Below are 72,089 nucleotides of genomic sequence, written 5' to 3'. Positions count from 1 at the left end.
CTCATCATGCTTCTCTTCCGCTTCCGAATACACCAAGATATCATCAATAAAACGACTACAAACCGATCCAAGTATGGTCGGAATACCCGATTCATCAAATCCATGAAGGCCACGGTGCATTAGTCAACCCAAATGGCATTACCGAAACTCGTAATGTCCGTGACGAGTCCTAAACACCGCCTTATAAATATCCCCCTCTTTAACTCTTAATTGATGATATCCCGACCGAAGGTCGATTTTAGAAAACACCGAGGCTCCTTTTAGTTGGTCGAACAGATCATCAATTCTTGGTAACGGATACTTGTTCTTAATAGTCAGCTTATTCAACTGCCGATAGTCAATGCACATGCGCATAGTCCCATCTTTCTTCTTTACGAACAGTACCGGTGCACCCCACGGGGAAACACTTGGTCTTATAAACCCTCTATCCAATAGCTCTTGAATCTGAGCTTTCAATTCTACCAACTCCTTTGGTGCCATCCGATAAGGTGCAATGGACACAGGAGCTGTTCCCGGTAGTAAGTCGATTCCAAACTCGACTTCTCTATTCGGGGGTAATCCAGGAAGTTCATCTGGGAATACATCCTGAAATTCCCTAATAGTCCTAACCGATTCCACCGTTATCTCCTCAAGTCCCGTTTGACTCACAAAGGCCAAGTACGCCTCACAACCTTTCCGGATCAACTTCTCGGCTCTTAATGCCGAAACAACATTGGATAAATAATCCCTTCGTTCCCCTATGACCATTATCTCCTCATCTTCGGTAGTTCTTAGTACCATCCTCTTTGCCGCACAATCCAACGTCGCCTTGTGCTTAATTAACCAATCCATTCCCAGAATAAGATCAAAATCCGAAATGGCGCTCCATCAAATCTCCTTCAAAGATTTTATCTTGTGTCCCTAACATGATCGCCCTAAAATTTTATCTACCTTAACCGAATGTCCTAATGGACTTATTATCGATACCCCACTCACGGTCTTCTCGAAGCACATCCAAAGCCCCGATACATCACAAGCAACATACGAGTGGGTGGAACCCACATCAATCAAAGCAGTGTAAGGCATGCTATGAATGAAGAACGTACCAGTTATAACATCAGGAGCGTCACCCTCCTCACGACGTCATGAAGCATAAACTAACACTGGTTGTCGAGCTTCAGCATGACCAGCACCTCTGCCAGGGGCCCCACGTCCTCGTCCATTACCATTGCCACCTCTACCTTGCCCACGACCCCTCTGTGGTGGTGGTCCTCCTCGCCGTGGTTGGACATTCCGTTGCTCTGCCGCTAGCTCCTGAGCTGTCCTTCGAGGACACTCTCTGAACTTATGCTCTTTTGACCCACATCGAAAACATGCTCCAGTTCGTTTCCAGCACTCCCCCATATGCACCCTACCACAGTCCCTGCAAGCCTGCGGCCTATAAGTATTTATCGAACCGCTTGAACCGGTTCCTCCATCCTTGCTCTTTTAACACTTGATTTGTGGCACTCGAGGGTCTCAAATCCTCTTGAATCTGGTCGATCCTTCTCACGATTCTCATCGCTCACTCACTTCACCTCCTCGGCTATCTTAGCCTTTTCTACCAACGCAAAAAACCACGCTCCTCCGTGGAGCTATCAATATCCTAAGCTCATCACGGAGACCATCCTCAAAGCGGACATCTACTCATATTCGATTGCCACTATACCACTAGCATATCGACTCACCTCAAAATTCGCCTCATACTGCTACGGTCTTATCACCTTGAGTCGATTCAAGAATTCCTTTCGACGAGCATCCACATAGCTTGCTCCAACATACCTCCCTTTAAAGGCGCTTTGAACAATTCCTGTGTTACTTGCTCAATTGGGGTACTCTCCCTTACGGTGATCCACCATCGGTATGCCTCGTCACGTAGCGGCGACACGCCTCCTCTCGACTTTTGCTCCACCGAGCGCCTAGGTCGTCCATGATCCGCTCTGCTGCCTCCACCAATATTCTCGCCACATTCGGGCCACTCCAGATACACCCCTAAATACCTCCGCTCCGTTGGCTTGAGTCGCTCCGATATAGACCCTTATTCACCGTCCCAAGATTAGCTCCACCACTCTTTCTAAAACCCTTAACATGGCTTGGGATAAAGCGTCATCCCCGCACCCGATCATAAGACCCAGTCTCCGTTGCTTGTGGCACACTGGCTCTCACCGGCCTATGCCCCGAGGATGAAGATTCACTTGCACCTTCCACGACCACGTCCGCGGCCTCGTCCACGAGCTCCTCTAGTACTCATATCGAATTTATCGATTTATGAATTTTATGAAATTAGTATAACGTTCCACCGCTTATTAAGAAAATGTCTTATGTAGATATAGCGCTTCAAGGATTTTTGGTATCATCGTAGCCTAGCTACGCCTCATTCCTACTGTTTACTGACTCTACCCTAGCTAAAGTCTCATAGTAGGGTCTCAGTACTATTCATAATATCAATATCATATATTGTAAGGAAAATATACTTACAGACTTGGTGCCGGGGATTCAGTGCGCCACTTCTTTCACCAATCCATTTAGAAAAACATGTTTTTGATTATCGAAAATAGAAATTCGAAAACTTTGATTTGAAAACTCCCTTTATTTTGAACTCTTGATTTAAAACAGAAAAAATTGGTACCCTTTTTACCTATATTTCTCCGCAACCATATTTAAAATGAACTTTTCAAAAACTATTTTCCAAAAATACCCTTCTTAGGCCTAAGTTTTCGAAAACATTTTTGGACCCGATCCACAGCCGAGTTGTTGCAACCTAGGCTCGATACCACTAAATGTAACACCCATACCCTACCAGACGTTATGGCCGAATCTAACGTGCCACATTGGAGTTGAAAACCCACGCTTGTTTTAATGTTTTAAAACCATATATTTTATTGAGTTAACAAAGTGTATGGAAGTCGGGCACCGGTAGGTATCCGAGACAGAGGAGGTGAGCCATGAAGGTCGCTAAGTACCAAGCTCTTTGATTGGAACCAATCCTAGACATGCCCACAACCATAGCCACACTTTGTTATATCGAGTTTAAATTTGTTTAAGTGGACGTCTTTGATAAATCGATTAATCGTGATGTTGAGATATTTTAAAACAAATATCGTTTTGAAAACACGCCCTAAGTCTAGCCCATTTGAATAATTATTAACCAAATTTTTTAAAGTTATTAAAATTAAAATAATCCCGGAAAAAATGAAAGGAAAGTTAAAATTGGCCTTATTACAACCCAAAAGTAAATAATAATTAAAGTAATTAAAATGAAAACCAATACTTGTTTAAAAGCCCAAAGATGATCACCGTGGCCACTCCGAATCCTCTCCTACCCAAGTCCTCACATCAAGGCTCACCGCAAGGTTAAGGAAGGGGTGAGTTTGGAAACTCACAGTGCAACAAGCCCTTTCAGAGCCCAAAACAATAACGGCCTATTGGGTCTAAGCCCAAATCCAATCTCAATCATGCACTGGGCCGTAGCCCTTTTCATATTTCATATTTCATAATACTGGGCCGAAGCCTTTTCATATTTCATATTTCATAATACTGGGCCGAAGCCTTTTCATATTTCATATTACTGGGCCGAAGCCTTTTCATGTTTCATATTTCATAATATCTTGGGCAAGCCTTTCAGAAATCGGTATGGCCCTTAGGCCCATTTCAATGTCACATATAATTTCAATGAAAGAATGCAACCCATTTGGGGAGACTACTCAACCCACCATCCGCTACTCTCCACCGTACCAACCAACACACCATGTGGGATTAACTCGACCCACCCCGCCAAACTCTCCAATCGGCAAAGATAGTGCTTTATCATATAACCTGGAGGCCTAGCCTCTTTTAATAATCGGGCCAAAGCCCTTTCAATAATCAGGGCATAAGCCCTTTTACAACTGGGCATAAGCCCTTTTCACTTCCTCCATCCATATAAAACCCAACCCAATGCATTTATGATTACCTCATGTGCATATCATACATATCATGTGCGTATCATACATTTCATGTGCATATCATACATACCATATTTATCAAAATCCCATGTATTAAAATCATACATAAACCCTAGGGGTATAATGGTCATTTTACCTAGGGACAAACGGTCATTTTATGGTATAAGGGTAATCTTGTAATTTTACCACAAATTAGGGTTTCCACGCTCATTAACGATTACTAACAATTCATGGGTGCAAACAGTGATTCTGGCCCATTTTTAGCGAAATCGAGTTATTGGGCCTAAAACCCCTAATGGGCCCTACTTAGCTAATTTCGTCATCTAGGCCCATTTAGCCTATATTCCATAATGGTTTTATCGGTCTCGATCGCAATTTAACTAGTTTTCATATTCTACCAATTTTACCCAAATGGGCCCGAAGCCCAATGGGCCCCACTTCACCCTCGAGGCCCAACTTACCAAGAACGCCAAAATCACACTCTTACCGTTTCCATCGTTCTCGATCATCGCCTCATCGATTCTAACTAACTAGTGAGCGTTAAACTTGCTCATAAGTCCTCGAAATGCCGAATTTGGCATTTCGCTTTTCGCATTTATCGCTTTAAGCTATGAAAAAGGGTTCGTTACACACCTGATTTGCGATTTTCCTTGACGAGATCTCCTATGCGATTTCTCCTATAATCAATTGTTTAACTAGATCAGCTCGCAATAATTGAACCAAAATAAGAACTTTCCAATATTAACACTTACACATTCGCCACCATCCATAATGGCCTTAGGCACCTTACCTTTGTCGCGATTGATGACTAGGCCTAGCTACTCCGGCGATCCAAGCTACTCCAAAACGACACTACACCTTGCTGCTCCTTCAATAAATAAACCAAAAATATTAAAAGAAGACCCCATAAAGTCTATGCCCATATTCGCCATCTCCTAAATTAGAGAGGTTTCGGCTTTTCTTAAACTCCCTAATATTGAATTGATTAAAGCTACGAGCACTTACCAAGGTTCACTTACCCAAACGGTTTCAATCCCGTGTTAACTCCGATTCAACGCAGTCGCAGCTCTAAAACACTAGCGTAACCCGCACCACAAGGATCCTACGAATCGGCCACCAAGTCACCCAAGGGTGCTTGTGCTTTTGGCTTTTGGGTCATCAAGAAAAGTGGTTATGGACCAAAAGGGTGTTGACAAAAGAGTTGAAAGGCTTTTTTTAAAATAACAAGAATCGCTAAAAGAAAAGAAAAACAAGTGTATACCTTTATAGAGCAATCGACTTCCTTTGACTCCTTCGGATTTGGCTTATTGATATTCGGTTAGAAACGAGAAGAATGATAGGTTCGGCTTTTACTATAAACGAAAGAGAGGAAGAATAAGAAGTAGAGAGTTTGTGGAAGAAATAACGAAAGAGAAAAGAGAGGATTAGCTTAAGAACAATCGGCAAGAGGAGAAAGAAAAGAGAAGAAGGCTACATACCAAAGAAGAAATCGGCACACTCAGACCCTAATACCGAAATTAACTAGCCTAATACCCTTCTGCCAAAAATCCCCTCTCAAATCTCCCTTCCAAACGGCTAAGCTCTATCCTTCTCTCAAATCCCTAAAATCTCTCCCCTTATCCCTCCTTAATTTATGCATTTGACTTGATCCAACTCTCCTCTTACGAATCCACTTAGGTTCCAACACTTACCCTTCCCGCACATAAAAATAAATCCTCTTATTTGCCAACACAGGAATCGAACCCAGACTTCCCTTATGCTCCACACGCCACCTTTTTAGGAGCTTAGTGGCGTCACCCTTGCCACTTTACCAAAGCTCTTTTTTGTGATACATTTTACCCACAACTTAATATAAGGGCACCTAGCCAGAACCCCTAACTCCTAAGTCCAAAATTTTAAAAATTCTACCGGGTTTTGGCCAACTCATGGGCCTTCCATAAGCCCATTAACATACCCACATTATGAATTCCATAATCACATACCAAATTTTAGAAATTTACTTAAAATATCAAGAATCGCGAAAAACCCGAAAATCAGGATGTTACATTTTCTACCATTAAACATCAAAATACACATATATTCATCATGGTTCAAAACCCTAGACTTTAACCATATCTCATATTAGTGGTAGAAATAGATAGATCTTGTTACAAGGATTTTAAAAACATAAAAATCATTAAAAACGGGGCTAGAATGGACTTACAATCGAGCTTGGAAGCTTGAAAAGCCCTAGACATGGTTTCTCCATGCAAGTTTCAGCCAAGGGGTTGAAGATGGGAAAAAATTGGCTTTTAATTTTGTTTTTAATTCATTTTAATAACTAAATGACCAAAATGCCCTTAATGAAAAACTTTGGAAACATGCGTAACCATGTCCATTTTTGTCCACTAACTTAACCAATGGTCTAATTACCATATAAAGACCTCCAATTTAAAATTTCATAACAATTGGACACCTCTAACATGTAGAACTCAACTTTTTCACTTTTTACAATTTAGTCCTTTTGACTAAATTGAGTGCCCAAACGTCAAAATTTTCGAACGAAATTTTCATAAAATTATTCCGTGAAATAGTGGACCATAAAAATATAATAAAAATAAAATTTTTCTCATCAGATTTGTGGTCCCAAAACCACTGTTTTGATTATGCCCAAAATCGGGCTGTTACATGTTTAACTTGATTTTGAAGAAGATGAGTACTACCCTATGATGAACAATATCAATTGGGATTTTATTCAACAAGTGGTTGATGTTGTGACAAATCTAGGATCCCAATGTATTATAAGGAAGTATGGGAGCCATTCTTGCTAAAAGGAATACCTAATACCAGTAGCAAAAGGTGTGGTTTTATTTTGTTCGCTACAGTTTTATGCCTATCTCTCATAGTTCCATCATCTCGATGGAACGGATGCTATTTTTATATGCAATCTTAACAGAAAATTCCATTAATGTTGGGAAAATTATTCTCAAGGAGATTCACGATTGTGCTAAAAAGAAGGCAGGAAGTGCTTATTTCCCATCATTAATCACTTTACTTTACTTAAGGGCTCATGTTAAAACACAATCAAATCTAAGGGAGTGATGTTCAAGGGTGCATTTCAAATTATAATCTTGAAAGGTTAGTAGAGAGGGTATATGAGCTAAATCAAGGAGAGCAAGAAAAGCCAACTGAGCTGAATATTGAAAATCAACAGATGGAACTGAGACTGAAGCTAATTCAGTTATAGACACTAAAGAGGAAGAATCTGATAAGGAACTAAACATTCCTAAACCAGTTGAAGGATCTGAAAACCCTGAACCAAGGGTTGAGCCAGAAGAAGAACCAGTCAAGCTAAATGTTGAACCTGAATATACAACTCCCATGCCGACTTTTGCAAGTACTTTAAGGAAATCAGAGTTGTCAATTTTGATGGATATGTGCAAGTTCATGCACAATCAACGATAAACTTATTGGAAATATGCAAAATTAAAGATGAATCAATTCAAAATTATTTTAAGAATATCTCTAATACTTTTGTTCCTAAGTTCCCAATTACTATCTTTGAAAGATGGACGAAAGATACTGACGATGCAAGTGGAGATAGAGCTAAAAAAGACAAAGGGAATGAGTCAAGAAAATAAAAGGGGGTACTCTTGTCTTATTATTTATTTATTTTTAGGTCCTTAGGAATTTATTTCTTTCGTAATTAGGATTTAATTTTTGCAGAATAAAACATAGCAAGCATGAATAAACTTAACACTTCTTTAGAAAGAAAAAGACTAAGTGATGTGGTAATGGGAATGAACATGTCTAGGATTGGGTTATTAGGAAATACTTGGTATTTAAGTAGTCTTAATGACTCGCCTCTCTTTCTTTACAACCCTACCTGGTGTTCAGTTTTCATTCATTACTTTGTTCTTGCAATGAGGACATTGCCTCTTTTTAAAGGGGGTAAGGCAAATAAATTGCTCAAAATTTTAAAAATTTTCAAGTATGTTTCAACCATTGCTTTCATAAGTATGTTTTAATAAATGAATGTTTAGAGATATTTTTTTGTTAATGAGATAGTTTGTATGAAAGCATGAGTGATGATTTTATCTAAGTGAAAGTATGTTATCATAAAGAATGGAATACTTGTATGATCTTAGCCTTAGTAATATTTGCCATGAAAACTTAGTTTCTTTTGAGATTAGACATATATGAAGGTTTATATCTTTAGAATTGACTTAGTTACTTTCTTGAGGCGAAATCCTCGGGGACATAAAAATCTAAAATGATAGGCATTATTTCTTTGGACTGTTTGAGCCTTTTCAAGCCAACCCTATGATATTAGACCCTTGAAACTGTAATTTTGAGCTTAAAGGCTTGTTTGTTGTAATGAACCCACATTATAAGCCAATTACCATATTTTTAAGTTATCCTAATTTTGTGCATCCATCTTAACTAAAGTTGTCTTGGTAATCAACATTGGAGGGAATTTTCAAAAAGATGTATGTGCTCATGCTTAACAAAAAAATAAAAAAAGTGAGAAAAAGTTTGCTCAGTCTCTAAAAAAGAAAAATGTATGAGCTTGAGTTCAAAATAAGTTTGGGGGTGCTCCAAAGGTTCACTTAAAGAAAAAGGTTGTATTACGAGAAAATCAAGACAAAGTTAAAGGTTAGGATTTTTTTTTAAAAAAAAACTGAAATGTCCCATCTCTTAAAATCCCTACTTTTAACCGAGCATCATTACAACCTTATAAAAGACCTATTGATTTGATGATTATGTCACCTACATTAGTGGATAGGAAGTCCTAAGTTCAACATATGAAGATCATAAATAAGCCTTGTGATTGTTTGCTTGATTGATAGGAAATTATGTTGAATAAAGAATGTTGTCTATGGCTGTGACATATATGCAAACTATGATTCATGTTGGCATATTTTGAAGCTTAGTGTAATCTTAAGGAATGTTTGCATATGAATTACTTATTAATAAAGAAGATCGAAGAGCATGGAGTTATTAATGCATGATTATGAGACAAAGATTGATGCTACTTACACAATTAGCAATTTTGCCTTAGCAAGACCTTTTGCTGTGCATGAACATTACTCGAGACGAGCAATGATTTAAGTTTGGGGGTGTATAAACGTAAAATATATAGGATTTTTCCTATTTAATTTATTACCTTTTACTTAAATTTGTTGTTAAAACTAAGTAATTGTCTAATAAATTGATGAAATATGTGAAAATATGAAATTAGGACATAGAAGTTATTAAAATGTGATTTTATGCTTTATTATATAGTTTTCATGCAATAAATGGCTTATTTTATATTAATTTGAACATATTATATTTTTAAGTTATAAAGTGGGTCATATGATTAAATTAAATAATAAAATATAAAATTATATTTAATAATTCATTTTAAAATTTTTCATTAATAATTTGGCTTTTAAATTAATTAATTAAATTGGATAAATTTTATTCTTTGGTCCTTGTTGATTTATTTTGGACAGGTCTGATAGCTTTACTGGATTACAAAATCGTCCAAGTTGGGGATCAAGTCAACCCAAAATTTGGCTGCACATGGCTATCCATTAACCACTTTTTGGTTTAATTGCTCAAGGATTGAAGAAATTAAAGATTTACTTGAAGATTTGCACTTGACCGAGTCTCAATCCTGAGTTGTTGTGGCACTCAAATTGACCAGAAATAAAGCAAAAATCAGCTCAACTTCCTCAATTTATGGTCGGCCACCCATGGAAGATGCTTCAAAAGATGAAAACTCCTATTTTTAATAAACTATCCCCCTCTCATCACCTATAAATAAGACCTCATTCTCACATTTCTAATCATCCCTCATCATTCATCATTCTCTCCTGTCTAAATTCTCTTAGCATTCTTCTTTTATCCCCACACATATCATAATATTTTCATAAAGATTTTAGCATTTGAGCCTCTTAAAGAACCCTTGGTTGGCCACCTTGGAGAGCCATCAGCAAAGGCACGAAGCAAAGCAATGAAAGAGCCTCGTCAATCAGAGTCTTGGGTGACAGCCACTCTGAATTGGGTTTAATCTTTCTTTTCTTTAATTTAATTTAAAAATGTTTGCTATGTGTTCAATGTTCTTGTTTACAACAATGATAGCTTAATTTTATTTAAGCTAGGATGATTGCTTTGATTAAATAATATTTATTAGATTCATGCTTATAATATTTGTGCCTCAATCGATCATATTTTCAATTAAAATCAAGTTTGTATTTCGTTCATACGTGACTGAAATGCACCTGAATTAGCTGAGCGATCCTAGCCAGATGACGGCTAGTACACGCATAATTGAAATGTGCATGCTTAATTTTGATCCTAACCCGATTAAATTGCAGGTTGCATAACAACCCTAACCAGGCTCTGTTATCTGCATAGTTTTTAGATTTGTGTGATTAAACTGTTTCGAACCTCACACGGCCATGTTACCTCGCACGAATGCTAAGAAACCCTTAGTAAATAAGGATCAGTAAAATGTGTATTTACTAAGTAAAGGATTTCGAAAAGACCTAATGTGGTTTCCAAACTCATGAAAGATCGAGTTGCCATGGAATGTTTTTCCAAATATTATTAAGCATGTTGATAATAAATTGAGTTTAATTACAGTAATTGTCCTAGTTTATTTATGTTATAATTATTGCAAATTGTGTTTAATTTTGCTAAAATCTATTTCATTCATATAGTTTGCATAATTAGGAAAATTTGCATTAGGGATCATTGCATTTAGTTTAATATATTTTAACCATCACTTCTCAACTATATTATGTTTTTATTTACCGAACTGTTAGTATAATTTTACAAATTAAGTGACTTAGCACAAATACAATGTAACACCCCTAATTCGTTACCATTGCCAGAATAGGTTAAGAGGCATTACCAGACTTATATCTCAGATCAGAATGATAATTTATCAAATAATATTACATTCTAGTAAATATCACTTATTCACATTCATTATATACTTAAATAAAGCATACAAAGCCTTAATCATGCATTTGGGACTAAATTGATAACATATAAAAATTTTTGAAACTTATAAAATTTTCAACAATTCAAATATCACACGCTCGTGTGAATAGGCTATGTGCCTCACACGACTAATAGGCACGCTCGTGTCTTAGACCGCGTGTAAATAGGGCATACATACTACTTGTGTTACACAGCCGAGGACACGTCCGTGTGCCAGGCCATGTGAAAACTGGAGAGGATACTAACTTGTGTCACACGGCCAACCACATGCCTATGTGTCTAGCTCGTGTGCCCTTCGAAATGGCCTCACACGCCCGTGTGCTAGGCCATGTGCCATTTAGGGGGTATACAGACTTATGTCACACGGACAATCACACGCCCGTGTGTAAATCCGTGTAACACACACGATCAATAGACACGCCCGTGTGTCTAAGCTGTGTCAAACTTGTAGGGTATTCTGACTTAATTTGTAGGGTACCCCAGAGGACGCACGACCGTGAAACATAACCGTGTGTCGCACACGGCTGATACACATGCCCGTGTCTTTGCCCGTATGGACAAAAATAGGCCATTTGCGAAGCCATTTTGCCATCCTATAAATACTAGCATTTTCAAACATAATTGACCATATTTATACAACTCAATTGGCAACCAAAATAACCATTTCAATACACATTATAAGCCATATCAAAACTTACCATTTACATATCCAAATACCTATTTAACCACATGTATAACCCATTCATCTAACATCTATATATCAAAACTTCATTAGCATAATTTCATTCCATCCTTCCTTGCTAAAACATACCATAATTGACCACTTCAATTCAACCAAAATTTAATATCAAAATAAGTCAAATCACATGGCCTAAGAAACGACTTGTCCGAAACGAGCGAGCTAACTAACCTTTATAAAACATAGAAAAAGAAACAGAGTAAGTTTATAGTTTAGTAAGCCCGTATAATTCAGAATTAAACTTACCATTTATACATAATCAAAGCAATACAAATATTCAAAAAATTCAATTAACCAACACCTAATCACAAGTATTCGTGAAATGTTAGTCATTGTAAACATATATGATATCATCCATTAATACAATGCTTCTCATTATTCTAGATTCATATATCATGTATAACATTAATAACATTTATAAATTGTAACTCGTCAATATAACATTATTTAGGCCCGTTGAACTTATTAGAACTTCAAAGGATAGTCGAGTGAACAATGAAAGTAATCCGTCAATTCATCATCATACATGCTCATTCGAGTCATTGTCGGTAAGCTTCTCCCAATATGATAAATAGTAAGCTCTATTGAGCTGAACAATAAGCTCTATTGAGATGAATCGGTAAGCTCCAATGAGTTGAAATAGTAAGCTCTTATGAGCTAAATCGGTAAGCTCATACGAGCTGTGGTGAGTCCACAACAAATGCAGGAGCTCGACCAAAACGGTAATCCCAGTAATATGTCACTCGTATCCAATGAATTTATATAGTTCAAACGGGGCTCGGTAACGAATATAATATATAATTAAGACATTATATTTCAAGTATTTCAATTACATACATTCAATTCAACAATTACAAGTATAGAAAAGTTCAATTCTAATTCTACGAACTTACCTTGAGTTGCTCGGATGAAAACTATTTTCTATTCTCCAGCCTTTCTTTTTCCCTGATCTAGTTCTGGTATTTGCTTATCTTGATCTATATGATATCAAATTAACTCATTCAAACTTTCATTCAATTCAATTTAGCCTAAAACATTCATTCTGGCTAAATTACAATTTAGTGCTTAACATATAAAAATGTAAAATTACACAATTAGGCCATAACCCATGATAGTCGAATTTCCTATATGCTACTAGCAACCCAAATCTTTCATTATTTCACACTTTTAACTACCACATTTTACATTTTCACAATTTAATCCCTATTTGACATTTTATAAAAAAAAATCACTTTATAAAACTTGTAAAACTATCATCAAGCTTCCATAATCTATCATTAAACATCAAAGAAATCAAGTATTCAACAATGGCACATTTCAAAATCATGATCAAATTCAAAAATCAAGGTACGGGCTAGCTAGATTAAGCTGCAACAAGCTCAAAAACGTAGAAATCATTAAAAACCGAGCTAGAAATAGACTTACATGATCAAGACACCAGAGCCGAATGTCCAAGCTCTCAAATGGTGTTTTTCAAGCCCTAATTTTCGGTGGTAATGTTTTTGGAAGATTAATACTAATTGTTTTTTTATCATTTTAACTTAATTTATTATATAATTACCATAATAACCTTTAATAAAACCTTAATAAAACACATAAGTCATGGATATAAATGTCCACTAACCTTAATCTTGGTATAATAACATCATAAAAACTCTTGATTTACTAAATCATAACAATTTAAACACTTTCAACAATAGAATACAACTTTTACGCGTTACGCGGTTTAATCCTTTTTACTGAATTAAGCATTTAAACAGTAAAATTTCTTTTTGAAACTTTCATATAATAATTCAATCATGATGTAGACCTTATAAAAATAATAACATAAATATTTTGGCTTCAGATTTGTAGTCTCGAAACCACTATTCTGATTTAACCTAAAACCGAGCTGTTACAACTCTCCCCCTTAGGGATTTTCGTCCTTGAAAATCTTTCTGGTGAAAAGGTTAGGGTACTGTTTTCGCATAGCTTTCTTGAGTTTCCACGTAGTTTTCGCAATTCCATGTTTATGCCAAAGAACCTTCACTAGAGCTATATGCTTATTTCTTAATTATTTGATCTCAAGAGCCAAAATCCCAATTGGTTTTTCGTTATACGATAAATCAGACTGTATCTCTACATCAACGGGAGAAATGACATGTGAAGGATCCGATCTATATCGACATAGCATTGAAACATGAAAAACATTATGTATATTTTCAAGCTCAGATGGTAACAATAGTCGATATGCTACGGGCCCTATTCTTTCAACAATCTCATATGGCCCGATGAAACGCGGACTCAACTTTCCTTTACGACCGAATCAAATAATTTTCTTCCACGATGACACTTTCAAGAATACTTGATCTCCAACCTGAAATTCTATTTATTTACGTTTCAAATCCACGTATGATTTCTGTCGATCTGAAGCTGCTTTTAAACTATTGTGAATGACTTTCACTTTTTCTTCTGTTTCTTTGATTAACTCAACTCCGTGAATCTTTTTCTCACTCAATTCAGTTCAGTATAATGGCATTCGACACTTACGACCATATAAAGCTTCATACGGTGCCATCTTTATACTCGTTTGAAAATTGTTGTTATACACAAATTCAATCAAAGGCAAATATTTCTCCCAGCTACCTTCAAACTCTAGAATACAACATCTCAACATATCTTCGAGAATTTGAATAACTTTCTCAGTCTGACTGTAAGTCTGAGGATGAAAAGCAGTATTGAAATTTAACTTTGTTCCCAGAGCCTCTTGCAATTTCTTCCAAAATCGGGACATAAATCTCGGATCTCTATCGGAGATAATAGACAGTGGTACACCATGTAATCGTACAATCTCAGACAAGTACAATTCAGCTAGTCTATCCAGAGAGTAATCTGTACGTACGGTACGAAATAAGCAGATTTCATTAGTTGATCAATGACAACCCAGATAGCATCTTTCTTTTTCAGAGTTAGGGGCAATCCTGATACAAAATCCATTGAAACTCTATCCCATTTCCACATAGGAATCATTACAGGCTATAGTAAACCCGATAGTACTTGATGTTCAGCTTTAACGTGTTGACAAATTAAACATTTCGATACAAACTCCAATATATCTCGTTTTATTCCCAACCACCAATACATCTGTTTCAAATTGTTATTCATCTTGGTACTACTCGGATCAACAGAAAAACAATTACTGTGTGCTTCATGCAGGATTTTCTAAATAAGCTTTGTATTTTTCGGTACACAAATCCTATTTCGAAACATTAAATGATCATCAATTCCAATATGAAATCCTGAATCAGAATTAGACTTACATTGAATTCGTTTAGCTTGAAAATCACTATCATATTTCTAAGCTTCACCAATTTGTTGAAGAAACACCGATTTAGCTTTTAATTCAGCTAAAATTGACCCATCATCACAAATCATCATCTAGATATTCATTGATCGTAATGCAAACAAAGATTTTCGACTCAAGGCCTCAGCAACTACATTAGCTTTTTCCGGGTGATAATCAATCACAAAGTCATAATCTTTCAATAACTCGAGCCATCTTCGTTGTCACAAATTCAAATCCTTCTGTGACATCAGATATTTCAAACTCTTGTGATCCGTACAAATTTGGCATTTTTCACCGTATAAGTAGTGTAACACCCCTAACCCATAACCATCGCTGGATTAAGGTTACGAGGCATTTCCGATCAAAAACATAATTTCAAAACATTTATTAATATATATATATATATAATCACACAAGTCAAACTCATTTATAAATAAAAATATAATCAACTCACATTTCAGAACATACATCAATTTACAACTTGCATAAATACGTCACAACAAATTTCAACTTGTTACTAACAGCATATAATGCATTTAATTGCACAACATTTTCTATTACCAACATGGTTAAACATACTTCCATTACCACTTATGTACTTATGCATATAGCCGCTAAATCATGTACACATTCTTATAATATAATAAGCCATAATTCACATCTTAAACCACTTACTTATACGGCTTGGATCATAAGCAAATTAGTTTTGCATGCCTTTCACTTAATACTAATTAAAGCATTCATACGCCCATAGTCTTGCATTTCCATATACTTTATTAAAAGTAAATAATCATTATTGTCTACACATACCATTTAATCATTATATTTTTTTATGCATTTGACCTTAGTAAACTTAACTATTTTAAGCACATATCATTAAAAGGTACACTTATTACATATATTAGTTAATATGTCTAAATTTACTTACATATTAACAAAAATGTTAGTCATTATTTAGACATCTTAAAATTTTAATCACATAATATCATTCTTGACCTAGCTCATATAGCAATTTCATAGTAACCAAGTTTACAAATATATTAAAGAATCTAATAAGCAATCATATATGTTTAATTCCATCTATAACTGAACTTGTAAATGAAGTACATAAATAATATATACAACTTACCTAAAACAAAGGCCACATTTAACATAAAATACATACCAAACAATCAACCATATTTATCCATGAAGCATACACAGTATTACCAACAATCAAGCTAAATGAATATTTAATCAAGAGCATATAAAACCGAATTGAGACATAACAAGCAACCATTTTTCAAAACACATGGTACTTAACAAAAACATTATGCATACATGTCACGTAACTATAAACCAAAGTGATCGTAAACCGAACTTAACATAACTGAATTTGAAAGATAAAAGTTTAGCAATTTTCGCATGGCTTATATACATAACCAACATTCAGCATTTTCAAAATATATTCCAACCTATACATGCCATAATTTAAGTTTAACTAATAAAGTACCAAAATAGTAGATAGTGTGATGAACTTGGCTGACTGTCCCTGAGCTTGTAGCTTGACTCTAAAATCTATAAAACAGAGTAATATAATACACAGGGTAAGCTATCACAGCTTAGTAAGTCATAAGCAAATAAACAACTTAATACTATATTCAACTTGTTTAAGCTAACCGAATTAAATTATCATTATTAATGCTTAACCTTATACCTACAAATGAGATAAAATAATACATTTCCATGCACCATTTTTACCTTGGCTGAATGCTCACCTAAATTAATTAATCAAATGTCATTTAACTTTCAAGCCAAAATATCACTATATAATCACACATACATTTATAGATTTAAATAATCTCAAGAATAATATGAAATTTTGCACACAAATTTCTTATTTGGCCGAATATACACAATCACATATATGTATATACACATAGTTAAAAATCACTTTAATAAAACTTAAGTTACTTATCTTCAAGGTCGAATTCACATACCATATTCACACATATTCATTATTAGTTTCATACACAACTTGTAACATACATAAAATAGCTTACTTACCTTATTTCAATAGATAACAGACTATTTCGTACCTGGTCCTTCAGTTTAGATTTCGTATTTATTCACAATTTATCGTTGCCCTATGAACCATTTGGAATTGGGTAGGACACTCGGAGAATCACGCATATATCATACAATGCCAATGTCCCAAACGTGGTTTTACATGTAATCACATATCGATGCCACTATCCCAAACAGGGTCTTACTCGCACACATATATCGGGATCCTATGTCATGACATATGTATCCTAACTATTCCTAAGGTTCATACGGAGCTTTCGGGCGTCATAACTCAATCGAAACAAATGCTTGAACACGGTTACCGTGCTTATACACATTCGGAAATTACATGTATAAATTCATACATTGCATACCAGCATATATATTTAGCATTTAGCTACAATTAGGCACGTCTATTTGCTTATAAACTTACCTCGGCCGATGTAACACGAAACAGGGAAGCTAGTCGACGACTTTCGTTTTTCCCCGATCTAAATCTGATTTCTTTAGTTCTTGATCTAAACATATTGAAATTAAGCTCACTCAAACATATTTTCATTCAATTTAGTCCAAAAACACATAAATGGGTAAATTACCATTTTACCTCTGACATTTACACTTTTTACAATTTAGTTCCTATTGCACGAAACACAAAATATACAAATTTTCAAGATACCCATGTTTGGCCGAATATTCCTAGTGTTCATACAAGTCCATATATTTCATTTATTTCACATTTTAGTTCCTCAAATTATTATTTTTGTAATTTAGTCCTAATTACTCAAAATCATCAAAAATGCCAATACAAAATATGTTAATCTAAAACATATCTTTCATATTTCATCATGAAACAACAAAAATCATAAGCTCTCAACAATGGCATAACTCAAAATATTCACCAAAATCAAAATTTAAGCATGGGTTTTGTAGTACTCAAAGTAACGATCTCAAAAACGTAGAAATTATCAAAAACCAAGCTAACCACATACCTTAATCAAGCTTGAGAAGTAGCCAAACCCTATCTTTCTTTTCTCTTTTCTTTTGTTTAAGTTTCGATCATGAAGATGATGATATAAAACCCTATTATAAGCTTTTATGTTTTATTATACATATATTATTTCATGTTTTACTATTTTACCCTTTTATAATTTAATTAAGAAACCATATATATCATGCCCATTACCGTCCACCTAAAAACACAATGGTATAATTGCATTATAAATGCCTCCACTAACAAAGAAAACAACAATTAAGAACTTTCACATTTAACCGCCAAATTTTCATTTTACGCGATTAAGTCCTTTTATTTAATCGGGCACTCAAACAACAAAATTAAATCAAGAAAATTTCATAGATATAAGTTCACACATAATAAACACAAAAATAATTTTTAAATATTTTTTAGACTCGGTTTCATGGTCCTGAAACCACTATTCCGATTAGGGTCTAAATCGAGTTGTTACAACTCTCCCCCTTAGGGATTTTCGTCTCTGAAAATCTTACCGGTGAATAGGTTCGGATAGTGTTCTCTCATTGCATCTTCTGGCTCCTACATTGCTTCTTCAACCCCGTGTTTATGGCACAATAATTTAACTAATGAAATTTTCTTATTTCACAACTCTTTAATCTCACGAGCTAGAATTCGAATCGGTTCTTCCTCGTATGTCATATCGGGCTTAATCTCAACCTCAGTCGGACTAATCACATGTGAAGGATCAGATCGATATCGACGAAGCATCGAAACATGGGATACTTTGTGAATCTTTTCTAACTTAGATGGTAACAAGAGTCTGTAAGCAACCGGTCCAACATGTTTTATAATCTCATACGTCCCAATAAACCTCGGACTCAATTTGCCTTTGAGACCAAATCTGAGTATTTTCTTCCACAGTGAGACTTTCAAGAAAACTTTATCTCCGATCTGAAACTCTATATCTTTATGTTTCAAGTCCGCATATGATTTCTGACGATCTGATGCCGCTTTTAGACTTTCACGGATCATTTTCACTTTCTACTCAGTTTCTCTGATCAAGTCAACTCCGTGTATCTTACTTTTACTGAGCTCAATCCAGTACAATGGTGTATGACATTTATGACCGTACAAAGCCTCATAAGGTGCCATTTTGATACTCGATTAAAAGCTGTTATTATACGCAAATTCAATCAGATGTAGGTATCATTCCTATGAACCTTTGAACTCCAGAATGCAACATCTCAACATATCTTCAAGTATCTGAATGATTCACTCAGATTGACCATCTGTTTGCAGCTGAAAGCAGTGCTAAAATGTAACTTTGTACCTAATGCATCTTGCAATTTCTTCCAAAACTACAATGTAAATCTCGGGTCTCTATCCGAAACAATAGATATAGGCACACCATGTAATCTCACAATCTGAGAAATATACAATTCAACTAGCTTATCAAGTGAGTAGTTTGTACGTATCAGAACAAAATGAGCCAACTTAGTTAATCTACCCACAATAGCGCAGATTGCATCTTTCTTGCTCAGTGTCAACGGTAAACCATATACAAAATCCATAGTAACTCTGTTCCATTTCCACTCAGGTATCATAATTGGCTGAAGTAATCCGGAAGGTACCTGATGCTCGACTTTTACTTGTTGACAGATTAAACATTTCGAAACAAAATAAAAAATTTCTCGTTTCATACCATGCCACCAATAAAGTTGTTTCAGATCATTATACATTTTCGTACTACTTGGGTGAATAGATAACCGACTGTTGTGAGCCTCATTCAAAATCATCTGAATCAACTCTAAATTTCTCGGGACCCATATCCAGTTTCTAAATCTCAAACAACCATTTGCATCAACTCTGAATTATGAATCAGCATCTGTATCACACTGAGCTCGTTTTTCTAATAATTCATTATCAACATTCTGGGCATCACAAATTTGTTGAACAAATAACAGTCTTGCCTTTAATTCAGCTATTATTGAACAATCATCAGACATAGCCATATGTGCATTCATTGCATGCAAATAAAATAGTGATTTCCGGCTTAAAGCATCAGCAACAACATTAGCCTTTCCCGAGTGGTAGTCAATCACAAGCTCGTAGTCTTTTAGCAATTATAGTCATCGGCGTTGTCTCAACTTCAGATCTTTCTGAGTCATCGAGTATTTCAGACTTTTATGATCAGAATAAACATGACATTTCTCACCGAACAGACAGTGATGCCATATCTTCAATGCAAATACAATAGCTACGAATTCCAATTCGTGTGTCGGATAGTCCCTTTCATGTGGCTTCAACTGTCTCGAGGCATAAGCTATAACTTTGCCTTCCTGCATCAAAACACAACCCAACCCATTCAAAGATGCATCATTATAGATAACAAATTCTTTACCCGATTCTGGCTGAATTAACAATGGAGCTTTGGTCAGAAGGGCTTTCAACTGATCAAAGCTTTTCTGGCACTTTTCTGTCCAGTTGAACTTAACATCTTTCTGTAATAGCTTCGTCATCGGGGCTGCAATCATAGAGAAACCTTTCACGAACCGTCTATAATAACCAGTAAGTCCCAGAAAGCTTCAGACTTCAAAAACATTCTTCGGAGGTTTCTAATCAAGTATAGCTGAAATTTTACTCGGATCAACTCGAATACCTAATGTTAATACCACATGACCCAGAAAACTGACTTCATTTAACTAGAACTCATATTTACTGAATTTCACATACAACTACTTATCTCGCAAAGTCTGTAACACAAGTCTCAAATGTTCGGCATGTTTAGTTTCATCACGAGAATAGATCAAAATATCCTCATAGTGTCCATACCTCGTTCAAAAATTAGTCCTTGGCACATCCGAGTCTTTAACTTGCAACTAATAGTAGCCCGACCTGTGACAGCCCAAAATTGACCCTAGTCGGGATGTGGTTTCGGGACCACAAAACCGAGGCATAAAAATAATTTAAAAATTTATTTTGATGCCTATGATATGTGTTAATTTGTGTATGACATTTTGATGTTTCAATTTAGAATTATAAATGTGAATTTCACTAGAAAGGACCTAGTAGTAAACTTTGAAAGTATGATGGGGAAATGTGTGATGACTAGTTGATCATGCATGCAAAAATAAGGATTTGCATATCAAATTTCCCCAAAGATGGTATAGTGGCCGGCCATGACAAGGGAATATGGGCAAGGAAAACATGTTATGACATGTTTTGTTAATGCATGATGTGATAAATGATAAAAAAATTAAGCATGTAGGAAGAGAAACAAAAATCAAAATTTGCTCATCCTTTCCCCCTTTTGCCGTGAGTGAAAGAGAAGCAACGAAAAAAAATTTGTTCATCTATTTTTCTCTTCTTTGGCCGAAAATACTAAGGAAAAGGAAGGATTTTTGCTTCATTTTCTTTGTTTAGAAGAGATCTAGAAGGAAATTTGGCTAAACTTGCATCAAGAGTAAGGTATGTATGAGGTTGTGTTATGAGTTTCATGCATGTTTTAGTTGCTAACTTGATGTTCATGTTAGCCATGGTTCAAATCCTTGTTATGCCATGGGAATGGTATTTGGCCAAAGTTGTTATTGTGTTAAAGCCATTGCATGCTAAATGTGAAGCTTGCTAATGATGCATGCAATGATGGATTTTCTACTCTTGAAATTTCTTGTAGCCATCTTGAGTAAGACATTGAGTTTTCTTTTGTTTAACCATGATTGAAGTTGAAAGGGCATGATTGTGATGTATTCGCCATGATGCATTCATGAGCATGGTTCATGCTTCTTGCATGTTAGTAAAATTTGTGTTTTGGATGGCTATGGACACCTTGAAATTGCCTTGCACCTATATGTGTATATATGATTGCACATGATATTTTGATTATGAAGAAAGTGATAAATATGTTGTTTAAAGAAGAAATTTGTTGAAGAATGTTGTGAAATTTGCATGTACAATCGGCCTAGTACACATATGATGTGAAAATCTTGCAATTTATTGTTGATTTTGTGCAAGTATGACTAAGTATAATCGGCCACATGGGGGGAATTATTGTGCATGCATTCGGTTAGAGGCAAGCTCAATGATGCCTATTCTTGACTTAGGTAATCGGCTACCTTGTTGTGAGCTAAGGCCGAATGTGTGCGTAATTAAAGAAAATTGACTAAAGTGCTTAGTTATGTGATGTTGAGTCAATGATATGTGTATTCAGCCAAGGCTAGCAAGCGAGACTTTAATGAACTGAATTTGTTTGAATTAGCTCAAGAGCTTAGAGGGCCACAATTGGATAAGGGGAAGGAAAAAGTGATCGATTAGCCGTCGAAGCCGTTCGACAACATCCGAGGTAAGTCCTCAAGAAATGACCCTACTCAATTATGTGAAATGAAATATGGATGTGTAATGATTATTGATTTATGTGTGTATGAGTATTTGAATGATACCCGCTAAGTCCCGAAGGCGATTATGCAAGTGATATGTTTGTGTTTGAGCCTTAGTAACGAAAATGAAACATGGATGTGTAATGATTATTGATGTATGTGTGTGCATGAGCAATTGAATGATATCCGGCTAAGTCCCAAGACATTTATGCTAGTAATTATACCGGGTTAAGACCAAGGCCATTGTGCTAGTGACTACATCCGGCTAAGACCGGAGGCATTCGTGCAAGTTGTTAAATCCGGGCTAATACCAAGGCATTTGTGCAAGTCGTTCTATCCGGCTAAGACCAAGGCATTCGTGCTTGTGGTTATATCCGGTTGTATTCAAGAAGCTTGGGCTGAAGGTGAGCGTTGGTTGCTGTAATAAATTTAATTAGTACGCTCGAAAAGCCCAAAGGAAAAGGTATGTTTATATGTGCATTGGAAAAGTCGATATGTTTGAGTAACATTCGCTCAATCGACTAACGAATTTTCAGCTATTGAATTGGTTGATATCTTGTGAAAGTATACAATGATGAAGTGTGAAGCAAGTATGATTATGTGAATGTGTATTAATGAAATGATTCATTTGGCTATGTGAATGTAATGCCTTAGTTAAAGCTGATTTTATTGCTTGAGACTTACTAAGCATAAAAAATGCTTACCCGTTGCTTTGGCTCTCTGTTTTATAGATTTTGCTCGTTAGCGATCGGATTCGGTATCATTAAAGTCGAAGTCATCTACACTATCAAAGCCTCCATTTTGGTATAATTTTGGTTGAACTTTGAAATGGCATGTATAGGACTACCCTAATGTAGAAGGTCATGTACCTTTCGGTTTTGTGTAAGCTTGGATAGCCATGCTAAAATGGCTTATATATGCTTTTAGTATGATTCTATAATAGTTTATATGATAATCATTATGGGGTATGAAATTGTCTGAAAGGATTAGCCATTGGAATGGTTAATCATAATCACACTTTGTGCTATGTGTGCAAAAAGGGCCATTTGAATCGTGGAAATCATGAAATAGGTAATGGTTACTTTGAAAACAGATGCTGGCAGCAGCAGTGGTGTGGTTTTGAAAAATCACAAAAATTTGTAGGAATGGTATTAAATAATGAATAAATTATGTAAATGAACCTTAATGAGTCTACTTTCATGTGGAATAAACAAAACGGTCATAGGAGTTACATGTTAAGAGATATTAAAGCTATTGTGAGATAGGGCTAGAACGGTTTCTGGGTCCCCTATTGCAACTTTAAAAATTTATTATAAATTATCCAGAAAGAATTAGGAGTCATGCCTTATATTTACAGATTCCATTTTGAGTCTAGTTTCATTAGAAACAAACGGCACCAGTATTAAAGCCCTGTACAGAGAGAGATTCAAGTTGTAACGCGTGAAGGTCAGAGCAGTCGATCCCTGTAACATGGGTGACTTTAACTAATAAACTGTATCAATTGGCCAGACCAAAAATTCTATAAATAAATCCATGGATGGATATATGAGTCTAAATTCAGGGAAAATTTATGGAATCAGTTTCTGAGTTTTGAAACTCGAGATATGATTTTTAAGGTGACAGTGACGCAGATTTCCAGCCTGTCTGAAATGTCAAATTGGTGGGTGAAATATGTGGATTTGGCTTGTTAACCCTCGTGTCCGACAATCGCGATGGTCTCGGGTTCGGGGTGTTACAATTTTATTGGTATCAAAGCCACGGTTTAGTCGATTCTAGGACTACCGTGATATGTTTGGGGTCTAGCTATACATGCCATTAAATGATGAATTGATAGTGTGGTGATTTCTGACAATTTGACTTTGTGTTTGTTTATAGCAATGGATCCCGATCCCAACCGAGCAATAGCTGATGATTTGGAGAGTGTGGCGCCTTCTCCCGCGCAAGGGACAGTGCCGGTGGACTCTCAACCTATGGCCGGCAATCCGAATGATGAGGCTAGGCAAGCCTTTTATAGTGTGATGAATGATTGGTTCAACCAATACATTCGAACTAACACGGCTGTTCCACAACCTCCATTCCCGACTAATGCAACCCCGCACCTACAATACCTCCTAAACCGACCAAATAAGGTCAAGTAAGCCCCAATCGATGAATTCAGTAAACATGGGGCCACCGAATTCAAGGCTACGGATAGCGATTTATGCCGAGCAAGCTGAATTTTGGTTGGATAACACTATCCGGTGCTCGATGAGCTATCTTGTACACCGATGAGTGCTTAAAGTGTACCATCTCCTTGCTACGATTCCGCCTATTATTGGTGGAGTACTCTAACTTCGTGGTGCCTAAAGAGCAAGTGACTTGGGAATTCTTTCAAACCGAGTTCAAAAAGTATATCATCGAGATTCATCGACCAAAAGCGAAGGGAATTTCTTGATCTTAAGCAAGGTTCTATGTCGCCATCGACTACGAACGAAAATTTGTGAGGCTTAGCCAGATGCGCGAGAATGCATTTCGTCCGAAGCTATTATGTGTAAACGCTCGAGGATGGGCTGAATGATGATATAAGGATGTTCGTTGGCATTCTCGAAATACGAGAGTTCGTAGTACTTGTTGAGCGAGCTTGTAAAGTCAAGAGCTTAGAAAGGAGAAACAAAAGTTGATGTGGGAACCGGAGAATTCCAAAAGGTCCTCGAGAAAGTCTCTTCAACAGCATCAAGAGATTTCGAGATGATGTGAGCCGGTCTAGAGGCGCCGGGCTTTTCTAGATGAGGACGCGATCGACCCCGTGACCACACGAGTCACTTCGATCGCCACAGTGGAAATGATCGCCGAGAGAGGGCGAGTGTCGCATTGTGGCAAATGGCATTCGGGAGCTGTTGGTTCCGTGATCGCTCCCGCTATAAGTGTGGATCGGCCGACCACCTTATGAAGGATTGCCCGAGGTTGCTTGAACAAAATGTAAGTCGAGTGGAAACCCGGTGCTACCATCGCCGAGGTAGGCCACCTAGAAATGTGGGCAATGTTAGTGGCGGTCGAGAGGATCTAGAGATGCTACCATCGATCCGAGGCTCGTGCTCTGCTAGCACTTATGCCATACGCCAAGCGCGAGGATGCCGCCTCACCGGATGTCATTACCGGTACTTTCACTCTTTTCAATACTAATGTGATTGCTTTGATTGACCTGGTTCTACTCATTCTTATATATGTGAAACCTTAGCATCCAAAGAAGACTTTGCTTATTGAGTCTGCTGAGTTTGTAATTCGGTGTCAAACCCTTGGGTCATTACGTGCTTGTCAACAAAGTGTGCAAGAAAAGTCCCTAGTGTTCCGAGGTTCTTGTTTTCTGGCGGACTTAATGCTTTTGCCGCTCGATGAATTGACGTTATTCTTGGTTTGGATTGGTTGACCATGCACGATGAGGTTGTAAATTGCAAAAGCAAGACTATCAATTTGAGGTGTGCGAATAACGAGATAATTCGGGTTGAGTCTACGGACTTAAAGGGTTACCAATATAATATCGCAATGTTGGCCCTAAGTATGTAAGAAAAGGGTGCGAAGCGTACCTTGCGTATGTGCTCGATGACAAGGAATCGAAAAGAAACCCGAATCGATGCGGTGGTTTGTGAATACCCGGATGTTTTCCTCAAGAATTGCCGGTTTACCACTGTTCGGAAATAGAATTTGGCATCGAATTGGTACCGGTACCACTCAATTTCGATAGCTCCGTATCGTATGGCACCAACGGAATTAAAGGAGTTGAAAGCTCGGTTGCAAGAATTGGTGGATAGAGGTTTTGCTCGCCTGAGTTTTTCGCCTTGGGGTGCGCCGGTGTTGTTTGTGAAAAGAAGGATGGAACCATGAGGTCGTGCATCGACTATCGTCGACTTAATAAAGCGACGATAAAGAACAAATATCCGCTACCACGTATCGATGACTTGTTCGATCAACTGAAGGAGCCTCGGTGTTCTCGAAAATAGATTTGAGATCGGGCTATTATCAATTGCGAATTCGAGATTCGGACGTACCCAAGACCGCCTTGAATCGAGATATGGTCACTATAAGTTCCTAGTGATGCCGTTTGGGCTTACTAATGCCCTGCGGTATTTATGGATTTAATGAATCGGATCTTCGACCATATTTGGATCGATTCGTAGTCGTGTTCATTGATGACATCTTGGTCTATTCAAGAAATGAGACCGAACATGCTGAACACCGAGGTTAGTGCTTTGCAAATTTTACGGATAAGCAATTATATGCTAAGTTCAAGAAGTGTGAGTTCGGTTAAGAGAAGTTAGCTTCTTGGGTCATGTGGTATCTGCAGACGGTATTCGAGTCGACCAATAAAATTTCAGCCATACTTAATTGGAAGCCTCAGAAATATTACGAGAGGTTCGAGCTTTTTGGGGCTTGCCGATTATTACCGACGATTTGTAAAGGTTTCTCAACGATAGCCACGCCGATGACGGCTTCTCCAAAAGGATGTTAAGTTCGAATGGACGGAGAAATGTCGAAAAGTTTCGATCAATCGAAAACTTATTTGATGAAGCCCCAATTCTAGTGCAACCCGAATCGGCAAAGAGTTTGTCATCTATAGTGACGCCTCCTACATGGGTTAGGTTGCGTATTGATGCAAGAAGGTCGAGTTGTGGCCTATCGTCGAGGCAATTAAAGCCATACGAGAAAAATTATCCGACCCATGATCTCGAATTGGCTGCCATCGTATTCGCCTTGAAGATTTGGCGACATTACTTATTTGGTGAGAGGTGCCATGTGTACTCGGATCACAAAAGTCTCAAATATTTGATGACCCAAAGAGACTTAAATCTGCGACAAAGACGTTGGCTCGAGTGTTAAAGGATTATGAGCTGGTCATTGACTATCACCCGGAAAGGCGAATGTGGTTGCGGATGCCTTGAGTCAGAAATCATTATTCGCTTCTGACGATGAATGTGCACTTGTTCGCTCGATCCGACAACGTGTTAGTAGCTGAATTGAAAGCCAAACCATTATTGATACATCAAATTTGTGAAGCTCAGAAGGTCGACGATGAGTTGGTTGCAAAACGGGTCGAGTGTGTTCCGAACAAGGAATCGGAGTTTCAGATCGATGATGACGATTGTTTGAGGTTCAGAAGTCGTCTGTGTGTTCCAAGGAATTCGAAACTTATTTCGATAATTCTGAACGAAGCCCATTGTAGCCGAATGGCAATCCACCCGGGGAGTACGAAGATGTACAACGATTTGAAACGTCGGTTTTGGTGGCATGGTATGAAACGAGACATCTCCGATTTTGTTTGAGATGTTTAATATGTCAACAAGTGAAAGCGGAACATCAAGTGCCTTCAGATTACTTCACCGATCACGATACCGAGTGGAAATGGGATCGAGTCACAATGGACTTTGTGTCCGGACCGCCATTGTCGACAAGTAAGAAGGATGCGATTTGGGTTGTTGTTGATAGATTGACTAAGTCGGCTCACTTTATCCTGTATGCACGGATTTTCATTAGATAAACTAGCTGAATTGTACGTTTCTCGATTGTGAGATTACATGGGGTACCGATTTACATTGTGTGGGATAGAGATCCGAGGTTCACCTCGCGATTTTGGAAGAAATTGCAAGAAGCTTTGGGTACCAAGTTGCATTTCAAAGACCGCTTTTCACCCCAAACCGATGGTCAATCCGAGCGGATAATTCGGATACTTGAGGATATGTTGAGATGTTGCATCCTCGAGTTCGAGTGGTTCATGGAACGGTACCTACCTTTGATTGAATTCGCTTACAACAATAGTTTTCAATCAAGTATTAAGATGGCGCTTTACGAGGCTTTGTACGGGCGTAAATGCCGTACACCATTGTTTTGGACCGAGCTCGGTGAAAACAAAATTTTGAGTGGATTTGATTAAAGATGCTGAATGTAAGTAAAGGTAATCTGTGAAAGTCGAAAATAGCCTCCGATCGTCGAAGTCGTCTGTGCGATTTGAAACGAAAGGACATTGAGTATCGTGGGAGATAAAGTGTTTCTTAAGGTTTCGCCTTGGAAAAAGATACTCGATTCGGTAGTAAGGGCAAGTTGAGCCCGAGGTTCATTGGACCATATGAGATATCCGAATAGTCGGTCCAAAGGCATATCGTCGATTTTGCCCCCGAACTCGAAAAGATTCACAATGTCTTTCATGTTTCGATGCTTGACGCTATAGATCTGATCCATCGCACGTGATTAGTCCATCGGAGGTTGAAATTCAAGCTAATATGAGTTATGAGGAAGAACCGATTCGTATCCTATCACGTGAAGTGAAAGAGTTGCGAACAAGCGGGTTCCGCTAGTGAAAGTGTTATGGCTCAAACACGGATAGAAGAAGCTACTTGGGAAACCGAGAACTCTATGAAAGAGCGATACCCAACCCTATTTACGGTAAGATTTTCGGGACGAAAATTTCTTAAGTGGGGAGAGTTGTGACAGCCAAAATTGACCCTAGTCGGGATGTGGTTTCGGGACCACAAAACCGAGGCATAAAAATAATTTAAAATTTATTTTGATGCCTATGATATGTGTTAATTTGTGTATGACATTTTGATGTTTCAATTTAGAATTATAAATGTGAATTTCACTAGAAAGGACCTAGTAGTAAACTTTGAAAGTATGATGGGGAAATGTGTGATGACTAGTTGATCATGCATGCAAAAATAAGGGATTTGCATGTCAAATTTCCCCAAAGATGGTATAGTGGCCGGCCATGACAAGGGAATATGGGCAAGGAAAACATGTTATGACATGTTTTGTTAATGCATGATGTGATAAATGATAAAAAAATTAAGCATGTAGGAAGAGAAACAAAAAAATCAAAAATTTGCTCATCCTTTCCCCCCCTTTTGCCGTGAGTGAAAGAGAAGCAAAGAAAAAAAAATTTGTTCATCTATTTTTCTCTTCTTTGGCCCAAAATACTAAGGAAAAAGGAAGGATTTTTGCTTCATTTTCTTTGTTTAGAAGAGATCTAGAAGGAAATTTGGCTAAACTTGCATCAAGAGTAAGGTATGTATGAGGTTGTGTTATGAGTTTCATGCATGTTTTAGTTGCTAACTTGATGTTCATGTTAGCCATGGTTCAAATCCTTGTTATGCCATGGGAATGGTATTTGGCCAAAGTTGTTATTGTGTTAAAGCCATTGCATGCTAAATGTGAAGCTTGCTAATGATGCATGCAATGATGGATTTTCTACTCTTGAAATTTCTTGTAGCCATCTTGAGTAAGACATTGAGTTTTCTTTTTGTTTAACCATGATTGAAGTTGAAAGGGCATGATTGTGATGTATTCGCCATGATGCATTCATGAGCATGGTTCATGCTTCTTGCATGTTAGTAAAAATTTGTGTTTTGGATGGCTATGGACACCTTGAAATTGACCTTGCACCTATATGTGTATATATGATTGCACATGATATTTTGATTATGAAGAAAGTGATAAATATGTTGTTTAAAGAAGAAATTTGTTGAAGAATGTTGTGAAATTTGCATGTACAATCAGCCTAGTACACATATGATGTGAAAATCTTGCAATTTATTGTTGATTTTGTGCAAGTATGACTAAGTATAATCGGCCACATGGGGGGAATTATTGTGCATGCATTCGGTTAGAGGCAAGCTCAATGACGCCTATTCTTGACTTAGGTAATCGGCTACCTTGTTGTGAGCTAAGGCCGAATGTGTGCGTAATTAAAGAAAATTGACTAAAGTGCTTAGTTATGTGATGTTGAGTCAATGATATGTGTATTCGGCCAAGGCTAGCAAGCGAGACTTTAATGAACTGAATTTGTTTGAATTAGCTCAAGAGCTTAGAGGGCCACAATTGGATAAGGGGAAGGAAAAAGTGATCGATTAGCCGTCGAAGCCGTTCGACAACATCCGAGGTAAGTCCTCAAGAAATGACCCTACTCGAATTATGTGAAATGAAATATGGATGTGTAATGATTATTGATTTATGTGTGTATGAGTATTTGAATGATACCCGGGCTAAGTCCCGAAGGCGATTATGCAAGTGATATGTTTGTGTTTGAGCCTTAGTAACGAAAATGAAACATGGATGTGTAATGATTATTGATGTATGTGTGTGCATGAGCAATTGAATGATATCCGGGCTAAGTCCCGAAGACATTTATGCTAGTAATCATACCCGGGTTAAGACCCGAAGGCCATTGTGCTAGTGACCACATCCTGGCTAAGACCCGGAGGCATTCGTGCAAGTTGTTAAATCCGGGCTAATACCCGAAGGCATTTGTGCAAGTCGTTCTATCCGGGCTAAGACCCGAAGGCATTCGTGCTTGTGGTTATATCCGGTTGTATTCCGAAGAAGCTTGGGCTGAAGGTGAGCGTTGGTTGCTGTAATAAATTTAATTAGTACGCTCGAAAAGGCCAAAGGAAAAGGTATGTTTATATGTGCATTGGAAAAGTCGATATGTTTGAGTAACATTCGTTCAATCGACTAACGAATTTTCAGCTATTGAATTGGTTGATATCTTGTGAAAGTATACAATGATGAAGTGTGAAGCAAGTATGATTATGTGAATGTGTATTAATGAAATGATTCATTTGGCTATGTGAATGTAATGCCTTAGTTAAAGCTGATTTTATTGCTTGAGACTTACTAAGCATAAAAAGTGCTTACCCGTTGCTTTGGCTCTCTGTTTTATAGATTTTGCTCGTTAGCGATCGGATTCGGGATCATTAAAGTCAAGTCATCTACACTATCAAATCCTCCATTTTGGTATAATTTTGGTTGAACTTTGAAATGGCATGTATAGGACTACCCTAATGTAGAAGGTCATGTACCTTTCGGTTTTGTGTAAGCTTGGATAGCCATGCGAAAATGGCTTATATACGTTTTTAGTATGATTCTATAATAGTTTATATGATAATCATTATGGGGTATGAAATTGTCTGAAAGGATTAGCCATTGGAATGGTTAATCATAATCACACTTTGTGCTATGTGTGCAAAAAGGGCCATTTGAATCGTGGAAATCATGAAATAGGTAATGGTTACTTTGAAAACAGATGCTGGCAGCAGCAGTGGTGTGGTTTTGAAAAATCACAAAAATTTGTAGGAATGGTATTAAATAATGAATAAATTATGTAAATGAACCTTAATGAGTCTACTTTCATGTGGAATAAACGAAACGGTCATAGGAGTTACATGTTAAGAGATATTAAAGCTATTGTGAGATAGGGCCAGAACGGTTTCTGGGTCCCCTATTGCAACTTTAAAAATTTATTATAAATTATCCAGAAAGAATTAGGAGTCATGCCTTATATTTACAGATTCCATTTTGAGTCTAGTTTCATTAGAAACAAACAACACCAGTATTAAATCCCTGTACAGAGAGATATTCAAGTTGTAACGCGCGAAGGTCAGAGTAGTCGATCCCTGTAACATGGGTGACTTTAACTAATAAACTGTACCAATTGGCCCGACCAAAAATTATAGAAATAAATCCATGGATGGATATATGAGTCTAAATTTAGGGAAAATTTACGGAATCAGTTTCCGAGTTTTGAAACTCGAGATATGATTTTTAAGGTGACAGTGACACAGATTTCCAGCCTGTCTGGAAATGTCAAATTGGTGGGTGAAATATGTGGATTTGGCTTGTTAACCCCTCGTGTCCGACACCGGCGATGGTCTCGGGTTCGGGGTGGTACACGACCTCAAATTTATCTTTGAAAACATTGTAGCCCCCTTCAGTTGATCAAACAGATCATCAATCCGTGGTAGTAGATACTTATTCTTTATAGTCACCTTGTTAAGCTGTCTATAATCAATGCACATTCTCATGGTTCCATCATTCTTTTTCACAAATAGTACTGTGCACCCCAAGGAGAGAAACTCGGTCGTGTAAAACCTTTATCTTTCAACTCTTGCAACTGAGCTTTCAATTATTTTAATTCTATAGGTGTCATTCTGTATGGAGCTATGGATATCGGTGTTGTCCCAAGCATTAATTCAATACCAAACTCTACCTCCCAATTAGGTGTCAAACTGGTAATTCTTTAGGAAATACATCTGGATACTCACATACAACTGGTACTGATTCAATGTTTCTTTCAGTCACCTTACTGTCAAGCACGTAGGCAAAATAAGTTTCACACCCTTTTCTCACATATTTCTGAGCTAGCATCGAAGAGATTACTGCTGGTAACCCATTTAGGTCATTAGATTCAATTCGGATAACGCCGTCATTCTGGCACCGTAAATTAGTAGTCTTTCTTTTACAGTTTACAACAGCATCATGTAAAGTCAACCAGTCCATACTCAAAATTATGTCGAACTCATCAAATGGCAACAAAATCAAATTAGCCGGAAAGCACGAATCTCGAGCCATCAAGGGGCAATTCTTACATACTTTGTCAACCATAACACACCGGCCCAAGGGGTTTGACACTCTAATCACAAACACAGTAGACTCAACAGGCAGAGTCTTGTTGAATACTAATGTCTCACACACATAAGAATGAGTAGGACCAGGATCAATCAATGCAATTACATTAGTATCATAAAGAGTGAATGTACCAGTAATAACATCTGGGATGAAGCCTTTTCTCGCGTGCGAATAGCATAGGCTCTGGCAGGTGCACGAGCCTCAGATCTAACTGCTATATCTTTAATTCCTCTCTGACTGTCACTCACATTACCTGCATTTCTCGGTGGTCTACCCCGAGCCGCAGTATTACCTGATCTCGTGTTCTGCACTGGATTTTCTTCAGCCAACCCTGGGCAATCTCGAATATAATGATCTATCGATCCACATTTAAAACAGGCCCGATCATGCAATCTGAAACTTCTGGGATGTCGTTTACCATTGTGTTTACACTCAGGTTGATTTGATCTGACATTCCCCACACTAGCTATTGAGGTAGCTCTCGATCTCGTAGGTGGTCTATTCTGATCCCGTCTGGAGTATCCTAAAGTGGCTCTAGAACTATTGACATCATCTCGAAACTTCTTTGGTGTAGACTGGACTAACTTACTGAATGATCTCTTACGAGAGTCTCTTGCTTAAAAATCAAATTTTCTCTTCTCTTTCCCGATCTCTTCAGCTTTGCAGGCTCGCTCAACCAGTACTACGAACTCTTTTATTTCAAGTATGCCAACTAAAAGTTTAATGTCTTCATTCAGCCCATCTTTGAATCTTTTACACATTATGGCTTCAGTAGAAACATACTCTCTTGCATACCGACTGAGTCTCACAAATTTTCGCTCATACTCTGTCATGGTCATCCGACCCTGTTTTAGCTCTATAAATTCTTTTCGCTTCTGATCAATAAATCTCTGGTTGATATATTTCTTATGGAACTCAGTCTGGAAGAACTCCCAGGTCACTTGCTCTTTTGAAACCACTGATACTAGGGTATTCCACCCGTGATATGCTGTATCTCGAAGCAAAGATATGTTGTATCTCGAAGCAAAGATATGGCACACTTCAAACATTCATATAGGGTACAGGATAGCTCATCAAACACACGGATAGTATTATCAAGCCAGAACTCAGCTCGCTCAGCAGCATCATCATCAGTAGCTTTAAACTTTTTAGTCCCATGTTTTCTGGTTTTATCAACATGTGGCTTATACAATATCAATAGATCACTTACTTGAGGTACAGAGGTATCAGATGGATTAGTCAAGAGTGGAGGTTGTTGTGCAACTGGGTTAGTCTGGATATACTGAGTAAACCAGTCATTCATCATTTGATAAAAGGCTTGTCTCGCCTCCCCTTCCTCGTTACTCAAAATCGGTCGAGAATCAACCGGCGTTGTCCCTTGCGTGGGAGCAGGCACTACACTCTCGACATCATCAGTTACAGCTCTGTCGGGATTCATTTACTATATGAAAACACATTTCCAATGTTAGAAGTCATCACATTGTCGCAGTATATAATTATGGAATGTATAGCTAGACTCGCAAACGCTACGTTAGTCCTAGAATCGACTAAACTGTGGCTCTGATACTAATAAAATGTAACACCCATAACCCATAACCGTCGTCAGATTAGGATTACGAGGCATTTCCGATCAAAATCGCAATTTCAAAATATTTATTAATATATATATATATATATATATATATATAATAACTCAAGTCAAACTCATTTATAAATAAAAATACAACCAACTCACATTTTAGAACATACATCGATTTACACCTTACATATACAAGTCACAACAAATTTCAACTTGTTACTAATAGCATATAATGCATTTAATTGCACAGCATTTTCTATTACCAACACCGTTAAACATACTTCCATTACCACTTATGTACTTATGCATATAGCCGCTAAATCATGTACACATTCTTATAATTTAATAAGCCATAATTCACATCTTAAACCACTTACTTATACGGCTTGGATCATAAGCAAATTAGTCTTGCATGCCTTTCACTTAATACTAATTAAATCATTCATACGCCCATAGTCTTGCATTTCTATATACTTTATTAAAAGTAAATATCATTAATGTCTACAGACCATTTAATCATTAGATTTTTTTTATGGATTTGACCTTAGTAAACTTAACTATTTTAAGCACATATCATTAAAAGGTACACTTATTACATATATTAGTTAATATGTCTAAATTTACTTACATATTAACAAAAATGTTAGTCATTATTCTGGACATCTTAAACTTTTAATCACATATTATCATTCTTGACCTAGCTCATATAGTAATTTCATAGTAACCAAGTTTATGCATAAAAATATATTAAAGAATCTAATAAGGAATCATATATGTTTAATTCCATTATACTATAACCGAACCTGTAAATGAAGTACATAAATAATATATACAACTTACCTAAAACAAAGGCCACATTTAACATAAAATACATACCAAACAATCAACCATATTTATCCACGAAGCATACACAGTATTTACCAACAATCAAGCTCAATGAATATTTAATCAAGAGCATATAAAACCGAATTGAGACATAACAAGCAACCATTTTTCAAAACACATGGAACTTAACAAAAACATTTTACATACATGGCACATAACTATAAACCAAAGTTATCTTATACTGAACTTAACATAACCGAATTTGAAAGATAAAAGTTTAGCCATTTTCGTATGGCTTATATACATAACCAACATTCAGCATTTTCAAAATATACTCCAGTCTATACATGCCATAATTTAAGTTTAGCTAATAAGGTACCAAAACAGTAGATAGTGTGATGAACTTGGCTGTCAGTCCTTGAGCTTGTAGCTTGACTCCAAAATCTATAAAACAGAGTAACATAATACACAGGGTAAGCGATCACAGCTTAGTAAGTCATAAGAAAATAAACAGCTTAATAATATATTCAACTTGTTTAAGTTAACTGAATCAAATTATCATTATCAATGACTTATACCTACAAATAAGATAAAATAATACATTTCCATGCACCATTTTTACCTTGGCCGAATGCTCACCTAAATTAATTAATCAAATGTCATTTAACTTTCAAGCCAAAATATCACTATATAATCACACATACATTTATAGATTTAAATAAGCTCAAGAATCATAATATGACATTTTACACACATATTTCTTATTTGGCCGAATATACACAGTCACACATATGTATATAAACATAGTTAAAAATCACTTTAATAGAACTTAAGTTACTTATCTTCAAGGTCGAATTCACATACCATATTCACACATATTCATTATTAGTTTCATACACAACTTGTAACATACATAAAATAGCTTACTTACCTTATTTCAATAGGTAACAGTCTATTTCATACCTGGTCCTTCAGTTTAGATTTCGTATTTATTCATAATTTATCATTTGCCGATAAACCATTCGGAATTGGGTAGGACACTCAGATAATCACACATATATCGTACAATGCCAACGTCCCAGACGTGGTCTTACATGTAATCACATATCGATGCCACTCTCCCAAACAGGGTCTTACTCGCACACATATATCAGAGTCACATATCGATGCCATAGTCTTACTCACACACATATATCGGAATCCTATGTCATGGCATATGTATCCTAACTATTCCTAAGGTTCATACGGGGCTTTCGAATGTCGTAACTCGATCGAAACGAATGGTTGAACATGGTTACCAAGCTTATACACATTTGGTAATTACATGTATAAATTCATACATTGCATACCAGCATATATACTTAGCATTTAACTACAATTAGGCACGTCTATTTGCTTATAAACTTACCTCGGCCGATGTAAAACGGAACAGGGCAGCTAGTCGACGATTTTTGTTTTTCCCCGATCCAAATCCGATTTCTTTAGTTCTTATCTAAACATATTCAAATTAAGATCACTCAAACATATTTTCATTCAATTTAGTCCAAAAACACATAAATGGGAAAATTACAATTTTACCCCTGACATTTACACTTTTTATAATTTAGTCCCTATTGCACAAAACACAAAATATACAAAATTTCAAGATACCCATGTTTGGCCGAATATTCCTAGTGTTCATACAATTCCATATATTTCATTTATTTCACATTTTAGTCCTTCAAATTATTATTTTTGAAATTTAGTCCTAATTACTTAAAATCATCAAAAACTCCAATACAAAATATGTTAATCTAAAACATATCTTTCATTTTTCATCATAAAAAAAAAAATCACAAGCTCTCAACAATGGCATAACTCAAAATATTCACCAAAATCAAAATTTAAGCATGAGTTTTGTAGTACTTGAAGCAACGATCTCAAAAACGTAGAAATTATAAAAAACTAAGCTAACTACATACCTTAATCAAGCTTGCGAAGTAGCTGAACCCTATCTTTCTTTTCTCTTTTCTTTTGTTTAAGTTTCGATCATAAAGATGATGATATAAACCCATATTATTAGCTTTTATGTTTAATTATACATATATTATTTCATGTTTTACTATTTTACCCTTTTATAATTTAATTAAGAAGCCATATATGTCATGGCCATTACCATCCACCTAAAAACAAAATGGAATAATTGCATTGTAAATTCCTCCACTAATAAAGAAAACAAAAATTAAGCACTTTCACATTTAACCACCAAATTTTCATTTTACGCAATTAAGTCTTTTTATTTAATCGGGCACTCAAACGACAAAATTAAATCACAAAAATTTCACAGATATAAGTTCATACATAATAAACATAGAAAATAATATTTAAAGATTTTTCAGACTTAGATTCGTGGTCCCAAAACCACCGTTCCTATTAGGGTCTAAATTGGGCTGTTACAAGTAGTGTCGCCAAATCTTTAATGCAAGAACTATCGCAGCCAAATCTAAATCTTGTGTCGAATAGTTCTTTTCATGCAGTTCCAATTGTCGATAAGCATAAGCTATAACTTTTCTATCTTACATCAAAACACAACCCAATCCGTTTAATGACGTATCACTATAGATCACAAACTCTTTACCTGATTCAGGTTGAACCCAAGCTGGTATCTCCGTTAACAGTGCTTTCCACTGTTCAAAACTCTGCTGACACTTTTCTAACCATTCGAACTTTACATCTTTTTGTAACAGTTGTGTCATTGGTGTTACAATCATTAAGAATCCTTTCACAAATCTTCGGTAATAACCCACTAAGCCCAAAAAGCTACGAGCTTCAGATACGTTTCTCGGAGGTTTCCAATCAACAATAGCAAAAATCTTGCTCTTATCAACTCTAATACCGTTGGCTGAAACAATAAGTCCCAAAAATCCAACCTCTTTGAGCTAGAACTTATATTTACTAAACTTTGCAAATAACTGCTTATCACGTAGAGTCTGTAACACAACTCTCAAATGTTCGGTATGCTCAGATTCATCTTTTGAGTAGATCAGAATATCATCAATGAATACAACAACAAATCTGTCTAAATATAGTCTGAATAATCAATTCATCAAGTCCATAAAAATGGCAGGAGCATTAGTTAAACCAAAAAGCATGACAAGGAATTCATAATGTCCATACCTTTTTCTGAACATGGTTTTCGACACATATGACTCTTTGACTCGCAACTGATAGTAACCTTATCTCAAATCAATCTTTGAAAGTATTGTATCCCCTTTCAACTGATCAAATAAGTCATCAATCCATAGTAGAGGGTATTTGTTCTTTATAGTCACTTTATTCCATTGTCTATAGTCTATATACATGCGCATCGTGCCATCTTTCTTTTTCACAAACAATACTGGTGTACCCTAGGGAGATTAACTCGGATGAACAAAACCTCTGTCTGTCAATTCTTGTAAGTGAGCTTTTAACTCTTTTAATTCTGTTGGATCCATTTTATACGGAGCTATCGATATCGGAGTTGTTCCCAGTACTAATTCAATACCAAATTCAACTTCTCTGATCGGCAGTAAACCCAGTAATCTTTCTGGAAATACATCCAAAAAATCACAAATAATAGGTACAAATTCAATCTTTGATTCTGACACTTTCGTATCCAGTACATATGTAAGGTATGCATCATAGCCCTTTCTAAAATATTTTTCAGTTAACATAGACGATATCACAATAGATAATTCACTCGAATCATTAGACTCAATTTGAAGAAACTCACCATATTGACATTTTAATTTGATAGTCTTCTCTCTACAATTCACAAATGCATCGTGCATAGTCAGCCAGTCTATACCCAGAATCACATCAAACTCACGGGTAGAAGCATCAAGTCAGCCCGAAAACAGTAACCCTGGATCATCAGAGGACAATTCTTACAAATTTTATCAACTAAAACAAGCTTGCCTAAGGGGTTTCATACTTTAATTACAAACTCTATAGACTCGGCGTGTAAACTCTTTTCAAATACTAAATTCATACAGATATATAAATGGGTTGATCCAGGATCTATCAACGCAACTATATCAGTATCAAAAAGAGAAAAATTACTGATAATAACGTCTGGTGATAATGCCTCCTCTCATGCATGTATAGTATAAGCCCTGGCAGGTGCTCGTGCCTCAAATCTCACAATTGAATCTCTCATAGCACCTCGATTACCACTCACATTTCTAGTGTTTCGGGGTGGTCTCCCTCTAGTAGCCGTGTTACTTGTTTTCACTGGTTGTTCTCTTCCAGTTGTGAACTTTTTTGGACAATCACGGAGAAAATGATCAAAATATCCACATTTAAAACAAGCTCCTCTCACTAATCTGCATTCACTGTAATGTCACTTATTGTAATGTTTACATTCAGATCCAACATTTCTAACACTTCCCACACTGGCCATAGATGTCGCCTGAGGTTTTGAACTTGATTGTCTCACATTTCTATCTCTAATAGAAATTTTCGCAGAAGCTGTAGAACGAGGATGATATTCTCTAAATTTCTTTGATGCTGACTGATGTGATTTGCCCGTAAATCCTTTTCTAAACTCTCTAGCCTCTAAATCGGCTTTTCTTTTCTCTTTGCAAAACTCTTTGGCTTAACAAGTTAGATTGAACAGAACAACAAACTCTTTCAGCTCCAGAATTCTAACTAACACTATGATTTCTTCATTCAATCCATCCTTATATCTTTTGCACATTATAACTTCAGAAGAAATGCATTCACAAGTATATTTGTTGAGCCGTACAAACTCTCGTTCATATTCTGTAACTAACATATGGCCCTTGTTTAATTTAAGGAATTCTTTTCTTTTTTGATCAATGAACCTTTGGCTAATGTATTTCTTTCTAAATTCCACTTGAAAGAAATCCCAAGTGACTCGTTCTGGTGGAACTACGGATATTAAGGTATTCGACCACTGATACGCAGTATCTCTCAACAATGATACAACACACTTCATACATTCTTTGGGTGTGCAAGATAATTCATCAAATACCTGAATCGTGTTCTTAAGCCAAAGTTCGGATCTCTGAGGGTCATCACTAGCAGTGGCTCTAAATTCCTTAGCTTTGTGTTTCCGTATTCTATCAACAGGTGGTTTATTTAATCGTAAAGTATTGATACCTTGAGGAACTACAGGGATTGGTTGGGGAACAGGTGGGGGTGGAGGTTGCAGAACGGCTGGGTCCGTACGTGTATACTATGTGAACCACTCATTTAATATATAAAATAAGGCTTTTTTAGCCTCACCCCCGTGACTACTCGCCACAGATCTGGATTCAGAAAATGCTGCCTCTTGAACGAGAGCTGGTACATTACTTTCTACATCGTCCGCTGCAACTCATTCGGGATCCATTACTATATAAAAACACATTTGAAAATGTCAAGAGTCATCACACTATCACAGTTTTATATATGGCATGTATAGCTAGACTCACATACGCTACATTAGTACTAGAATCGACTAAACCGTAGCTTTGATACCAACAAATGTAACACTCCTAACCCGTTACCATCGATGGAACAGGTTAAGAGGCATTATCGAACTTATAACTCAGTTCAGAATTATAATTTATCAAATAACATTACATTCCAGTACATATCACTCATTCACATTTATTATATACTTAAATCAAGCATACAAAGCCTTAATCATGCATTTGGGACAAAATTGATAACAAATAAAAATTTCAGAAACTTATAAAATTTTCAACATTTCAAATATCGCACGCTCGTGTGAACAGGCCATGTGCCTCACGCGGCTAATAGACACACCCGTGTCTTAGACCGTGTGGAAATAGGGCATATATACTGACTTCTGTCACATGGCTGAGGACACGCCCGTGTGCCAGCCCGTGTGAAATCTGGAGAGGATACTGGCTTGGGTCACATGGCCAACCACAAGCCCATGTGTCTAGCCCGTGTGCCCTTCGAAATGGCCTCACACGCCCGTGTGCTAGGCCATATGTCATTTAAGGGGGTATACTAACTTATGTCACACAGACAATCACACATCCGTATGTGAATCCGTGTGACACACAAGACTAATAGACACACCCATGTGTCTAAGCTGTATGAAACTTGTAGGGTATACTGACTTAATTTGTAGGGTACCCCAGGGGACGCACGGCCGTGAAACATAACTGTGTGTCATACATGGCTGAGACACACGCCCGTGTCTCTGCCCGTGTGGACAAAAATAGGCCATTTGCAGAGCCATTTTTCCACCCTATAAATACAAGCATTTGTAAACATAATTGACCATATTTATACAACTCAATTGGAAACCAAAATAACCATTTCAATACACATTATAAGGCATATCAAAACTTACCATTTACATATCCAAATACCTATTTAACTACATGTATAATCCATTCATCTAACATCTATATATCAAGACTTTATTAGCATAATTTCATTGCATCTTTCCTTGCTAAAACATACCATAATTGATCACTTCAATTCAACCAAAATATAATACCAAAATAAGCCAAATCACTTGGCTTAACATATACACAAAAATATGCCAAAGTCAAGATATCAAGTAGCATAACTATCATCCCTTAAACTAGCCTATACATGCCATATTTACAAATTCACCAGTTCAAAAGTACCAATCAGAATTTGGATAGTGTGATGTGCAACCCTGACTTGTCTGAAACGAGCGAGCTAACGAACCTCTAAAAAATATAGAAAAAGAAACAGAGTAAGCTTATAACTTAGTAAACCTGTATAATTCAGAATTAAACTTACCATTTATACATAATCAAAGCAATACAAATATTCAACCAAATCAATTAACCAACACCTAATCACAAGTATTCGTCAAATGTTAGTCATTGTAAACATCAATGAAATCATCCATTAATACAATGCTTCTCATCATTCTAGATTCATATATCATATATAACATTAATAGCATTTATAAACCGTAACTCGTCAATATAACATTATTCAGGCCCGTTGAACCTATTAAAACTTCAAAGGATAGTCGAGTGAACAATGACAGTAATTCGTCAATTCATCATAATACATGCTCTTTCTAGTCATGGTCGGTAAGCTCCTCCCGAGATGATAAACAGTAAGCTCTATTGAGCTGAAACTGGTAAGCTCTATTGAGCTAAATAGTAAGCTCATCGAGTTGAATCAGTAAGCTCATACGACTTGTGGTGAGTCAGTAAAAAATACAGGAGCTCGACCAAAACGGTAATCCCAGTAATATGTCACTCGTATCCAATGAATTCATATAGTTCAAATAGGACTCGGTAACGAATACAATATATTATTAAGACATTATATTTCAAGTATTTCAATTATATACATTCAATTCAACAATTACAAGTATAGAAAAGTTTGATTCTAATTATACGAACTTACCTTGAGTTGCTCGGATGAAAACTATCGTCTATTCGCGAACCTTTCTTTTTCCTCGATCTAGTTCCGGTAGTTGCTTATCTTGATCTGCATGATATCAAATTAACTCATTCAACCTTTCATTCAGTTCAATTTAGTCTAAAACATTCATTCTGGCTAAATTACAAATTTACCCCTAGACTTTTGACTACTTTACAATTTAGTCCTTAAACATAAAAATGCAAAATTACACAATTAGGCCATAACCCATGATAGTCGAATTTCCTATATACTACTAGCAGCCTAAATCTTTCATTATTTCACACTTTTAACTACCATATTTTACATTTTCACAATTTAATCCCTATTTGACATTTTATCAAAAAAATCACTTTATAAAACTTGTAAAACTATCATCAAGCTTCCATAATCTATTATCAAACATTAAAGAAGTCAAGTATTCAACAATGGAACATTTCAAAATCATGAACAAATTCAAAAATCAAGGTACGAGCTAGCTAGATTAAGCTGCAACGTGCTCAAAAACGTAGAAATGATTAAAAATCGAGCTAAAAATAGACTTACATGATCAAGACACCATAGCTGAATGTCCAAGCTCTCAAATGTTGTTTTTCAAGCCCTAATTTTCGGTGTTAATGTTTTTAGAAGATGAAGACTAATTGTTTTTTTTATCATTTTAACTTAATTTATTATATAATTACCATAATAACCTTTAAATAAACCTTAATAAAACACATAAGTCATGGATATAAATGTCCACTAACCTTAATCTTGGTATAATAACATGATAAGGGCTCTTGATTTACTAAATCATAACAATTTAAACACTCTCAACAATAGTATACAACTTTTACGTGTTACGCGATTTAATCCTTTTTACTGAATTAAGCATTTCAACGATAAATTTCTTTACGAAACTTTCATATAATAATTCAATCATGCTGTAGACCTTATCAAAATAATAAAATAAATATTTTAACTTCAAAATTGTGGCCCGAAACAACTATTTCGATTTGACCTAAAAATGAGCTATTACAACTCTCCCCCCTTAGGGATTTTCGTCCCTGAAAATCTTACCGGTGAAAAGGTTAGGGTATTGTTTTTGCATAGCTTCCTCGAGTTCCCACATAGCTTCCTCAATTTCGTGTTTATGCCAAAGAACCATCACTAGAGCTATACACTTATTTCTCAATTATTTGATCTCACGAGCCAAAATCCCGATTGGTTTCGTTATACGATAAATTAGATTGTATCTCTACCTCAATGGGAGAAATGACATGTGAAGGATCCGATCTGTATCAACGTAGCATCAAAACATTAAAAACAGTATGTATCTTTTCAAGCTCAGATGGTAACTGTAGTCGATATACTACAGGCCCTATTCTTTCAACAATCTCATACGGCCTGATGAAACGTGGACTCAACTTTCCTTTACAACCGAATCGAATAATTTTCTTCCACGGTGACACTTTCAAGAAAACTTGATCTCCAACCTGAAATTCTATTTCTTTACATTTCAAATCCGCGTATGATTTCTGTCGATCTAAAGCTGCTTTTAAACTGTTGCGAATCACTTTCACTTTTTGTTCTGTTTCTTTGATCAACTCAACCCTGTGAATCTTTTTCTCACTCAATTCAGTCCAATATAATGGCATTCGACACTTGCGACCATATAAAGCTTCATACAGTGTCATTTTTATACTCGTTTGAAAACTGTTATTATACGCAAATTCAATCAAAGGCAAATTCAATCAAGTGTGTGTAAATAATGACCCAAAACTCTCTTTATATAAGGAGAGTTTAGAGAGTTCATGTAACACCCCGAACCCGAGACCGTCGCCGGAGTCGAACACGAGGTGTTAACAGACTTCAAACCACTTATTGAGAATTTTCCAGACAAGCTGCCAATCTGTGTACTAGTCGCTTCAAAAATCATAACTTGAGTTTTACAACTCGAAAATTAGTTTCATAATTTTTCCATGAAACTATACTCATATGTCCATCTACAGATTTTTTTCTAGAATTTTTGGTCAAGCCAATTAGTACAGTTTATTAGTTAAAGTCTCCCATGTTACAGGGGTCGACTACACTGACCTTCCTGCGTTACAACTGGAATAACTCCCTGTGTAAGGATTCAATACTGATTCCGTTTGTTTATATAGAAACTAGACTCAAAGAGGAATTTATACATATGTGGTATGACTCCTAATTATCTCTGGTTAATTTATAATGAATTTTCAAAGTCGGAACAGGGAATACAGAAACCGTTCTGGCCCTGTCTCACGAAATCTTGGATATCTCTTAAAATACAGCTCATATGGTCGTTTTGTTTCATCCATATGAAAATAGACCCATCAAGCTTCGAGTACGTAATTTTTTTAGCTATTAATTCCACTTCTACTATTTTTAGTGATTTTTCGATCTCATATCACTGCTGCCGTCCGCAACAGTTACTGCAGTAGACTATGCCAATTTCATGAATCCTTCCTTAGCCTTACTAATCATCCATCATACGTGACACAAATTATGGCCACCTTATCAAAATTAAGGTTTCTAAGACTCGTGGCTATAGATTCTAGCATCCCACTCAAACGACCACATAGGCCATTTTCACATGGCTTAAAGTTTACAACCCAAAATTTAACAAAACAAAATAGCCCATACATGCCAAATGTTCTCCTAAGTTGACTAAGAAGACAATACCAAAATTGCTCACGGTGTGATGACTTCGTTGACGATTACGAACACCCAAAAGGAGACGAGTCCAAGAAACCTAAAATGGGGACAAGAAAACACCGAGTGAGTTTATAACTCAAGAAGTCATAAGCATTCCACAACCATCCATTAATACAATTATCATAAAATGAAATAATGAAACAAGGCCAAGTGTTCCAGCCATACCGAACGATACCATAGTTCCTTAGATCTTTCGGATCAATCTCATACCAAGTCATACATTTACATTTCATATACTGTTCAATAGGATATTTGAAGCAATTTCCATACATCATTTCATTTCCGCAACAATCATGCAATCAAATGAACTTTCATCTATTCCATGATACCTTATTTACGGGAATGCAATCATCACATAGATTTAAATCTTACCAACTCCACCCCGAGCATGAACATAGCATCTATTAGCCATGAACTCAAGGTACTTACTCTTTTCGCTGTCCATACTCATCTCGATGAAGTCACGCCTCCATATAAATGTTCAATCGGAGATATGTGTAGAGTTCGCACACATAGTGCTTAATACTCAATCACGCACACTTAGTGCCATGTGATTCAAGCCCGCACACATAGTGCCATATAGTCCAAACTCGCACACTTAGTGCCATACATTACAAGCTCGCACACTCAGGTGCCAATCTCGTCCCCGTACACATCTATTTCTCGCACACTTAGTGCCAAGCAAACTTCCTACACATTTCACTATCTCTTTTACGTTCAACAATATCATCTTTTCATACACATACATTTGTATATATTTCATCTCATTAAACACAATTGCATAGATATTACAATCATTTAAGCAATATCAAATATATGCTTAATGACTTACCTTGTGTTGGGTAAAATAGTCCAAGTCGGCTACTCGATGACCTTCGCTCTTTCCCTTGCTTGATTCTCCTTCTTTAACTCCTTGAGCTTAATCAATAAATCAACTAGTTTAACCCTCTTGCTAAACATTCATAATTCAATTACACATGCATATGTATGTTTGTATATTCGCAACCATCCTCACTTATTACCCATTTGGTCAACAATCTAAGCCAAGATAAGGCTTCAATATGGTTGCCTCTAACCGAATACATGCACACCAATCTACTGCCTTTGGCCGAATATGCATGTCTATGTTGAGGCCAATTTTACACTTAATACTACACAAAAAAAAACAGCATACATTTTCCTAATTAACGCATTACATACACATCTCTCATTTATTTCATAACCGAAACAACATCACAAGCAAATATACACCTTAAAATAGTATATATGTCATACCAATTTATCATGTACAAACATATATTCATGTAGGTGCAATGGCCGAATTCTCAAGTGGCTTATATCCAAATATATACACATATCCAAAGCTTAAATCTTACTTACCATGCAACATGCATGAATCATACTTATGGATATAACATGGCCGAATACCACAACACCATACCATTTCAATTTGGTCATGGTTAAACAAAGAACTTAGTATCTCATTCAAAAATGCTAAAAGAAAATCTAAGAATCCTCAATCCACCATCACATGTATCATTATCAAGCTTGATATTTAGCATGCAATGGCATTAACACCATATTCACTTTGGCCGAATTTCATTCCCATGACATAACAAAGATTTGAACCATGGACTAACAAGAACATCAAGCTAGCAACTAAAATATACATGAATCTCATGGCAAAACATCAAACTTACCTTAATCTAGGTACAAGTATGGCCAAACCTCCTCCTAAACCTCTTCCAAACCAACATGAAACAAGAATTCCTTCCTTCTTCCTTAGAATTTTCAGCCCAAAGGAAATGAAAAATGATGAACAAAAATTCTTCTTTCTTTCTCCACACTCACGGCAATGGGCATGCATGAGACCATTTTTTCTCTTTTTTTTTGTTCCTTTCATTATTAAATTCCCATGCTCACTATTTTATTTTTTCTTACATACACCATTGTCCCAACATGTTTTATGACATGTTTTTACCCATAATCTCTTGTCATGGCCGCCACTAGCTATTAGGGGAAATTTGACATGCAAGTCCTCCCTTGACTACATGCACTATTAGGTCCTTATAGATTAGCCTATCACTTTTCAAAAGTGTCACACAAGTCCTACTAACTGAATTCACATGCTATCGGCTAAATTGAAGCCTGAAATTTTCACACATTCATAATTACATATTCTAGACAATAAATATTACGCTCAAACATTTCGTTGACTCGGTTTAGCGGTCCCAAACCACTTCCGACTAGGGTCAATTTTGGGTGTCACAACTCTCCCCACTTAAGAAATTTTCGTCCCGAAAATCTTACCGTAAATAGGTTTGGGTAACGCTCTTTCATAGAGTTCTCGGGTTCCCAAGTAGCTTCTTCCATCCCGTGTTTGAGCCATAACACTTTTACTACGGAACCCTTTTGTTTCGCCACTCCTTCACTTCACGAGCTAGGATACGAATCGGTTCTTCTTCATAACTCATATCGGCTTGAATTTCAACCTCTGATGGACTAATTACGTGTGACGGGTCAGATCTATAACGTCGAAGCATCGAAACATGGAAGATGTTGTGAATCTTTTCAAGTTCAGGGGGCAAAATCAAACGATACGCGACTGGACCGACTCGTTCGGATATCTCATATGGCCCGATGAACCTCGGGCTCAATTTGCCTTTACGGCCAAATCTGAGTATCTTTTTCCAAGGCGAAACTTTAAGAAATACTTTATCTCCCACTTGATACTCAATGTCTTTTCGTTTTAGATCCGCGTACGACTTCTGACGATCGGAGGCTATCTTCAGATTTTCACGGATTACTTTTACTTTCATTCTCATCTTTAATCAAATCCACTCCAAAAATTTTGTTCTCACCGAGCTCGGTCCAAAACAATGGTGTACGGCATTTACGCCCGTACAAGGCCTCGTAAGGCACCATCTTAATACTTGATTGAAAACTATTATTGTAAGCGAATTCAATCAAAGGTAAGTACTGCTCCCATGAACCACTGAACTCGAGGATGCAACATCTCAACATATGCTCAAGTATCCGAATTATCCGCCGGATTGACCATCGGTTTGGGGGTGAAAGGCGGTCTGAAATGCAACTTGGTACCCAAAGCTTCTTGAAATTTCTTCCAAAATCGCGAGGTAAATCTCGGATCTCTATCCGACACAATAGAAATCGGTACCCGTGTAATCTCACAACTCGAGAAACGTACAATTCGGCTAGTTTATCCAATGAAAATCCGTGCACGAGGGATAAAGTGAGCCGACTTAGTCGGCCTATCAACAACAACCCAAATCGTATCCTTCTTACTAGTCGACAATGGCGGCCCGGACACAAAGTCCATTGTGACTCGATCCCATTTCCACTCGGGTATCGTGATCGGTGAAGCAATCTCAAGGCACTTGATGTTCCGCTTTCACTTGTTGACATATTAAACATCTCAAACAAAGTCTGAGATGTCCGCTTTCATACCATGCCACCAAAATCGACGTTTCAAATCGTTGTACATCTTTGTACTCCCGGGTGGATTGCCATTCGGCTACAATGGGCTTCGTTCGTAATCATTGAAATAAGTTTCAATTCTTTGGAACACACAGACAATTTCAACCTCAAACAATCGTCATCACCAATATGAAACTCCGATTCCTTGTTCTAACACACTCATTCGCTTTGCAACCAACTCATCATCAACTTTCGAGCTTCACGAATTTGATGAGTCAACAATAGTTTGGCCTTTAATTCGGCTACTAACACATTGTCGGGTAGAATAGACAAGTGTACATTCATTACTCATAAAGCAAACAGTGATTTCCGGCTTAAGGCGTCCGCAACCACATTAGCCTTTCCCGGGTGATAATCAATGACAAGCTCATAATCTTTTAACAACTCGAGCCAACGTCTTTGTGGCAGATTTAAGTCTCTTTGAGTCATCAAATATTTGAGACTTTTGTGATCCGAATACACATGGCACTTCTCACCAAATAAGTAATGTCGCCATATCTTTAAGGCGAATACGATGGCAGCCAATTCGAGATCATGGGTCGGATAATTTTTCTCATGTGGCTTTAATTGTCTCGACGCGTAGGCCACAACTCGACCTTCTTGCATTAATACGCAACCTAACCCAAGTAGGGAGGCGTCACTATAAATGACAAACTCTTTGCCAGATTCACTAAAACTGGAGCTTCCGTTAAATGAGTTTTCAATTGATCAAAACTTTTCTGACACTTTTCCGTCCATTCAAACTTGACATCCTTCTGAAGCAGTTTCGTCATGGGTGTGGCTATCATCGAGAATCCTTTTACAAACCGTCGGTAGTAACCGGCAAGTCCCAAAAAGCTCCGAACCTCAGTAATATTTCTCGGAGGCTTCCAGTTAAGTATAGCTGAAATTTTACTCGGGTCGACTCGAATACCCGATGCAGATACCACATGACCCAAGAAGCTAACCTCTCTTAACCAGAACTCACACTTGCTGAACTTAGCATATAACTGCTTATCCCGTAAAATTTGCAACACTAATCTCAGGTGCTCCGCATGTTCGGTCTCATCTTTTGAATAGACCAAGATGTCGTCAATGAACACAACTACGAACCGATCCAAATATGATCTGAAGATCCGATTCATCAAATCCATAAATACCGCAGGGGCATTAGTGAGCCCAAACGGCATCACTAAGAACTCGTAGTGACCATATCTCGCTCAAGGCGCTTTTGGGTATGTCCGAATCTCGGATTCATGAATCGATAATAGCCCGATCTCAAATCTACTTTTGAGAACACCGAGGCTCCTTCAGCTTGATCGAACAAATCATCGATACGCTGTAACGACTACTTGTTCTTTATTGTCACTTTATTAAGTCGACGATAGTCGATGCACAACCTCATGGTTCCGTCCTTCTTTTCACAAACAACACCGGTGCACCCCAAGGTGAAAAACTCGAGGCGAGCAAAGCCTCTATCCACCAACTCTTGCAACCGAGCTTTCAACTCCTTTAATTCCATTGGTGCCATACGATCACGGAGCTATCGAAATCGGTGTGGTCCTGGTACAAGCTCAATGCCAAACTCTATCTCCGAACAGTGGCAAACCCGGTAATTCTTCGAAAAACATCCGGTATTCACAAACCACCCAAGCATGATTCGGGTTTTATTTCTAACTCCTTATCATCAAGTACATACGCAAGGTATGCTTCGCACCCTTTCTTACATATCTTTGGGCCAACATTGATGATATTACACCGGCAACCCTTCAAGTCCGTAGGTTCAACTCGGATCATCTCGTTATTTGCGCACCTCAAATCAATAGTCTGGCTTTTACAATTCACAATCGCATCATGCACGATCAACCAATCCAACCCAAGAATAACATCAAATTCATTGAACGGCAAAAGCATCAAGTCCGCCGGAAAACAGGAACCTCGAATTACTAGGGGACATTTCTTACACACTTTGTCGACCAGCACGTAACGACCCAAGGGATTTGACACCCGAATTACGAACTCAGTAGACTCAATAGGTAAAGTCTTACTGGATGCTAAGGTTTCGCATATATAAGAGTGAGTAGAACCAGGGTCAATTAAAGCAATCACATTAGTATCAAAGAGAGTGAAAGTACCAGTGATAACGTCAGGGGAGGATGCCTCCTCTCGTGCGCGGATAGCATATGCTCTAGCAGGAGCACGAGTCTCGGATCGAACAACCGTATCAGAGACCCCTCTCTGATTACCACCCCTACCTCCTGAAATCCTCGGGGGTCTACCTCTAGCCGTCGTCCCACTAGATCTTGCACCTTGCATCTTATTCTTCTCATCTAGCTCCGTGCAATCTCTAATGAAATGGTCCTTCGAACCGCATCCATAACAGGCCCTATTAATAGACTTACCCCAACATTCACCTATGTGTCGTCTTCCACATTGGGGGCATTCGGGCTTTTCTTGACGATTATTGCCCACACTAGCTACCGAAGTAGCTCGTGAGTCCATCGATGGTCGTGCTCTAATGGAAATCCCCGCAGTCGCCCTCGACTTATTTGTGTCCTCTCTGAACTTCTTTACAGCCAAAATGGAGCCTTGCCCGTCGATCTTTTACGATAATCTCTAGCTTCAAATTCAGCCTTCCTCTTCTCCTTCCGAGCTCTTCCGCCTTGCCGCTCGTTCAACTAGTGTTACAAATTCTTTTATCTCCAAAATACCCACTAGTAGCTTTAACTCTTCATTCAATCCTCTTCAAATCTTTTGCACATAGCAACCTCATCAGCCACACACTCCCGAGCATACCGACTAAGTCTTACGAACTCATGTTCAGATTCGATCTGATCATACGACCTTGCTTGAGCTCCAAGAATTCCTTACGCTTTTGATCGATGAACCGTTGACTAATGTATTTCTTTCAAATTCGTTTGGAAGAAATCCCAAGTAACTTGTTCCTTTGGGACTATGGAAATTAAGGTCCTCCACCAATAGTAGGTGAGTCTCGCAACAAGAATATAGCACACTTAAGACATTCATCGGTGTGCATGATAGTTCATCAAACACTCTAATGGTGTTATCAAGCGAACTCAAACCCTTTCGGCATCATCAAGAACTATGGCCTTAAACTCCTCGGCCCCACGCTTCCTAATCAAGTCCACAGCGGTTTACTCACCTCACAAGATCAACAATGATGGCATTACGGGCTCTTGGGGTGGATTATTTAAATTTGGGAATGGTTGGACAGTAGGATTGGTTCGAGCATATTATGCGACCCATTCATTCATCATGGTGAAGAAGGCTTGTTTCGCCTTCATCTTGATTATTCATGGATGACCGAGGCTCAACAGCGGTGTCCCTTGCGCAGAGCAGCCGCTACACTTTCAACGTCATCCGCCAAGGGTCTCTCTACCCCGGTTCCATTTGCTAATCAAAACAAAAATTTCAACCGTCAAGTCATCACATTTTTAAGCACTAACACATTGGCATGTATAGCTAGACTCACACGCTACGGTAGTCCTAGAACCGACTAAACCATAGCTCGATACCAATAAAATTGTAACACCCGAACACGAGACCGTCACGAGTCGAACACGAGGTGTTAATGCACTTCAAACCACTTATTGAGAATTTTCCAGACAAGCTGCCAATCTGTGTACTAGTCGCTTCAAAATCATAACTTGAGTTTTACAACTCGAAAATTAGTTTCGTAATTTTTCCATGAAACTATACTCATATGTCCATCTACAGATTTTTTCTAGAATTTTGGTCAAGCCAATTAGTACAGTTTATTAGTTAAAGTCTCCCATGTTACAGGGGTCGACTACACTGACCTTCCTGCGTTACAACTGGAATAACTCCCTGTGTAAGGATTCAATACTGATTCCGTTTGTTTATATAGAAACTAGACTCAAAGAGGAATTTATACATATGTGGTATGACTCCTAATTATCTCTGGTTAATTTATAATGAATTTTCAAAGTCGGAACAGGGAATACAGAAACCGTTCTGGCCCTGTCTCACGAAATCTTGGATATCTCTTAAAATACAGCTCATATGGTCGTTTTGTTTCATCCATATGAAAATAGACCCATCAAGCTTCGAGTACGTAATTTTTTTAGCTATTAATTCCACTTCTACTATTTTTAGTGATTTTTCGATCTCATATCACTGCTGCCGTCCGCAACAGTTACTGCAGAGACTATGCCAATTTCATGAATCCTTCCTTAGCCTTACTAATCATCCATCATACGTGACACAAATTATGGCCACCTTATCAAAATTAAGGTTTCTAAGACTCGTGGCTATAGATTCTAGCATCCCACTCAAACGACCACATAGGCCATTTTCACATGGCTTAAAGTTTACAACCCAAAATTTAACAAAACAAAATAGCCCATACATGCCAAATGTTCTCCTAAGTTGACTAAGAAGACAATACCAAAATTGCTCACGGTGTGATGACTTCGTTGATGATTCTGAACACCCAAAAGGAGACGAGTCCAAGAAACCTAAAATGGGGACAAGAAAACACCGAGTGAGTTTATAACTCAAGAAGTCATAAGCATTCCACAACCATCCATTAATACAATTATCATAAAATGAAATAATGAAACAAGGCCAAGTGTTCCAAACCATACCGAACGATACCATAGTTCCTTAGATCTTTCGGATCAATCTCATACCAAGTCATACATTTACATTTCATATACTGTTCAATAGGATATTTGAAGCAATTTCCATACATCATTTCATTTCCGCAACAATCATGCAATCAAATGAACTTTCATCTATTCCATGATACCTTATTTACGGGAATGCAATCATCACATAGATTTAAATCTTACCAACTCCACCCCGAGCATGAACATAGCATCTATTAGCCATGAACTCAAGGTACTTACTCTTTTCGCTGTCCATACTCATCTCGATGAAGTCACGCCCATATAAATGTTCAATCGGAGATATGTGTAGAGTTCGCACACATAGTGCTTAATACTCAATCACGCACACTTAGTGCCATGTGATTCAAGCCCGCACACATAGTGCCATATAGTCCAAACTCGCACACTTAGTGCCATACATTACAAGCTCGCACACTCAAGTGCCAATCTCGTCCCCAGTACACATCTATTTCTCGCACACTTAGTGCCAAGCAAACTTCCTACACATTTCACTATCTCTTTTACGTTCAACAATATCATCTTTTCATACACATACATTTGTATATATTTCATCTCATTAAACACAATTGCATAGATATTACAATCATTTAAGCAATATCAAATATATGCTTAATGACTTACCTTGTGTTGGGTAAAATAGTCCAAGTCGGCTACTCGATGACCTTCGTCTTTCCCTTGCTTGATTCTCCTTCTTTAACTCCTTGAGCTTAATCAATAAATCAACTAGTTTAACCCTCTTGCTAAACATTCATAATTCAATTACACATGCATATGTATGTTTGTATATTCGCAACCATCCTCACTTATTACCCATTTGGTCAACAATCTAAGCCAAGATAAGGCTTCAATATGGTTGCCTCTAACCGAATACATGCACACCAATCTCGCCTTTGGCCGAATATGCATGTCTATGTTGAGGCCAATTTTACACTTAATACTACACAAAAAAACAGCATACATTTTCCTAATTAACGATTACATACACATCTCTCATTTATTTCATAACCAAACAACATCACAAGCAAATATACACCTTAAAATAGTATATATGTCATACCAATTTATCATGTACAAACATATATTCATGTAGGTGCAATGGCCGATTCTCAAGTGGCTTATATCCAAATATATACACATATCCAAAGCTTAAATCTTACTTACCATGCAACATGCATGAATCATACTTATGGATATAACATGGCGAATACCACAACACCATACCATTTCAATTTGGTCATGGTTAAACAAAGAACTTAGTATCTCATTCAAAAATGCTAAAAGAAAATCTAAGAATCCTCAATCCACCATCACATGTATCATTATCAAGCTTGATATTTAGCATGCAATGGCATTAACACCATATTCACTTTGGCCGAATTTCATTCCCATGACATAACAAAGATTTGAACCATGGACTAACAAGAACATCAAGCTAGCAACTAAAATATACATGAATCTCATGGCAAAACATCAAACTTACCTTAATCTAGGTACAAGTATGGCCAAACCTCCTCCTAAACCTCTTCCAAACCAACATGAAACAAGAATTCCTTCCTTCTTCCTTAGAATTTTCAGCCCAAAGGAAATGAAAAATGATGAACAAAAATTCTTCTTTCTTTCTCCACACTCACGGCAATGGGCATGCATGAGACCATTTTTTCTCTTTTTTTTGTTCCTTTCATTATTAAATTCCCATGCTCACTATTTTATTTTTTCTTACATACACCATTGTCCCAACATGTTTTATGACATGTTTTACCCATAATCTCTTGTCATGGCGGCCACTAGCTATTAGGGGGAAATTTGACATGCAAGTCCTCCCTTTGACTACATGCACTATTAGGTCCTTATAGATTAGCCTATCACTTTTCAAAAGTGTCACACAAGTCCTACTAACTGAATTCACATGCTATCGGCTAAATTGAAGCCTGAAATTTTCACACATTCATAATTACATATTCTAGACAATAAATATTACGTTCAAACATTTCGGTGACTCGGTTTAGCGGTCCCGAAACCACTTCCCGACTAGGGTCAATTTTGGGCTGTCACAACTCTCCCCCACTTAAGAAATTTTCGTCCCCGAAAATCTTACCGGTAAATAGGTTTGGGTAACGCTCTTTCATAGAGTTCTCGGGTTCCCAAGTAGCTTCTTCCATCCCGTGTTTGAGCCATAACACTTTTACTAACGGAACCCTTTTGTTTCGCCACTCCTTCACTTCACGAGCTAGGATACGAATCGGTTCTTCTTCATAACTCATATCGGCTTGAATTTCAACCTCTGATGGACTAATTACGTGTGACGGGTCAGATCTATAACGTCGAAGCATCGAAACATGGAAGATGTTGTGAATCTTTTCAAGTTCAGGGGGCAAAATCAAACGATACGCGACTGGACCGACTCGTTCGGATATCTCATATGGCCCGATGAACCTCGGGCTCAATTTGCCTTTACGGCCAAATCTGAGTATCTTTTTCCAAGGCGAAACTTTAAGAAATACTTTATCTCCCACTTGATACTCAATGTCTTTTCGCTTTTAGATCCGCTGCACGACTTCTCGACGATCGGAGGCTATCTTCGATTTTCACGGATTACTTTTACTTTCTGCTCAGATCTTTAATCAAATCCACTCCAAAATTTTGTTCTCACCGAGCTCGGTCCAAAACAATGGTGTACGGCATTTACGCCGCATAAGGCCTCGTAAGGCGCCATCTTAATACTTGATTGAACTTAATTAAACTTAATCACTTTAAAATTAAATTAATATAATATTTATCAAGATAAATATTAGATTAAGTTTAATATTAAATGATATTAAAATAATAGAATGTTTATCTATAGGAAAAACATTAAATTAAATTTAATACTAAGTTAACTGACTAATATTAAATTAATAAAATAATATTAAGATAAGTATTAAATTAAATTTCATATTAAAGTATTAAAATAATATTATTTTTGGAATAGTTAATCTGAAATCAAATTCTCTAGTAGAATTCTAGTAGGAGTGTAACTCTTCCACTGCTCAACCACCGATGACCAATCGCTGCCAGTTATCGGGACATTATCGTTAAAGCATCGTTATTTTCAGAAGCACGTATAATTAGGCTCTAGTGATTCCAATTATGTTCAGAAGCATCGTTCCAATAATTCACAATTACTTAATCATGGAACTAGGTGACAAGAAGTGTCATGATTGAAAAATCCTTATTTTATACTCTTTATAAAAGCAATTCATCCAACTACTTTGTCCAATGACCTTGTCATGTGTGTTACCCTCATATGATATCCTCGATTCCTTTGAGTTAAATTCAATCACTCAATACAATCTTATGTTATCTCATTGTCATCATTGTGTCTGTTGAATGATTAATATGATCACTATCAACAAATAACTGTGATAAATTACTCATTCGAGAATAAGCAACTCGTGGCCACGTTTCATATTTATCAATCCACATAATGCCAATGAGAGGATATCATTAACTCTTTAATTGAGCTATGAATTCTACTATTGCTAGTAAAGCCATGCCATACAGAATTCGTGTACCCAACATATCGGCTATGGGTTCGATCATCTTTAAAGCACAAGCCTCTACTTATATCAAAGCACATGAGTTGCATATACATAATCAGTGACTAACTCAGGATTTAAGTAAATCACACCATGAATGTCAAAAGTGAATTAATTCACAAACGGATCCAAAATTAATTCATCCTGGGTCCAGTCTAATGTATAATTCTACCAATAAATACATCTATGTCTCTACTCGTGGAGTCAACTGCTTTGATAGCCAAGAATAATCATCTCCCAATTGGAATTATAGACAACATAATAATCCTTCTTAGTATTTGAATCAAATGCTTACTTTGATTCTTTTACGAGATTACAGACTCATTTAGATTATTTACTGAAGTAATTTGTCTTTCTCGCAATGTAAACTTTCTTTACAATGCAACTTATCTTCAGTTTGAATTTTAGACAATCAATGAGCTAATATTTGTTTGTCATAATTTTTCTATGAATACAAACTATAAAAGACATAATAGTGAAATGTGAAATTAAATTTATTTATTTATTCATTGTTAAAATAAATAGAAAACAATTACATGTTTACTACAATATGAGCACATTTCCCAACAATCTCCCACTTGCCTAGTGAAGTAAATATGTCATGTTTCACATTCCCATATCTTCGATGTGTTTGTTAAAACTCCTAGTTATAAGAGTCTTAGTAAACTTATCCGCAAGGTTACTTTCAGAAGCTGCTTCATCACATTTACAATTCCTTCAGGTACTGCCTTTCATATTAAGTGATACTTCCGATCAATGTGTTTCGTCCTCTTGTGACTTCTCATTTCCTTGGTATTTGCTATTGCAACACTATTGTCACAATATAGTGTTATAGGTTTTTTCATACCAAGAATAGCTTCAAGTTCAGTTAAGAACTTTCAAAGCCATATTGCTTCTTTTGTTGCCTTAGAAGCAGCCACATACTCAGCCTTTATAGTAGAGTCAACAGTGTAAGTTTGTTTTACACTTCTCCATACTATGGCTCCACGGCGTAAAATGAATACATTTCCCAACATCGATTTCCTCGAATCTTTATAGGTTTGGAAGTTTGATTTCGTGTATCCAATAAAAGTAAAGTCCTCCGTAGAATACACAAGTATATAGTCCCTGGTTCTTTTTAAGATACCTTAATATATGCTTTACAGCTTGCCAATGCCTGAGAGTTAGATTCGCCTGATATGGACTAACCATTCCTACTGTGAAACAGATATCTAGACGTGTGCAAAGTATCGCATACATAAGGCTTCCAACTATAGAAGCATATGGAACCTTATTCATATGCTCTCTTTCTTATGCTATCTTAGTATAGTCATCTAAAAAAGATGAAAACCTAATGCAGTTGGCTGAATGCCTGACTTTCCATCGATCATTGTAAAACGTTCTAGTACTGTATCAATGTATGAAGCTTAAGATAGTGCTATCATTTTATTCTTTCGATCCCTAAGGATTTGAATTCTAAGAATATAACTAGTTTCACCCAAGTCCTTTATGGTAAACTATTAAGCTAACCACAGTTTAACAGATGAAAATTCTCCTACATCGTTTCCAATAAGTAGAATATCATCGACATATAAAATGAGGAAGACCACCTTTTTATCCTTTATATGCTTATAAGCACAAGGTTCATCAGAGTTTTACTCAAATCCAAAAGTTTTGATCATTTGTGTAACATCTTAAATTAGGGTCTAGTCGAAATAGTGGTTTCGAGACCACAAATCTAAAATAAAAATAATTATTTTATGATCCATGATATGATTGCATGTTTGTGTGAAATTTTCATGAAGAAATTCTATGCCTAAAGTGTCCAATTTAACTTTAGGGACTAAATTGAATATGTTGTAAAACTTGTGTTCTGGAAGCTTCAAGCATAAAATTGCATTAGATTATTAATTAAAGGTCCTTAGATAGCAATTTGACCAAGTTCTAAAATTTTGGACAAAAATGGGCATGAATAGGAAAAATTTGAAAGAAATGCCTTAAGGGCATTTTGGTCATTTGGTTAATAAAAGAATAAAAAGGGAAAAATCAAGAAAAAATGCTTTCCATCATCTCTTAGGGTGCCAAAATTTTGGGGAGTCTCCATAGCTAGGGTTTTAAACATTTCAAGCTTGATTGTAAGTGCTTCTAAGCCCCGTTTTTTATGTTCTTTGCATTTTTGAAGTCTCCGACGCATGATCTATCCATTTCTACCATTATTTTGAGCTAGGTTTCATGTATGAAAATTGACCCATGTGTGATATGGTTATATTTTGATGTTCAATGGAGGAATATAAATGTTTGATGTGTGATAAACATCTTTTACTAAGTGGTTTTTAGTGAAAACACCTAAAAAGGACTTGTTTGTAAAAGGTGTAAAAATTAGTAGAAATGTGAAATAAAGGAAAATGTGGGCTGATATGAGCATGGTGTATACTCAGCTAGGCTTGGGTAACAAAGAAAATGCATGTATTTCATTTTACGAGCCTAGGGACTAAAGTGTAAATAAGTGAAAAGTTAGGGGTAAAATGGTAATTTTACCAAATTATGTGTTATGGGTCGATTTGACCAATTGATGTATTGAACAAGTTAAATTTGGCATTATAGATAAAAAAAACGTGATTCGAGTCTTGATCGGGGGAAAAACAAGGTTTACGAGAATTAGGCTTGTTTCTATCATTTTGTACCGAGGTAAGTTCATTTGCAAATAATGCAACATGTACCATACTTTAAATGCTTTAATATTGCATGTATGATAAGTACTTACATATTTGATATGTTATTGTATCATGTGTTTATTGTTTAAATCTTATCATGAATTATTCTTTGATTATCCCATGAATATGTGATTGGTGCTATGAGTATTGAAATCGACGTTATGAGCAAGTTTGATAGAAATGTGGTATCAAAGAATCCCGTTTGAACCTTAGGAATAGTTTAGGATACAAGTGACATGTCACTAGGAACTATGTGATCTGAAATCATTAAGTTGTGGTCTCAGTTCATGATATATATTACATCTGAGCTCATTGAGTTGTGGTCTAAGTTGTAACACCCCTAACCCGTATCGGTCACCGGAATAAGGTTACGAGGCATTTCTGAACTTATACATTAGCATTTGTAGAAAATCGAGTCATAAATTTGCATTCCAAACCAAAATTTTCAAATTTCATCAAAAAGTCCCTAATATGGGCCTACGGGACCCAATACATGCTTTGGAAGTGGTTCGGGACTAAACTGGCAACTTTGGAAATTTATCCTTGAAGATAGGGGCACAGGCCCATGTGGCTTGGGACATGGCCGTATGGCCAGCCCGTGTGGAATTCTGACTTGCAATTTCTTAAGTATCAAAGGGGCACACGGCCTGGGCACACGCCCATGTGGCTAGGCCGTGTGGTAAACTGATTTTTCACCATTTTTAAGTATTTTCACATGATTTTGACACACGACCATGCTTGAAACCCGTGTCCTTCACACGACCAAGACACACGGCTATGTCTTTTGCCCGTGTACTATCCTAACTTCAAATTTAGGAATAAAGGGGACACACGGTCATTTCACACGCTCGTGGGCTTACCGTGTGTCATACACGGTCTAGACACAAGCCCGTGTGTCTTACCCGTGTGGACGAAATAAGGCCATTTCCTAGCCCTATTTCTCTGTAATACCCCAATTTTCAGGAATTCTGTGATTGTTTGGTAAAATTTAAAATTTTGTGTTCTGTCTGCTTGATGAAGGTTTATTTATGATAGGGGGCCTCTAGAAGGCCCAAGCTTAAGCAAAAACCCAGTAACTTTGTGTGATTTTAATCCATAGGGGAAAAGGGGGCTTTGGTTAACAGGGGTCTTAAATATTATTTGGGTAAATAAGACATAAGGAAGCAAGTGGCAAAGTGGCATGTGGTGCCACTGGGAAGGCTATAAAAGTGGCGTGTAAAAGTGTAGGAAGAGCCCAGGTTTGAGCGCAAGACAAGCAAATAAGGTGTTTATTTTTTTGCGTACAAAAGGGAAGGTGATGAAACTCAAGGGGGAATTCTGTTTGGGAGAGTTTAAGATGAAAAGGGGATTGAATAAGGATAAAGGTAAGGGAGAAAATCTAAGAGCTGATCAAGGAGCAAGAGGTGGCCGGCCAAGGGACTTTAGCATGGGAAATTCGGCTAGGTATTGTAGTAGTGGGAATTTCGGCATTTGGGTGTGTTGTGCCGATTCTCTGACCATCCTTCCTTCTCCTCTTTTCCTTATTTTTTCTCTCCACCTACCTTCTCCTCTTCTTTCTCCATAGCCGAATTCTTCTACCACTTTACTCTTCACCATTTCCTTATTCTTTTTATTTTTAAGCCTTACAGCCGAATATCACAAAAGCCGAAAACCCGAAGGTTCATATTGTCTGTGCAAAATTCTCCTAGCAAACCAATTGCTTTCTTTTTTGTCTTTCTTCATCCTTTGTGATCAACTCTTTCTTTCTCTAAGCCCCAAACCTCTGTCGACAAAACCACTACAAAAACCCTCATCTCTTCTTCACGGTACTAAAAGTCGAAAACCCCATATTTTAGGGGCATAGCCGAATTCTTAGATCATTAAAGGATCAACTTCTGCTAGGATTTGAGGGTTAGATCTACATCAGAATCAAAAAAGAGCTTAAGTGAAATCGTTGGCTGAAGATACTGGTGGTAAGTTTTCTAATCTATTCTTTATTTCGGGATTTAGAAAAGCCGAAATCCCTAAAGGCTTAGGGAGGCTGTCGATTGGGCTTTAAGGCTCTAAGGGATTGTGACAATTGTTTATTATGATGATAGTGTGATTAAGAGGCGGTTGACCAAGGGCTTGGAAAAGTGGAGCGAACGGATCTGGATCGAGACGCTACTTTTGGCAAAGGTAGGAACGCTAAGGCCTAAGGTGTTATTAGCTGAATTGGTAAGGAGTTAATATGTAGTTTGTATCGATAGTTAGATTAACGTGGTAGTAGTATAATTTTAGGCAGTTCGTGCATGGATCTCGTCAGCGAATCGTCATAAAACAGGTGTGTAACTGACACCCTCTCATAGACTAGATTGGCAAAAGCCAAAAAGCCGAAATGCCAAAAAGTCAGTATTTTGGGAATTTACGAGTGTGCGAATGCTCGCAAGATAGTTGGGTTTGTATATTTGGTAATCTAAAGTAACAAACTGAAGTATACGCGATTTCGTGCATTTTGATAATTTGGGCTTAATGGGCCAAAAATCGGGTTCATGGGCCAACTGGCCCAATTCGGTAAGTATGCGTGGTAAGTGTTCTGATGGTACGTAAATGGTTAGGATATGCATGAAAACCCTAAAAGTAGATAAATTACTATAATACCCTTATGTATAGAAAATTACCATGATACCCCTAGGGGTAAATGACCGATATGCCCCTAGGGTTAATTTTGTCTGAAAAGCATGTTGATTTAAATCTGTATGTTGTATGCCATGAATGAATCTTTGTTGCATGGGGACATGGGTTATATTATGGAGGAAGCGTCCTGGTGGCTATGCCACAATTATCTGATCTGGTGGCTCTGGCACATATTTCTGTTCTAGTGACTCTGCCACGATTATCTCAGATCCGTGACTCTGTCATATTATCTGCTCGCAAACCATCTTTGTATATTTCTAAGGCGTGCAGTGGTTGGGTGGGTCGAGTAGTCTCCCCACATAGTGAAAGGTTGGTAAGGGGGTGCATGTGGTTGGTTATGGGTTGGGTTTTGCATATACATGAAATATCTGATCTGATCTGTTATGGGCCTTTGGGATTAATTCTGTATTCGGTTCTGGGCTAAGGCCGATTTATTCTGCTTCGTGGGTTGAGCTGATATGGGCTATGGTTGGGTTAATTTTACACCGAGTTTCCCAAACTCATCCCTATTTTCATCCATGCAGTAATCCCCAACCATAGTGGGCTTGGAGTTGTGAGGATTGGAGTGGCCACTGCTCGCAATATGGTTTTCTTCTGGTAAATTGGACTTCAATTTTCATTTACTTTGATGATTTGGTTTTTACTATGTAATAAGGCCGCTTTATTATTTTTCTTTGGGTTTTTGATTTGTATCTTATTATGATGAACTTAATTTATAGTAACTATCAAAATGGGCTAGATCTAGGGTTCGTTTTCAAAAACATAAATTGATTTCAAAGTAACACGATTACAAACAAGGCTTCTGCTATGGTAACGTTTTTCAAATTTAAATATGTTTTGTTTTAAAATGAACATAATTACAATGGTAACCTAAAAATATACGCGATGTTAGAGTGTGGCAATGACGGTGTGCATGTCTAGGATTGGATCCGAAAGAGCTTGGTACTTAAGCAGTCCGATGGACTCACCTCCTCTTTTTCGGTTTCCTACTTGGTACACAGCTTCCATTCACTTTAACCCTTAATGAATTAATCCTTTGAACATCAAGTACGATTTTCTGGACTAAGAATGGAAAAATGTTTTAACGCTTTGATGTGGCACGTCGGATCCGGTCATAACGTCTCGGCCGAGTTTAGGGTGTTACATTTAGTGGTATCAGAGCCAAGTTTGCAACCACTCGGCTGTGGAATGGATTTACAAAAACAAAGATTTTCAAATAAAAAGAGAAAAAAAAGAAGAAAATTTTTTTTGAAAGAAGTTCTCGGTTTTTAAAATTTGGATCTTCTGAAGGTGGCATTCCAAATCTCCGGCCCAAGCCTGTAAGTATCATTCTGAATTTCTATGAATATTTTTCTGGATTATCCATCTGTACTGAAACTCTGCTAGGATACTCTAGATAGGATGATACTAAGACCATAGGAAAATTTGATAAGAGACTGAAACTGTAGCTAGACTTCGGTTCTGCGAAAACAATCTCTGAAATACTGTCTGATTCATAAAACATCTGTAATAAACATGGGAATGTTATTAATGCATAAAATTCGTAAATAGATAATACGATATGAGTACAAGATCCACCCGTGGAAGAGGCCGTGGACGTGGCCGAGGATGGGGTCGAGCGATATCTTCATCTTCGGGACATATACCGGCAGAAGATGCACCTGTACCATCGGTAACAGAAGTGGAGTCTCATGATCATGGTTCCGGGGATGACACCCTGTCGTAGGCAATGCTACGTGTTTTGGAAAGGGTTGCTGGGGCAAGTACGGGCAACGGAGTTCGGGGATCCATTTCTGAATGACTCCGGGCCAAATGGAGTGGAGATCTTTAAGGGTGTGTCAGGTACCGCCCCGAATATGGCAGAATATTGGTTGGAGGCCACAGAATGAATTGTGGATGACTTGGATTACTCTGTGGAGTAGAAACTGAAGGGAGCCGTATCGTTGCTACGGGACGAGGCTTACCAGTGGTGGCTCATTGTGAGAGAAGGAACCCCAGGTGATAGGGTAACTTGGGAACTGTTCAAGACGGCCTTTAAAGGCAAGTATGTTAGGGCAAGTTATGTGGACACTCGCAGGAAGGAATTCTTAAATCTAGTGCAACGAGGTAAGACAGCTGCCGAGTACGAGGCCGAGTTTCTGAGGTTGAGCTGGTATGCCATGAGCATAGTTGCTACGAAATATGAGCAAAGTGTGCGCTTTGAGGATGGTCTTAGGGATGACCTGAGGGTGTTGATTGCTCCGCAGAGGGAGCGAGACTTTGCGGTCTTGGTGGAGAAGGCAAAGATAGCAGAGGAGGTTAAGCGGGCTGAAAAGCAGAATCAGGAGAAGGATTGAAACTATTTTCGGAGGGATTCAAGACCCTCGGGTGGTGTTAATAGGAATGTTAAGAGAGCAAGGGTGGAGGAACCAGTGCGAGCAGTACCGATGAATGTGGTTAGACCACCAATCTGTGGAGACTGTGGTAAGGTACATTTCGGCGAGTGTAGGAAACATTCTGGTGCATGTTTCCGATACGGATCTATGGATCATAGAGTTAAGGACTGCCCTCAGAGAGCGGAGTAGGCTTAGGTTGCTGTACAGAGGGTTGGTCAACCCATGAGAGGTGGACCACAACCACCGAGAGGACGTGGAAAAGGTAGGGGAGGAAACGGAAATGGTCGAGGTCGAGGGGCACCTGGCAGGGGTGTCGAAAATGCTGAAGCTCGACGGCCAGCTTTGGTATATGCAGCTTGTCGTTGAGAGGAGGGCGACGCACCTGACGTCATAACTGGTACATTCTTGGTTTCTGGTATACCATATACTGCTTTAGTGGATATTGGATCTACTCATTCCTATGTTGCATGTGCCATATTTGGGTCGTTGGATGTGCATTATGAGAAGATTGTGAGTGGGGTATCTGTGTTAAGTCCTTTGGGTCACTCGGTTAGGGTAGACAAACTATATAGGAATGTACCCTTAGAAACTCAAGGCAAGGTTTTTCCTGGAGATCTGATGGAGTTACCGTTCGGAGAGTTTGACCTCATTCTAGGAATGGATAGGCTTATTAAGCATAAGGCGACTTTGGATTGTGCTGCAAAATGAATGGTGTTAAGGACCACGGAGGGTGAGGAGGTTTTGATGATGGGCGAGCGAAGGGATTATTTGTCTAATGTGGTGTCGACATTGAGTGCCGAAAACTAAATTCAGAAAGGTTGTGAGGCCTATTTGGCATTTGTAAGTCAGTTGAAAGAGGAAGGGCTGACAGTGGACAAGGTTAGGACTATAAAGGAATTCCAATATGTGTTTCTAGAGGAGATTCCGAGATTGCGTCCAAACCGAGAAATGGAGTTTGGAATCGACTTGTTGCCTGAAATGGTGCCAGTGTCTATCGCACCGTATAGAATGGCATCGACGGAGTTGGTGGAGCTAAAGGCACAAATTCAAGAGTTGTTGGATAGGGGCTTCATTAGGCCAAGCGTGACTCCATGGGGAGCACCGGTGCTATTCGTGAAGAAGAAGGATGGTACAATGCGGGTGTGCATTGATTATCGCTAGTTGAACAAACTGGCAATTAAGAATAAGTATCCACCGCCAAGGGTTGACGATCTATTTGACCGGCTTAGAGGGGCTTCTGTATTTTCTAAGATCGACCTTTGATCTAGATATCATCAGTTAAGGGTTAAGGAGTCAGATATCCATAAGACGGCATTTGGGACTCGGTATGGTCATTACAAGTTTCTGGTTATGCCATTCAGGCTGACGAACGCTCCTGCGGCATTTATGGATCTGATGAATAGTGTGTTCCAACCATTTTTGGATCAGTTCGTAGTCGTCTTTATTGACGATATTCTGGTATATTCTGAAACTGAAGCAAAGCATGATGAGCATCTTCGTATAGTGCTACAAGTGTCAAAGGAGAATGAACTTTATGCGAAGTTCAGCAAGTGTGAATTTTGGTTGAGGGAGGTAACCTTCTTAGGACATATGGTCTCTGCTGAGGGGATTAAGGTGGACCCTCGAAAAATTGAAGCAGTTTTGGAGTGGAAGCCGCCTAGGTCTGTGTCAGAAATACGGAGTTTCCTAGGATTGGCAGGATACTACAGAAGGTTTGTGGAAGGTTTTTCTGTAATGGCAGTACCTCTGACAAAACTCATAAGGAAAGGGGTACCGTTTGTATGGACGAAGACCCAGTAGGAAGCTTTTGAGAAGTTGAAGAAAGTTCTGACTGGAGCACCTGTGTTAATTCAGCCGGAGTCTGGGAAGGATTTTACTGTGTAAAGCGACGCATCACATGTAGGTTTGGGCTGCGTGTTAATGCAGGATGGTAAGGTGGTTGCATATGCGTCACGGCAGCTTAAGCCTCACGAGGGGAACTATCCTACTCATGATTTGGAGTTGGCGGTAGTGATATTTGCACTTAAGATTTGGAGACATTACTTGTATGGAGAAAGGTGTATTATATACACAGACCATAAGAGTCTTAAGTGTTTGTTGAAGCAGAAGGAGCTGAACCTTAGGTAAAGGAGATGGATTGAGTTGCTTAAGGATTATGATTGTTCGATCGAGTATCACCCAGGCAACGCTAATGTGGTAGCCGATACTTTGAGTCGTAGAACCGTATCTGATCTAAGAGCAATGTTTGCTCGTTTGAGACTGTATGATGATGGCAGTTTGTTGGCTGAATTGCAAGTAAGGCAAACCTGGGTGGACCAGATTAAGGAAAAGCAGTGGGAAAATGAGTCTTTGGTCACTCGTTTTAAACAAGTTAAGGAAGGGGGAACTTCAGAGTTCGGTTTAAATGGTGATGGAGTTCTGTGTTTCCGAGGAAGAATTTGTGTTCCGAAGGATTTTGATTTAAGGCAAACAATATTGAAGGAAGCTCATGGGGGACTATGTGCCATGTATTCTGGAGGGAATAAGTTGTATCACGACTTGCGAGAATTGTACTGGTGGCCTGGACTTAAGTGAGAAGTAACGGAGTTTGTAGGAAAATGTCTGACATTCCAACAAGTGAAAGCTGAGCATCAATTACCTTCTGGACTGTTACATCCGGTAAAGATACCACTTTGGAAGTGGGAGAAGGTAACCATGGACTTTGTGAGTGGGTTGCCGTTGACACCATTGAAGAAAGACTCGGTATGGGTAATTGTGGATAGGTTGACCAAATCGGCCCATTTCATACTAGTACGTATTGACTTTTCACTTCAAAAGTTAGCCAAGCTATATGTGGGGGAGATTGTACGACTTCATGGAGTCCCAGTTTTGATTGTCTCTGACCAGGATCCCAGATTCACATCTCGGTTTTGGCAAAGGTTGCATGAGGCGTTGGGGACGGAGTTGAACTTCAGTACGGCTTTCCATCCCCAAACTGATGGTCAGTCAGAAAGGGTCATTCAGATTCTGGAGGACATGTTAAGGGGATGCGTTATTGACTTTCGAGGTAGTTGGGAGGATTACTTACCATTGGCAGAATTTGAATACAATAACAGTTATCAGGCAAGTATTCGAATGGCACCGTATGAAGCACTGTATGGACAAAGGTGTCGTACACCTAGTTACTGGACAGAGCTAGGGGAGTGACAAGTTCTTGGACCAAAATTGGTGGCTGATACTGAGGATAAGGTCAGAATAATGAGGGATCATTTAAAAGAAGCATCGGATAGGCAAAAATCACATACAGATTTGAAGCGTGAGGAGATTGAGTACTCAGTAGGAGATATGGTCTTCTTAAAGGTTTCTCCTTGGAAGAAGATATTGAGGTTTGGTAAGAAAGGCAAGTTGAGTCCGTGGTTCATTGGACCTTATCAGGCTTTGAAGCGAGTAGGCCCAGTGGCTTATCAATTGGAATTACCTCCAGAACTAGACAGGATTCACGATGTTTTTCACATCTTCATGTTGCAGCGCTATCGTTCTGATCCTGCTCATGTCGTGCCAGTCGCAGAAATCGACGTTCAAACTAATTTGACCTTTGAGGAGGAGCCTGTGCAGATACTGGCTCTAGATGTTAAGGTCCTCAGAAAGAAACCTGTCCCCTTAGTGAAGGTGCTTTGGCGTAATCATGGCAGAGAGGAAGCTACTTGGGAGCCGGAATAGGCGATGCAACGACAATACCCTCATCTGTTTGGACCAGGTAAATTTCGCTTATAACGCCCCAATTTTTGGGAATTCCGTGATTATTTGGTAAAATTTAAAATTTTATGTTCTGTCTGCTTGATGAAGGTTTATTTATGATAGGGGGCCTCTAGAAGGCCCAAGCTTAAGCTAAAACCCAGTAACTTTGTGTGATTTTAATCCATAAGGGAAAAGGGGGCTCTGGTTAACGGAGGTCTTAAATATTTTTGGGAAAAATAAGACATAAGGAAGCAAGTGGCAAAGTGGCATGTGGCACCACTGGGAAGGCTATAAAAGTGCCGTGTAGAATTGTAGGAAGAGCCCAGGTTCGAGCCGCAAGACAAGCAAATAAGGTGTTTATTTTTTTATGCACAAAAGGGGAGGTGATGGAACTCAAGGGGGAACTCTGTTAGGGAGAGTTTAAGATGAAAAAGGGATTGAATAAGGATAAAGGTAAGGGAGGAAATCTAAGAGCTGATCAAGGAGCAAGAGGTGGCCGGCCAAGGGACTTTAGCATGGGAAATTCGGCTGGGTATTGTAGTAGTGGGAATTTCGGCATTTGGGTGTGTTGTGCCGATTCTCTGACCATCCTTCTTTCTCCTCTTTTCCTTATTTTTTCTCTCCACCTATCTTCTCCTCTTCTTTCTCCGTAGCCGAATTCTTCTACCACTTTACTCTTCACCACTTCCTTATTTTTTTTATTTTTAAGCCTTACAGCCGAATATCACAAAAGCTGAAAACTCAAAGGTTCATATTGTCTGTGCCAAATTCTCCTAGCAAACCAATTGATTTCTTTTTTGTCTTTCTTCATCCTTTGTGATCAACTCTTTCTTTCTCTGAGCCCCAAACCTCTGTCGACAAAACCACTACAAAAACCCTCATCTCTTCTTCACTGTACTTAAAGCCGAAAACCCCATATTTTAGGGGCATAGCCGAATTCTTAGATCATTAAAGGATCAACTTCTGCTAGGATTTGAGGGTTAGATCTACCTCAGAATCAAATAAGAGCTTAAGTGAAATCGTTGGCTGAAGAAACTGGTGGTAAGTTTTCTAATCTATTCTTTATTTCGGGATTTAGAAAAGCCGAAATCCCTAAAGGCTTAGGGAGGCTGTCGATTGGGCTTTAAAGCTCTAAGGGATTGTGATAACTGTTTATTATGATGATAGTGTTATTAAGAGGCGGTTGACCAAGGGCTTGGACAAGTGGAGCGAACGGATCTGGATCGAGACGCTACTTTCGGCAAAGGTAGGAACGCTAAGGCCTAAGGTGTTATTGGCCGAATTGGTAAGGAGTTAATATGTAGTTTGTTTCGATAGTTAGATTAACATGGTAGTAGTATAATTGTAGGTAGTTCGTGCGTGGATCTCGTCAGCAAATTGTCATAAAACAGGTGTGTAACTGACACCCTCTCATAGACTAGATTGGCAAAAGTCGAAAAATCGAAATGCCGAAAAGTCGGTATTTTGGGAATTTGCGAGTGTGCGAATGCTCGCAAGATAGTTGGGTTTGTATATTTGGTAATCTAAAGTAACAAACTGCAGTACGCGCGATTTTGTGCATTTTGATAATTTGGGCTTAATGTGCCGAAAATCGGGTTCATGGGCCAACGGACCCAATTCGGTAAGTATGCGCGGTAAGTGTTCTGATGGTATATAAATGGTTAGGATATGCATGAAAACCCTAAAAGTAGATAAATTACTATAATACCCTTATGTATGGAAAATTACTATGATACCCCTAGGGGTAAATGACCGATATGCCCCTAGGGTTAATTTTGTCTGAAAAGCATGTTGATTTAAATCTGTATGTTGTATGCCATGAATGAATCTTTGTTGCATGGGGACATGGGTTATATTATGGAGGAAGCGTCCGGGTGGCTATGCCACAATTATTTAATCTGGTGGCTCTGCCACATATTTCTGTTCTGGTGACTCTGCTACGATTATCAGATGTCCGTGACTCTGTCACATTATCTGCTCGGCACCATCTTCAGATATTTCTAAGGCGTGTAGCGGTTGGGTGGGTCGAGTAGTCTCCCCACATAGTGAAAGGTTGGTAAGGGGGTGCATGTGGTTGGTTATGGGTTGGGTTTTGCATATACATGAAATATCTGATCTGATCAGTTATGGGCCTTTGGGATTAATTACAGATTCTTGGTTCGAGCTAAGGCCGATTTATTCTGTTTCTGTGGGTTGAGCTGATATGTGCTATGGTTGGGTTAATTTTACACACTGAGTTTCCCCAAACTCATCCCCTATTTTCATCCATGCAAGTAATCCTCAACCATAGTGGGCTTGGAGCTACGAGGGATTTGAAGTGGCCACTCGTTCTGCAATATGGTTTTCTTCTGGTGAATTGCACTTTATTTTTCATTTACTTTGATGATTTGGTTTTTACTATGTAATAAGGCTGCTTTATTACTTTTCTTTGGGTTTTTGATTTATATCTTATTATGATGAACTTAATTTATAGTAACTATCAAAATGGGCTAGATTTAAGGTTCGTTTTCAAAAACATAAATTGATTTCAAAGTAACACGATTACAAACAAGGCTTCTGCTATGGTAACGTTTTTCAAATTTAAATATTTTTTGTTTTAAAATGAACATAATTACAATGGTAACCTAAAAATATACGCGATGTTAGAGTGTGGCAATGGCGGTGTGCATGTCTAGGATTGGATCCGAAAGAGCTTGGTACTTAAGCAGTCCGATGGACTCACCTCCTCTTTTTCGGTTTCCTACTTGGTGCACAGCTTCCATTCACTTTAACCCTTAATGAATTAATCCTTTGAACATCAAGTACGATTTTTCGGACTAAGAATGGAAAAATGTTTTAATGCTTTGATGTGGCACATCGGATCCGATCATAACGTCTAGGCCGAGTTTAGGGTGTTACATTTAGTGGTATCAGAGCCAAGTTTGCAACAACTCGGCTGTGGAATGGATTTACAAAAATAAAGATTTTCAAAAAAAAGAGAAAAAAAAGAAGAAATTTTTTTTTTGAAAGAAGTTCTCGGTTTTTAAAATTTGGATCTTCTGAAGGTGGCATTCCGAATCTCCGGCCCAAGCCTGTAAGTATCATTCTAAATTTCTATGAATATTTTTATGGATTATCATCTGTACTAAAACTCTACTAGGATACTCTAGATAGGATGATACTAAGACCATAGGAAAATTTGATAAGAGACTGAAACTGTAGCTAGACTTCGGTTCTGCGAAAACAATCTCTGAAATACTGTCCGATTCATAAAACATCTATAATAAACATTAGAATGTTATTAATGCATAAAATTTGTAAACAGATAATACGATATGAGTACAAGAGCCACCCGTGGAAGAGGCCGTGGACGTGGCTGAGGAAGGGCTCGAGCGATATCTTCGTCTTCGGGACATATACCGGCAGGAGATGCACCGTTACCATCGGTAACAGAAGTGGAGTCTCATGATCGTGGTGCCGGGGATGACACCCTATCGCAGGCAATGCTTCGTGTTTTGGAAAGGGTTGTCGGGGCAAGTACGGGTAATGGAGTTCGGGGATCCATTTCTGAACGACTCCAGGCCAAACG

This window comes from Gossypium arboreum, chromosome 4, assembly GCF_025698485.1.
Source record: "Gossypium arboreum isolate Shixiya-1 chromosome 4, ASM2569848v2, whole genome shotgun sequence".
Taxonomy (NCBI): domain Eukaryota; kingdom Viridiplantae; phylum Streptophyta; class Magnoliopsida; order Malvales; family Malvaceae; genus Gossypium; species Gossypium arboreum.
Note: the sequence above shows the minus strand (reverse complement) of the source record.